Here is a 72,089-nt window from a genome sequence, read left to right on the forward strand (position 1 = left end):
CAGAGAAAAGAAATGGAATTCAGAAAACATGAAAGCATATTAATTAGTTTAGCCCTCCTTCATGGATTAGAGCTGTAATCCTCTATGAACTGGTGGCAATGCACACTCCAGTTGGACTCAAAGCAGCTGACGGACAGTGATTTTTCAGTCATACATGGGATATGTATCCTCTTGAGTCACCTCATTTTGGTTCAGTAGTTACCTAGATGAGCTGAATTTGCACTTAAGGCACTTAAGGCAGCCATCATCAACCTATTGACCTCCAGTTGTTTTGTACTACATCGTACCTATTGAACCAGTATATATTGTAACACACTCAGATGGTTGTTTATGCTGGAGGACCTGGTGGAGACCACTGCCACCCTCTTTGACTCAATATTTTTGCAGCACACCTTATTTTGATGTCGTAACTAAACTATGCAAACTAAATTTGCATAGTTTGCATAGTTTTGCCTAGGGGAAAGTTCCTAGCAATTAGATTCTCTTCAGGTGGGAAGAGATGTTTATTGCTTGAATAAAGCTTTTTGGATTACTTAGCAGGCCTTGTTATTGTCTCCCAAGAAGACAGGAGGTTTTGATAAACACGACACATATCCTGATAGGTGATGTGTGTGTATTGCCATCTGTCAGGGTTGCCCCTTTTGGGGTAGGTAGCCTTCCAATATCACTCCCCCTCAGATTGCAAAATTCTGAGTGACTGAGTAAGGTTGGCCTAAGAGGTCACCCCTTACATGTCATCTGGTGCTGCAGGACTCCCATCTTAGGGCCTCAGGTATTACCAATCACCACAATGGTGCTTAAGAATGCTCACCAACCTTATCCTTGCTCCCGATAGCCACGCACCTGCCCCAGTCAAAATGTGACCAAATACAATGATTTGGCACCACATGGGGGCCTCCAATGGTGAGCTTCCATGCATCTTGTTTGCCTCCCGCCGCAACTGCCTCCCCACACCCATGCAAGCGAGGGGTGATTCTAAGGCCTTTTTCTTCCCATCCTTTCTAGATTTTATTATCCACAAAAGGAAAATGTGGTGAAGCACATGATCAGGTGCAATTCTGCAAGCACATTGTCCACCTCAAGGGACACAGTAATGGGATCTGATCTCACAAGATTGAGTTGGGGTTGGCATCGGACAGCTCAACAAAATCTGCAATAAGAACAGCCCAAGGGTTGTTGAGAAGACTAACAATATCACCTTCAATATGCTTTAAAAAATATAACAATGGGTTCTCATGTGGTTCAGGGGTCCATTTACAGCAGAGTGTGCTAATAACCCCTGTACCGCTCAAGACAAACCCCATTGGGGTCACCTTGAGGATACTATGAAGGAACTTCCTGGCTGTTAGAGCAGTACGACAATGGAGCCAGTGACCTAGGGAGGTTGTGGGCTCTCCCACCCTAGAGACCTTCAAGAGGCAGCTAGACAACCATCTGTCAGGGATGCTTTAGGATGGACTCGAAGGCCTGGTAGGCCCTTTCCAACTCTGCTATTCTATGATTCTATGATTCTTAGTGGCACCCCGACTGTGGAATGCCCTCCGCTTGGAGGCCTAATTGGCACCAACATTGATTGCATTTCGACGCCAAGTAAAAACATGGCTTTTTAACAAAGTATTTGATGGTTAAACTCACTGGCACATTATTTTAACTGCATCTATTGCTTTGAAATTATATATTGTTTTAACTTCGATTATGGTTTAATTTGTTTTTAACTGTGTATATTTATTGTTTTATACTGTATGTTTTTATCTGTATGCCGCCTTGAGATCTTAGTGATATAGGGCGGGATATAAATATTTTAAATAAATTAATATATAAAATCCAAATAGACTCTGTTTCCAACCTATAAGGCCATGTAGTAGGAACAATTGTGTGCTCCTAAAACATTTTTAGTCTTCCTCACAGCAAGTCTTTCACCAATTCAGGTGCTGTTGCAAAAGGAAAATGAAATACCTGCCATGGTTGCAGCCTTTGGTGATCCAGACTGTTTCCTCCACCCACCATCTTTATCTGCTTTGAACTGGATGAATATGCAGCATTTAAAGCATGGGCCATGGCTTGCACACTGTTGTGAATACTGTAGCTGTCTTGAGACAGAGCCCTCTCGAGCTCCTCCTGGGACAGCGTTGCCAGATTCTCTTTCTCTAGGCATCTTTTCCAGATTCTTTTGGATAACTCATGCTTCGAGCACAAGCAGTCAAAGGCTGTGTCCCAAAACTGACGCAGAGCAGCAGAATAAGGATAGTAGTAGTCATACTTTGTTTTTTTGTGTATCTTCCCCTTGAAGGTCCAAGAACCATGGATAAACTGGAATCTATTAGGTGCATAAGTCAAGGACAGATCCATATCAAGAACCTTTGTTGTGATCCAGAGTTTCCCCCCAGATTTTTTCTTTTTAAGGTCCCTTTGTGTATAGATAACTGGAAGAAATTTAGAATGAACATCTGCATAGAGTACAGCTACATTGACTTTTCCCCATACACCAAATGGTACATTCCAAGAATGTTTCTCAGTTCTTTTTGTGAAGGCAACACAAATTCCATTGCTGGTCACCAAAATAGTCAAGTCACTAATAAATCTCTCTCCAATTTCATCGTTTGTTGCAATGAGCCCTATCCAGGTCCACCCAAAATGCAGGAGCAGTTTGATAATCCCTAGGTACTGTGTTTCTTCCCTTGCGGCCATCCGGTAGACAAAAGGGAACTGAGTTTTATCATTATCACCATGAGAAACAATGGCAAAACTGATCTAGTGGGGAAAAGAGGAGAGTGGTGATTGAAAGATATGCAATAGTGTACTTCTCTGATACAGTAGAATCATAGAATTAATAGAATCAGAAGAGTAGAGTTGGAAGGGGCCTATAAGGCCATCGAATCCAACCCCCTGCTCAATGCAGAAATCAACCCTAAAGCATACTTGACAGATGGTTGTCCAGCTGCCTCTTGAATGCCTCTAGTGTGGGAGAGCCCACAACCTCCGTAAGTAACTGGTTTCAATGTCGTACTGATCTAACAGTCTGGAGGTTTTTTCCTGGTGTCCAGACGGAATCTGGCTTCCTTTAACTTCAGCCTATTATTCCATGTCCTGCACTCTGGGAAGATTGAGGAGAGATCCTGGCCCTCCTCTGTGTGACAACCTTTAAAGTATTTCTAGTGTGCTATCTTGTCTCCCTCAATCTTCTCTTCTTCAGGCTAATAGTAAAATAACAATCAGGACATTTTAAAATTCTTAGGTTTAAAATACATCTGTGTAGGCCTCCTGGAAGAGATTAATCTTTATGGCCGTCTTAAACTCAGAGAGAGTGTTAAGTTGACAAATCTTCTGCGGCAGGCCATACCACAGTCTTTGGGCGGCAGAAGAAAAGGTCCTCTGGGGAACAGTTGTCAGCCTAGTTTTGGTTGACTGGAGTAACTTCTCCCCAGAGGACTGGAGTGTGCTGGGCGGATTGTATGGGAGAAGGTGATCCAGCAGGTAACCTGGACCCAAACGATCTAGTGCTTTAAAGTTTATATCCAATACTTTGTACTTCATCTAGAAACTAATTGGCAGCCAACGGAATGATTTTAAAATTGGTGTAATACGGTCACCCCTAGCTGTGCTGTTGAACAACCTGGCTGCCATGTTTTGAACTAGATAAAGAACAGTACATTGCAGAAGTTGACCCTCAACATTACCAGCGCATGCACTATACACAAAAACACACACACACACGCACACGCACACACACACACACAGAGGCTTCCACTCTCTGCCCAATTCCTACCTGAGGGATTTTGTAGATGCCTGAAATGGCCGAAACAAGGGTGGAAAGGTGTGATTCAAGACCTTCCAGAATGGCCAGGAAAGTATTCTTGATCTTTCTACCACAGACGTAATTTGGAAGGCTTCTTTCTCCCCCAGCAAGCAGTTGTAACAAGGCATAAGAAGTTGTTCTTTCAAAATTATTTGCCTCATAGATGTTGTAGCCCAGAGTGATGTTAGGTAAGAGCCCAGGATCCTGATTGATCTCTTCAATGGCAAACATGAAGGACAAGATGTAAAAGTACCTCAAAAGTAAATTTCTGCAAAACAATAAATATGAATGAAAATATGCATGTTGTGCTGCCATCCTCCATTCAAACTAGGGGTGTGCACGGACCCCCCGCTCCGCTTCACTTGCAGATCCGCCATTTTTCAGAGCGGGCCGCTCCGCCCCACCCCCGCTCTGCCCACTTCCGCTCCGCTCTGCTCGGAGCTCCGGATCCGGATCGGAGCTCCGTTTTCCCCCCCATAGGGTTGCATTGAAAGCTAAAAAAGTAAACAACTTTTTTTTGGTTCAAGTTAGAAACCTCATGTTTGGCACCATGACACCTCATGGATGTATACACACGCACGCCAAGTTTCAAGGCAATCCCATCATCCCCTGATTTTTGGCGAATTTTTGAAAATTGGGCACCCCATTCACACCCCATTCACACCCCATTCTAACAATTTGCATGTTAGAAACCTCAAACTCGGCACCAGGACAGCTTATCCATGTGTCCACACGCACGCCAAGTTGCAAGCAAATCCCATCATCCCCTGATTTTTGGCGCGGCTCTAACCTCTAACGCACCACCCATCACACCCCTTGGGATAGCTCCATCAATTTGCATGTTAGAAACCTCAAACTTGGCACCAGGGCAGCTTATCCATGTGTCCACATGGACGCCCAGACTCAAGGCAGTCCCATCATCCCCTGATTTTTGGCGCGGCTCTAACCTCTAACGCACCACCCATCACACCCCTTTCGATAGCTCCGTCAATTTGCACGTTAGAAACCTCAAACTCGGCACCATGATAGCTTATCCATGTGTCCACATGGATGCCAAGTTTCAAGGCAATCCCATCATCCCCTGATTTTTGGGGAATTTTTGAAAATCGGGCACCCCATTCAGACCCCTTGGGATAGCTCCGTCAATTTGCATGTTAGAAACCTCAAACTCGGCACCAGGGCAGCTTATCCATGTGTCCACATGGACACCCAGACTCAAGGCAGTCCCATCATCCCCTGATTTTTGGCGCGGCTTAACTCACCCCAAATTGTCCCATTCTACAACTACGTCAATTTGCATGTTAGAAACCTCAAAGTCAGCACCATGATAGCTTATCCATGTGTCCACATGGATGCCAAGTTTCAAGCAAATCCCATCATCCCCTGATTTTTGGGGAATTTTTGAAAATCGGGCACCCCATTCACACCCCTTGGGATAGCTCTGTCAATTTGCATGTTAGAAACCTCAAACTCGGCACCAGGACAGCTTATCCATGTGTCCACAGGGACGCCCACACTCAAGGAAATCCCATCATCCCCTGATTTTTGGCGTGGCTTAAACTTTTTAACTCACCCCAAATCAAGTCCCATTCTACAACTATGTCAATTTGCATGTTAGAAACCTATCCTTTGGTCCCATGACAGCTTACCCATGTGTCCCCATGGACACCAAGTTTCAAGGCAATCCCATCATCCCCTGATGTTAGGGGAATTTTTGAAAATCGGGCACTCCAGTATGTCAGGGATTTAAAGTTGCAATTGCAGACAGCTCAATGGGGCCAGTTCCAAGGAAATCCCAACATGCCACGAGATAACCCTAAATCTTCTGGCACATTTGAAAAAGGGATTATTGAACTTGATAAAGTCTAAGTGAGCACAGGAAGGACTTCTCCCCTGAGTCAAAGCAAGACACATCCACCATCCCTGCAAGGCGGGAAGGGGAGAAGGGAGGGAAAGCAGGCAGGCAGGCAGGCAGGCAGCATGCATTGTAGTGCCGCAAGGATGGCTTGAGCACTAACGCATAGCAAACCAACCCGTAAGCGGGCGCAAGGAGCAAGTGAGGCAAAGATGGCTGGTTGTTTCTTTCTAAACCAGCCGTTACGCATTGAGGGGCACAGAGGAGGACGACTGGGAGCAAGCGTGCCGGAGGGTGCTGGGCACGAACCGCAAAGCTCATCTCCCAGGCACCAGGCGGGCAGAGAGGCAGGCAGAGCAGGCGAGGAGTCAGTCCTGGCAGATGCCCCACCACAGCAGCACCCCGGGGGAGGTGGGCAGACGGGCAGGCAGGCAGGCAGGCTGCGGGCATTTCTGGGGGCACAAGGAAGTGATGGCTGGTTTCTAAGCCAGCATTGCAGTTAGTCACGCATTGCAAACGCAAACCATCCCAGCGAGTCGGTCACCGAGGAGGACAGGCCAGCAGAGGGGCAGGCAGAGTGACATGTCATAGATCTAGTATTGGGGAGGAGTCAGTCCCGGCAGATGCCCCACCACAGTAGCACCCTGGGTGGGCATTGGAAAACGCCATCTTGTGGGTCAATACTTCCCCCACCCCATGTCCTGCAGGGTTGCCTGCCTAACCCTTGTGGGGATGAGAGATGGAGAGCTTAGAGTGGCAGTGCCAGCAGCAGCCTTCGGCTTTCCCCTGGAACCAGTCGCCTTGCCCGCCTCTTTCCCCAGCAAGATCGCCTGGTGCTGCCTATGAAGATGCATCTTCATGCTGCTGGTTCCATAATGCCCTGTCGATGAACCCCTGCTTAGGCTGAGTTTGCAGTGGTGACAGACAGCAAAGCGGGGATCCGCTCCCAACTCAAAGTGGTCCCACACGATGCTTGTCTTTCGTTTCCGTGGTGACGCCACCAATTGCCCACCTGAGCTCTCTGGTGTTGCCACAGAAACCGGGGTGTGGGATGAGACTGGGGAGAGAGCCTCGGCCTGCTGCTGCTGCTGCTCCTCCTCAGCCCCCACATCCTGGAGGCCCACCGCCGCCTCCTCCTCCCCCTCCACTGTGCTGAGGACCTCATCTAGGTCCATCAGCGGGCTCATGGGCTGAAAGGAGAATGAAGGAGTTGGGGATACTCCTCCTCCTCTAATGCCACCTGCCTCTTGTAAAGGGGCACTTTTCCCATTCCCACCCTCAAAAAGAGAACGCCGGGCACAAGTTGCAGAAGAGAGTGGCTCTGCCTGCTGCTTGTCCTGCTTCTGTTTTGGAGCAGTCAGCCAAGGAGTTGCCCGTTTGATTTTCACAGGAGGAGAGGCAGCCTGCTTACTGGTGCCAGCCTGAGCCTTGTTGCTTTCAGCACGCCTGCTCCCTCTTTTCATGATGACTAATAAAATATTAATACTACTAATAATATGTATAAGGTACTACTAAGAATATGTATAAGAAGAATATAATATGTTTAAATGTAGGGAAATGGGACAAGAAGTGTGTATGCTGTATAAGAAGAATAAAATATTATACTACTAATAATATGTATGAGAATATACTAATATATATACTACTGAGAATATCTAAAAGAATATAATAATATGTTTAAGAATATTACTAATAAATGTAGGGAAATGGGACAAGAAGTGTGTGTATGCTTTCCCCAAAATGCTCAATCTGTGGCTGCCTGTTGCACTTCACAAAAGCAGCACACTCAGTCCATGTTACACAGACAAGAAAAAGAGAATAATTTTTTTTTGGTATTTTTTGGTATTTTTTGGTATATAGAAGATAGAAGGAAACACAATCAGGATTTAAGAGAGGGGAGGGGGGAAAAGAACCAACCAAACACTACTACTAATATGTATAAGAAGAATAAAATATTAATACTACTAATAATATGTATGAGAATACTACTAAGAATATGTAAAAGAATATAATAAAATATGTTTAAGAATATTACTAATAAATGTAGGGAAATGGGACAAGAAGTGTGTGTATGCTTTCCCCAAAATGCTCAATCTGTGGCTGCCTGTTGCACTTCACAAAAGCAGCACACTCAGTCCAAGTTACACAGACAAGAAAAAGAGAATATTTTTTTTTTTTTTGGTATTTTTTGGTATTTTTTGGTATATAGAAGATAGAAGGAAACACAATCAGGATTTAAGAGAGGGGAGGGGGGAAAAGAACCAACCAAACACTACTACTAATATGTATAAGAAGAATAAAATATTAATACTACTAATAATATGTATGAGAATATACTAATATACTACTAAGACTATGTAAAAGAATATAATAAAATATGTTTAAGAATATTACTAATAAATGTAGGGAAATGGGACAAGAAGTGTGTGTATGCTTTCAAAAGAAAGCTTTCACAAAAGCAGAACAGTCGGGGGGGGGCAACCAACCCAACCCACCAAACACACACTCCAAAATTTAAAAATAAAGTTTATATTAAATCAATGTAAGGGAAAAACACAGGGCAAACTAAGCTATAAGTCAGAAAGAAGCAAACAAACACACACACACTCGCCAAACTAAATCTATCCTAATCTATCTCCAAAGTCCAAAGCAGGAGCACTAATTAACTAAGTCTTCCCTCGACGAACGCCAACCCACAAAGAGACACAAAACAGAAAGTTCTCAGGGTGGGTCTGCCTTAGTCCCCCCTCCAACGCTGGGATTGGAGGAGGATGCTTTCTGAGGAGATCAATTCTCATCAGGATTGGGAGTTGAATGTGCCTGTCATCGCTTCCAAAAAAAAACAAAAAAAACCCCGATTTTAAAAAAAATATTGCACAAGAACCACAGGACGCAGAAAGTTGAGAGTAGTCTCAAAATGACCCCCATCCACGACTCTCTGTGCACAAGAATTTTCAGAATGATAGCTTAACCCCCCCCCAGTTATCCCCGATTCTTTCCCTCAATGCAATCCTATGGGCGAAAAGCTGAAAACGCCGTTTGAGCCGTGCGGTTGACCCGATTTTCAAAAAAATATAGCACGCGACCCGCACGACGCAGAGAGGTGAGAGTGGTCTCAAAATTACCCAGAACGATAGCTTCAAAAAGAACGTAGTTATCCGCGATTATTTGCCGCAATGCAATCCTATGGCGAAATGTTTTCAAGATGGCGACCGGAGCGCTCCGCCTGAACTCGGAGCTCCGAAAAATGGTCGCTTCTCTTCGCCTTGCTTCTAGGGGTCCGCGGTCCGCTCCTACTCCGCCTCTGGGTAAGGCGGAGCAGGCCAATCCGCTACTGCTTCTACGCTCCTAATCGGAGCGGATCACACCCCTAATTCAAACCATCTCGCTGTGTTTTATAAATTTATTTTTATTTTGTTGCAACATGAATTTCTGAAGAACAGATCTTCACATAATGGTTTGTGCATTGTTGTTTTTTGGCAACGGATATTCCTCATAGCAAGCCAAATAAATATCCATTGGTTGCTTAAGATCTGACTTGTTTTTCTCCTCATTTCTTCATCCAGCTCCTATCTAGAACACACAGCATAAGTGTTACAAAACTCCTTGTTTTCTCGGTCCCCAAATCAGCACCCTTCCAGCTATTAGGGTTGCTGGCTCAACGCCCCTCCCCCTTCCATCAGATCACCATTATTATTATTATTATTATTATTATTATTATTATTATTTATTTATTTATTTATATAGCACCATCAATGTACATGGTGCTGTACAGAGTAAAACAGTAAATAGCAAGACCCTGCCGCATAGGCTTACATTCTAATAAAATCATAATAAAACAATAAGGAGGGGAAGAGAATGCAAACAGGCACAGGGTAGGGTAAACAGGCACTGGGTAGGGTAAAACTAACAGTATAAAGTCAGAATTCATGGGTTTAACGTGTATTTATATAGAAATTCTATCCCATCCTTCTAGTCTCTATGTACTACTCAAGGAAGCTGAACATTTAATTCACAGTATCATATAAAAACACATTAAATTAAAATAGAACTGTAATCCAAGCAGAGACAGAAACTACAGATAAAACACAGCCTTAAGAATGAAATAAATGGGGTGTAATCCAGCTACTGACTCTCTGTTGATGGAAGGCATCCATTGGTGGAATGTGGAAGGGGGATGTAGGAGAAGCGATCTCCTCCCTACATACTCTTGCCCCATCGCCCCAACTGGTCTGGAGGGTTGGGGACCCCACAGCCTTGGCCGTGACAACAAAACTATTAGCACAAAAATAAAGGTGGCAATGTGTTCTTATCCTTTTTGGGAGGTTGTCTGCGTGTGTGTGTTGCAGAAATTGCACCAGTGCACAAAGCCCTGTACACTCTTTAGTCAAGAATAGCAATATCCCCCCCTTCCTCTTGTAAATGTCCTTGTTAATTTCAGCCTCCACTTCAGGGCTTTCTTTGCTAGTGAACATCTGCCAAGTTTCATTTCAGTCCTCTGATCCATTTTCACAGCATAGACTAGAGAATATACAGTGAGCCAACCCTCCAATGTCTAATTACAATGAAGGAATGTGATTTCGCTGATTCACCCAGAACGTAAGGCTATGACTCTGGCTCCACAATTCACATTTTGCACTTGCATAAACTACTTTGTACCTACATATGAACATAAGAAGAGCCATGCTGGATCAGACCAAGGGTCATTCTAGGACACAGTGCAACACTCCCAAATATGTTTCCCAGTCACTAGTGTATACAGGCTTACTGTCTCTCATAAAGGAGGTTGCACCTAGCCATCAGGACTAGGAGCAATTGATAGCCTTCTCCTCCAGGAATCTATCCACCCCCCTTTGAAAGCCATCACAATTGTTTGTCATCACCACATATTGTGGTAGTGAGTTCCATAGTTTAACTATGCACTGTTCAAGAAGTTCTTTCTTTTATCTGTTCTGAATTTCCAATCCACCAATCAGCTTCATGGGATGACCCCAGATTCCAGTATTATGGGAGGGGCAGAAAATGTCTCCCTATCCACATTCTCCACTCCATTCATAATGTTGTACACCTCTATCATGTCTCCCCTTAGCCTCCTTTTTTCCAAGGTGAACAATCCCAGTTGATGTAACCTTCCCTCGTAGGAGAGATGCTTCAGTCCCTTGATCATTTTAGTTGCCCCTTTCTGCACTTTTTCCAGCTCTGCAATATCCTTTTTTAGGTGTGGTGACCAGAACTGTATTCTAAGTCTGGTCTCACCATAGATTTTTATAAAGGCAGTTTGATACTGGCAGTTTTATTCTCAATTCCTTTCCTTATAACGCCGAACATGGAGTTTGCCTTCATTACAGAGGCTGCACACTGGGTTGACATTTTCACTGAGTGGTCCAGCATAACCCCAAGATCTCTTTCTTGATTGGGAACCACCAGCTCAGATCCCAGAAGTCTGTGTTTGAAGCTGCTGTTTTGTCCCAATGTGCATCACTTTACACTTCCTTATATAGAACCGCATCAGCCATTAGGATGCCCACTCTCCCACCTTAGCAAGATCCTTTTGGGGTCATTGGCAATTACTTGGCCCCTTCACTGCTCAGTCCTAATTCCGATCATTTAAGAACAAGTTGAAAACAATTCATCCCAATACAGATTCCTGCAGTACCCCACTATTTACTTAACAATATTGGGAGAATTTACCTTTTGTTCCTACACTCTAACTTCTGTTCTTTAATCAGTTACTTATTTCCCTTATTCCATGACTGCTAAGTTTGCTCAGGAATGTTTGTTGAGGAACTTTATTAAAATACCTTTTAGAAGTCCAAGTAAACTATGGGCCTTCCTAGACGAGGGTTTAGCCCGGGCTCCTTGCTGTACGTGCAGACGACGCACAGGGGATCCCGGGTCAGGGCGGGCTAAATCCTCCCTTGACCCAGGATAACCGGATCCGCTTGTGGCCCTAAAGGTCTATCTAGTTCCGTGGCTTTTCCCGGCTGCTCGCTTACTTGCAAGTAGCCGGGAGAAGCCGCACGCTGGGCACAGTGCTCCATAGAGCTCCATCACGAATGGCATAGTCGGAGGGGGCATCGGACATGGTGAGCGAGCGAGCAAGTGGGGGAGTGGACAGGTGCGGGGGGGACATGGCAAGCGGGGGGGGGGGTTGGACATGGCGAGCAGGGTGGTGGATGAGCCAGTGAAGGGGCAAGTGAGTGGACGGGCGAGCGAACGAGGGGGGGCATCAGACATTGTGGGGGGGAAATCGGGGGCAGGGGGGAGCAGGGAACCATTTTTTTAAAAAAAGACTTACCTTATCGTTGGTGCGCTCCTGTGCATATGGCCCCTTTAAGTTTTTTTTAAAAATGGCCGACTCGATGGGGCTTTCCATAACCCTAACCCCGTCGCGTCTCTCGTGTAGATAGGGGCGACGGCCCTCGCTAGCTGCAGCGCGGCCTTGATCCTTCTCCTCACCTGGTTAACAGGTAGGTCTAGCAAGGCCCTATGTCCAACGGATCACCCCGTCTACATATCTGTTGACGTTCTCAAAGAATTCTAAATGACTGGTGAGACAGGAGTTATCTTTTTGGAAGACATGTTGATTCTTTTTGAAGACTTGTCCTTCTATATGCTTACTAATTTTGTCTTCCAACTAAGGGCCCATATGTACTTGCCCAGACCCTAAGGTCATCCTCAGGGGTCCTTCTCCACAAGCCCCTGCCAAAGGAAGTGAGGCAGGTGGCTACCAGGAGGAGGGCCTTCTCTGCTGTGGCACCCCGGCTGTGGAATGAGCTCCCTAAGGATGTTCGCTTGGCACCTACGTTACATGCTTTTAGACGCCAGGTGAAGACCTTTTTATTCTCCCAGTATTTTAACAGTCCATAAATTAATTTTAACTTTGCTGTTTTAAATTTGTATTTTAAATTTTTATTTTTGCATTGCTGCTGTTTTTATCTTGGTGGTGCTTTTATATTGTATTTTATATTATGGTTTTATACTGTTGTTTTTGTTGGGGTGAATTTTCTCCACAGAGGATGGAAATGACTTTAAAGAGTTAAAAGTCCTTGGCAGTTTTTTTCTGGACAGTAGCAGGTGTTCAAACCGGAGCCTGGCAGAAATGGTCTCCCAGAGAGCAGGACACGGAATAACGGGCTGAAGTTAAAGGAAGGCAGATTCCAGCTGGACATCAGGAAAAACTTCCTGACTGTTAGAGCAGTACGACAATGGAACCAGTGACCTAGGGAGGTTGTGGGCTCTCCCACACTAGAGGCCTTCAAGAGACAGCTGGACAACCATCTGTCAGGGATGCTTTCGGGTGGATTCCTGCATTGAGCAGGGGGTTGGACTCGATGGCCTTGTGGGCCCCTTCCAACTCTGCTATTCTATGATTCTATGTGCAAGACTTGTAGCAGAGACAATTGGCTAATTGAGCCAAAAAGGGAAAAAGTATTTAAGATGTCCCTGTTTAAAGGCATCTTGGTTGTCATTGTTGCTGTCGTTGGTGAAGTGTGCTGTATGTCGTGTATTATGGATGACCATACGTGTAATGAAAGTTTGCTCGGTAAAATACCTTTACTGAACGTTTGTGAGTATTGATTTTTCCTCAGTAAGTCTCACAAACAGCAGCTTAGTGAGCCAGTTATCGTGCGTGCAACACGCTCTGCAATCTCCAGTTCCACATACTTTGAGTTGTCTTAATTTTGTAAACCGCCCAGAGAGCTTCAGCTATTGGGTGGTATAGAAATGCAATAAATAAATAAATAATTTACCTGGAAGAGATGTCTTAAACTATTCAGCTAGTAATTTCTGAGATCCCCTCTGGATCCCTTTTTAAAAATGGGTGTTACATTGGCCACCCTCCAGTCCTCTGGTACAAAAGCTGAGCTTAGGGACATGTTGCATATTTTGATGAGAAGTTCAGCCATTTAATATCTGGATTCTTGGAGAAGTTTAAGATGGATAGCATCCAAGCCTGGTGATTTATTTGCTTTGAATTTGTCAATAAGGTTGAGAACTTCATCTTGGGACACCCTTCTTTCAAACTATCCTTGCACCCAGCTGCAATGAAGAGAGTAACTTTCATCGCATAAAGACAGGTTGCCTTATCATTCACTTCTCTTCCTTGTTGAAATAGTCTTTCCTCGATCTCATTGCAATGGCAATGACAGTTAAGGGACATTAATTCTCCCAGTACTCTTCAGGAGGTGGCTTCAGAGAGGGATTGGTGCTGATAAAAACTGTATGCCTTTCAACACGTCGGGGAGAAATCCATGAAAATAACTCTCCAGTTCTCATATCAAGGAACTCTGCCTGACCATTTATTATTATTTATTTATTTAGAGTATTTTTATCCTGCACCTCAGCCAAAAAGGCTCCCGGAGCGGCTTACAATGATCAGTAAAGAAGACAGTCCCTGCCCTGAGGCTTGCATTCTAAAAAAGACTTGACACACAAGGAAAAGGGGATGGGGAGGGAAGAGGGAGAAAATAGAAAGAAATTAAGGAGACTGTCCAGGCTAGTGGGGAAGCCCTGCTCCATCCTCTCATCTCCCAATGGAGGGGCAGATCAACAGCTCCTTCTTCTTCCCCACAGGATGAAGATGACAGTTAGCCCTGTGCCGGGAAGTGGGGCGTGTCCAACTGAAGCAGGCTTTGACGGTCTCTGTAATTGGGCTGTCAAGGGGAGCAGAGATGGAAAACTACACCATTTTGTGTGCACTTTTGTGTAGCTCAAGGATGGAGAAGATTTGGCTTCCCCAGATGCTCTTGGTCTGCATCTCCCATCAGCTCCCAGCATTGCCTATGTTGGCCGGGGCTAATGGAAGTTGCAGTCCAACAATATCTGCATGGCCATCTGGTCCCCATCCTGGTATATCTCTTAAATACGTTTGTTGATCTAGGCTCTTTAGTTCATGTTCCTTCAAACAATGAAGGACGAAGCTCATTCCCCCCGCCCCACACAACCAATGTCAGAAGTTGGAGTCTCCTCACAAAGATGTTTTTCTCTAGCTCGGCAGCTGCACTTTGGCATTTCCCGTTAAACTACCCTTAAGAAAGAGCCGCCTTCCCTCCACCCTGCGTCTTATCACTGGCTTTAAAAGCACAGACAGACTTCCTTGTTTTGGCTGAACCTTTACAAAGAAACTCTAATTATCCAACCATATGTGATTCGACTGAACTAGATTTTGCCTTCATGATAATGAAGCTCCCAATTCTCTATCAAAAGACGTAACAACAGCAAAGCAGGGAAAGTTATCAACCAGGGAAGACCAGTGGTCCGGAAAATATGGGTGGTCTACAGGGCATGGGGACAATTGGAGTGCAAGTTGGTTAGCCTGAAGTTGGAATGACTTACGGGTTAGTCAGGGGACGAGGGGGCACGGAGAAGTTTTCTGATCTTATGAAGTAATTCAGCTCTGAAGATACGATTGCAGTAATGAGGTAGTCTCCTGGCCGGGAGTAATGTGATGCTCCCTTTCGATTTCTTGGGCATTCGTGCCTCTCCATCTGACAGATTTCATGAGGCAGCAGCAATAGCAGCAACAGAAGCAGTGTCATTCTGGGCTTCACTGTTACACTGGCGTTGGGAGTGCTCTGCCCAGCTCCCTAGCCAATTTTTCAGAAGAAGCCAGAAAACACTCGCAAGGCAAGGGCTGTGGTATCTTTCAAATGCAAGGCCTTCTGAGCCCAAGGGGGTTGGTGATTCTCTTAAACTGTACTAGAAGCCTGGTCTTCCCAACCTGCACAGGATCTCAGCCCAAGCTTTTGTTTGGACAGGAGCTTTTCGGTCGCAACCATTTCAGGCACAGTGAAGAAGTTGCACCATGTCACCCTCAATTCTGTTGTTTAGGTCAGCGGTCTCAAAGGAAATCTATAGTAAAAAGAAATACTTTGAGCTTTGATAAAAAACAGACCGAATCATAATGTTTTTGATCATTCTCGGGGGAAGCATCGCATGTGCAACTGCTTGGATTCTCTGCGACCCATGCAGAGCTGGAGAAAAACATGTTTGCAAGGAGTCACAGATGAGGCTCCATCTTCTTGACACGGTCAGAAGGTGTGCTCGTGCTAACTGTTCTTAGAGAAACATGAACTCAAGAGCCTGGATCAAGAAAAGCTTTTAAAAATGTATCCTGAGGGAGTGGGGGGGGACATTGCTCATCAGCCTTTGCCAGTCTAGCCAATGTTGAGGACTGATGGGGATGTAGTCCAGGAACATCTTGAGGGCCAAACCCTCCCCTTCCCCAAAATGGACTTCCTTTGAAAACGGTCCGGAAACTTCAGCTGGTACAAAACAGGGCAGCCCACCTACTAACAGGGACTGGTCGGCGAGACCACATCACGCCAGTCCTTCTGCAACTTCATTGGCTGCCAGTTCAGGTCCAGGCCCAATTCAAAATGCTTGTACTAACATTCAAAGCCCTAAATGGCTTGGGGCAGGTTATTAGAAGGAACGCCTTCTCCCATATGTGCCTGCCCGGACCTTAAGATCATCCACAGGGGCCCTTCTCCATGAGCCCCTGCCAAAGGAAGTGAGGCAGGTGGCTACTAGGAGGAGGGCCTTCGCTGCTGTGGCATCCCGGCTGTGGAAGGAGCTCCCCAGAGAGGTTTGCTTGGCGCCTACAGTGTACTCCTTTCGTCGCCAGCTGAAGACCTTTTTATTTTCTCAGCATTTTAACACTTAATTTAACTTAAATTTAAACTTTGCTGTTTTAATTCTATATTTTAACCTATATCAATTTTTGCTGCGTGGTTTTAATCCTGGTTGTGCTTTTTATATTGTATTTTGTATTCATGTTTTTAAATTGTTGGTTGTTGTTATGCTTTTCATGGTTTTAATAGCCAATAGCTTCGGCTATTGGGGGGTATAAAAATGTAATAAATAAATAAATAAATAAATAAATAAATAAATAAATAAAGGCTTGTTGCAATCACATTGTACTAGCAGCTCTTAGCATGTTTCAACTTCTGGTTAATCAATGAGAAACTACCGCAATGCTAGACCATGACATTGCCTTCCTTTTATCCAAATATCTCCTGAATTTACACTGCCTGAGGGCCTTGCTAGATGAGGCCTTAGCACGCTGTGAGGCCCGGTTTCCCTGCTGTGTGTCCAGATGACGCACAGGGGAATCCGGGGTCAGGCCACACTGAAACCTCCCTTAACGCGCCATAAGTGAAGTCGCTTATGGTGCGCCTTTTCCGCAGCCCCGGCCTGAGGCCGGGGCTGCGGAACGTCTAGCAAGGTCCGTGGCCTTTTGCAGCTACTCGCTTACTCGCGAGTAGCCGGGAAAAGCCATGGAAAAGCCATCGGGCCAGGGGGGGTCCTGGGGGGGGAAGGCCGGACCCGGCAGGAGAGGGGGGGAGAAGGCCGGGCACCGGGATGGCATCAAAAAGAGGGAGACGGGAGGCACAGACATCGGGGAGAGCGGGGGGGGCTTAATTTTTTTTTTAAAGGCGCTTACCTTGTCCGGCGGCTTCAGGGTACACATGGCCCCTTTAAAATAAAAGCAAAAATGGCCGACGCTACAGGGCTTCCGTAGTCCCTGCGTGTCGGCCGTCTAGGAGGCGGGGCGGCGCGCACTAAAGTTAGCGCGCCGTCGCCCTGCCTCCCTGCTGGCTTATTCGGCTGGGTCTAGCAAGGCCCTCAGTGTGCAGGGAACAGAAATGCCTATCAGGGACCCAAGGAAAACTGCCCAAAGAAACCTCAGAAAGAGCCTGGATAAATAAAAGTTTTTTAAAATGTATCCCGAGGGAATGGGGGGAACATCGCTTATCAAAGTTCCTGACTGTTAGAGCAGTACAACAGTGGAACCAGTTATCTAGGGCGGTTGTTGGCTCTCCCACACGGAGTGGAGATGGTCCCTTCTGCACATGGAGCACAAGCCTAGCAGCAAGGTGGCTCTCCTTCCTGGACCTTCTTAGCAGTTCCAAGTGGACGGCTCTTGACACACCAGGAACGCGACACAGTCTAGCGATAAAGAGAAGGAGCATCAGCGAAAAGGCCTTAGATGTATTTGTGATTAAGGAAATGAATCACAGAACTTCAAAAGGATGCAATGGGATCTCTCATCCTGATTACCCGTATGGCTTTTATAAGAGTCCTTTTTAATGTGGCACTGCATGTCAGTGAAGCCTCTTTGGTGTCTTGGTTTGTTTCAACATATTAAGCCCAAGTTTCTGTATATATGAGAGCCAGTGAGGTGTAGTAGCTAAAGTGTTGGACTGGGAGTCGGGAGATCCGGGTTCTTGTCCCTACTCAGCCATGGAAATCCCACTGGGTGACTTTGAGCCAGTCACAAACTCTAAGCGCAACCCACCTCACAGGGTTGTTGTTGTGAGGATAAAATGGAGAGGAGGAGGATTATGTACGCCACCTTGGGTTAGTTGGAGGAAAAAAGGCAGGATATAAATCCAATAATAAATTTTAAAAAATAAGTAGTTACAAAGTAGTATACAAAACACACCAATGAAGAGCTGCATCTAATCACTTCCTATATTTCTTACCCTTCTTTCAAGACCGCAGTCTTCCCAAGATAAAGTGAATCACTTTTAAAACAGCCAGGATGCTCTCTCTGGAACCTAAAAACCTATCTCACCCTGTACTCCAAGAATATGATTGGCGGAGGTGCGGTCCAGATGACAACATCTTCCACTTGTATCAGTCTACCTGTGATTCCTGCAAGGGTGGGGGTTGTATTAAGATATTTATTAATTGTAGGATGACACGGCCACACCCTCACACCCTTACCTGGGTCCATCATCGCAGGCTTCAATTGAGGCCCCAGCTTGAAGCCGGAAGAAGCCTCGGCCTTCACTTCCGGCTTCAACCAGGGCCTCAATTGAAGCCCGCGACAGACCGCGACAGATGCAGGTAAGCCTCCCTCCTCCCTGCCCCCTTACCTGGCTCTGCTGTCACCATTGCCACATGGATGGCGCTGCCGGTGGTGCCAGGTAGGCTAACCCCCCACCCCCTTACCTGCATCTGTTGTGGGCTTCAATTGAGGCCCTAGCTTGGAGGCGGAAGAGGCCTTGGCCTTCACTTCCAGCTTCAACTGGGAGCCTCAATTGAAGCCCACGATGGATGCAGGTAAGCCTCCCTCCACCCTGCTCCCTTACCTGGTTCTGCTGCCACCATCGCTGCATGGATGGCAGCGGCAGCAGCTGTGCCAGATGAGTCCCCATTCCCCCCCCCCACTTACTTGCATCCGGAGCTCCGGATTGAGGTGATCCACTTCGCGTCCACCTTTTCTGGAAGCGAATCATGCCACCTCGCTACTGCTTCTTTGAACTGAAGAGAAGCGGAGCACAGCCCTAGCAGAAATGTCTCAGGCAGTTGGGACAATTGTGCCTGATCCCCCCCTCCACAGTAGAGTACATACAGCCCATGGTATAACCCAGAGCTGAGAGCCATGAAAGAACAAGAGATGGCTCCTAGGGCTGTGCTCCACTTCTCCTCGGACCGGAGAAGCAGAAGCGGATCGGGGGGGCTTCACCTCCCCTTAAGGCAGAGGCAAAGAGGATCGAGGGAGCATCAGAGCAGTGGAGCATTGCAGATCGGATCGAGGTGAAGGCGGATCCTTTGCCTCGATCCGGAGCTCCACAAAAAAGGTAAGGGGGGTTTACTTGGCCCTGCCGCTGTCACTGCTGCCTATGCGGCAACGGCAGCACAGCCAGGTAAGGGGGAGGGGGGTCTTACCTGCATCCGTCTGCGGTCCCGCGGCTGCTTCAACTGAGCCCGAGGACTTGGCCTGGTCTTCCTGTTTGAGTCCTTGGGCTCAGTTGAAGCAGCCACGGGTCCGCGGACGGACGCAGCTAAGGGGGAGGGGGGTTTACCTGGCCCTGCCGCTGCCGCCCGTGTGGCGATGGTGGCAGAGCCAGGTAAGGAAGAGGGGGGTCCTGCGTCCGTCATGGTCCATCACCACCTCCACTAGAGCCTGCGGCTCAACCAGGAAGTGTAGGCCACAAGCACAAATGTAAGTGAGAAAAAAGAAGAAGTCCCCAGCCCCGAAGAGCTCTGTGCCCTATGCCTGGTTCCCGGCTCCTCATGTTTACTCACAAGGAGCCGGGACAAAACTGGGATGGCTGCCAACACCTCTCACGGTCTCAGGATGATCCTGAGACTGTGGGGGAAATCGAGCTAAAATCAGTTCCGGTAACCCCAGGGAAATGGAGGGATCACCTGGCTAAATGTGTCTAATCAAAAGTTATTTATATATTTATTGCATTTTCATACTGCCCAATAGCCCAAACTATTCATTGAACTGGGCAGCACTTGCTCCACAGGGAGCAAGTGGGCTGGGGGAAGCCATTGGGCTGAATCTGCGCTGAGGGGCAAAGCATTGCAAAAGGGTAAGTGAGTTGAAACAGTGCTTGGTTTTCCCTCAGCTCAGCCTGAACTTTGGGATAGAATCATTGAATAGAAGTGTTGGAAGGGACCTACAAGGCCATCGAGTCCAACCCCCTCCTCAATGCAGGAATCCATCCTAAAGCATCCCTGACAGATGGTTGTCCAGCTGCCTCTTGAAGGCCTCTAGGGTGGGAGAGCCCACAACCTCCCTAGGTAACTGGTTCCATTGTCCTACTGCTCTAACAGTCAGGAAGTTTTTCCTGATGTCCAGCTGGAATCTGGCTTCCTGTAAGTTGAGCCCGTTATTCTGTGTCCTGCACTCTGGGAGGATCAAGAAGAGATCCTGGCCCTCCTCTGTGTGTCAACCTTTTAAGTACTTGAGGAGTGCTATTATGTCTCCCCTCAATCTTCTCTTCTCCAGGCTAAACATGCCCAGTTCTTTCAGAGACTTCTTTTGAAATCTCCCGTCTGCTCTGAGAAGGGCCCGGTAAACACGTCAATTCGGAAATAATTCCCATTGACTCCCACTGTTCCATGCCTTTGCAGCTGCAGAAATGTGGGGATATAGGGGCATCACATGAAAATGTCAGGGCTGAGGGACTCCTGAATTCTCCTCCTACATTCCAGAGGAGGGCTTCGTTGGAACCTGCAAAACACACAAGCCTTGCGACGCTAATGTATATAAGTGAGAAGTGTAAATGGGCAAAGTAGTGTTCACTGCCACAACACCCACCCTAATGTTAGTGTAGAGAAACTTGTGACAATTATACACACAAAAAAATCAAAATTTTAAAAAGCCAGCCATCTGGCTGGCCAGTAGCAAACCGTGTTAACAACAACAACAGCTTGCAATGAGTGAAGATACAGTCAGAAAAGATATTTGAGGGAAGGGGAGAATGTAACACACGGAGTATAGCAAAAGCTTCAAAGTACAGAAAAACCTACAAAAGTAGGAGTGAGTGAAGTTAATTTCAGATACATTGAATCTCTCACTTGTTCTTTATTTCAGTGATTTTAACATTAAGATGTTATGTAGAACAGATTTGTCTTAAATGTGTGCTGTAAAATCAGACATGTGACCAACGCTATGTTTGGTTGGACACGCCCTTTTTGGTTTCCAAAATATGGTCACCCTACCATATGAAAAAGAGGACAGGGCTCCTATATATTTAACAGCTGTATTGAAAAGGAAATTTCAGCAGGTGTCCTTTGTATATATGGAGAACCTGGACCGGATCTACACTATTGCTTTAAAGCACTTTATAACAGTTTTATAGTGCTTTAAAGCAGTTAAAGCGCTTTATAACTGTTATAAAGTAGGGGTGTGCACGGACCCCCCGATCCGCTTCTCTTCTAGATCCGCAATTTGCAGATCGGGCCGCTTCACTCCGCCCTGCTCCGCCTATAGTCCGCTCCGCTCCATTGCGGAGCTCCGGATCCGGATCGGGGCTCCGCTTTTCCCCCCATAGGCTTGCATTGAAATACAAAAAAGTATACAACTTTTTTTCTGTGAAAGTTAGAAACCTCATGTTTGGCACCATGACACCTCATGGGAGTATACACATGCATGCAAAGACTCAAGCCAATCCCATCATCCCCTGATTTTTGGGGAATTTATGAAAATCGGACACCCCATTTGCAGACATGGGTTGTTCTACGACATTTTGACAGATAAAAAAAAATGAAGTGGGCACCCCCACAGATGCCATCTAGAGCCACATTCATGCTGAGACTCAAGCCAATCCCATCATCCCCTGACTTTTGGCGGGGCTCTAACCTTTTAACTCACCCCAATTCACACCCCTTTCGATATCTCCGTCAATTTTCATGTTAGAAACCTCAAACTCACCATCATGATAGATTATCCAGGGATACACATGCATCTCAAGACTCAAGCCAATCCCATCATCTCCTGATTTTGGGGGAATTTATGAAAATCGGACACCCCATTTGCAGATATGGGCTGTTCTCCGGCGTTTTGACAGATAAAAAAAATTGAGTTTATGAAAATCGGACACCCCAGTATCTCAGGGATTTAAAGCTGCAGACAGCTCAATGGGGCCATTTCAAAGGAAATCCCAACATGCCATGAATTGGGGAGTAGAGATAAACCTAAATATGAATCTTCTTCCACACTTGAAAAATTGATTTGGAACTTCAAAAAGTCTAAGTGAGCGCAGGAAGGACTTCTCCCCTGAGTCAAAGCAACACACACACAAACCATCCCTGCGAGGCGTGCAGGGGAGTTGGGAGGGAAGGCAGGCAGGCAGCAGACATTTCTGGGGGCATAAGGAAGTGAGCCAAGGATAGTTTCAAAGCCACTAATGCATATAAAATCAATGGAATAAATAAATAAACAAACAAAGGAGGGGTGGAATTAAAAGCAGCAGTGTTGCTGAATAAACAACAAGAAGAATTTTTAAAAAAAGGCTATATCTGTCTTTTACCAGTAAGAGGGGAGTGGACGTGCCCAGAGGGAGGGGGAATCATGCCAATTTGACTGTCCCTGTCTAGGGACCAGTCTTTAAGAAGCAAACTTTCACTTCAACTCATGACACGCATTCTCTCCACAGTTTAACCTTTGAAGGGCTCTGATGGCTCTCCAAGGTCAGGAGTGTGCACTGGGCATGTCCACATGCCCTAGGGGAGCTCATCCCCTTGCACCACATCTATTCAGTTGTTCCCCAAGGTTATGGTGGGTTAGCAATGCTGTGTTTCCTATCTGTTATATTTGCTTAGTATATGATTTCAGGTTGTGTTTGTGCATTTGGTGGGGCTACTGTTTTAAAAAAAAACACTGGGAAAAGTTCGTTCAGAGTAGAAACAGAAGTTTCCCAGGATCCCAAATTACCCATTTCGCCTATCCCCTCCTCCAACTTTGGGATCATGTGATCATAAACAGGAGTTGACTCTGCCCCTCAGCACTTCGAAAAAGGTTCCTTTTCCCGCTGTTTTACCCGATTTTTCAAAAAAATATAGCAAGCGAACCGCAGCATGCAGAGAGCTGAGAGTAGGCTCAAAATGACCCCCAGCCATGACTCTCTAAGCACAAGAAGTTTCAGAAAGATAGCTTAAAAAACAACACAGTTATCCCCTATTCTTTTCCGCAATGCAATCCTATGGGCGAAATTTTTCAAAATGGCGATCGGATCGCGCCGCGAAAAGAGAAGCACTCCGTGTATGGGTGCTTCTCTTCGCCGTGCTTCTACGGGTCTCCAGTCCGCTTTTACTTCGCCTCTGGTCAAGGCAGAGCAGGCCAATTCGCTTCTGATTCTCCGCTTCTAATTGGAGCGGAGCACATCCCTATTATAAAGTGCTTTAAAGCAGTAGTGTAGATCTGGCTCTGGTGAAATTTCCTCTTCATCACAACAGTTAAAGCTGCAGTTGCCCTGCCCTCTTTTAAATCTGGTCACTCTAGTATAGCTCATGCACCTTTTACTGTGGTGATGAAGAGGGAATTGCACCAGGTTCTCCATATATACAAAGGACGCCTGCTGAAATTCCCTTTTCTATGCAACTGTTAAAGATACAGGAGCCCTGTCCTCCTTTTCATAGGGTCATCCTACTCATTGGTAATTGTTGGCTTGGGACTATGGCCCAAAGGAATGGTTGGCCTGCACCAGGGATATCGTGGGTGCCAGACAGTTCGGGAGTTTGGTGGACTCTCCCGCATCTGACCCAAGGCTTGCTGGGCCCCAGTCCATTCGCAGGCCTGCTTGTTGAGTTCCCCATGGCTCCATGTCTGCCTCACAACTGTCCACCATCATGTGGAGCTTCCATTGTGCACAACAATGGTGGCTCCAGAAAATGTGTATTTCCCATGATGTGTGAATCATGGGACCCCATAGCAGTGTAGGAAATATGCAATTTCCAGAGAATACATTGTTGTGCACAATGTGGGATCCGGATGAGGACGGGCAGCCTTGCAACATTCTCAGATACTTGCTGGGCTAGAAAGAAGTTCATATAGCGCTGCGAGCCAGGAAAAGCAGTGGCAGAGTCTTGACAGGTGTCCAAAAGAGCTGGACACCTGTAAGACCATCTAACCCTAGCCTGGACACAATGTCTGGGTGTCTCATAGAGGACACTCTTCTGGTTGTGTCAGTTGATGATACGTGGTTTACTAGGGGTGGCACAAACCTTGCACTGAGACCCGTAAACTCCATTCCTTCTCATTCACTGTCATCTGGGATAAAAGAATTCACAGGTTAAAGAGTCTTGTGCAAAGCCACTAGTTTTTGGCTGGAGAATATTTTGGGGGATCTTAAAAGAGGCAGTCCCCCGGGCATGGAGATATATTAAAAGGGAATCCCAAGACTTTTGGGGGGCAGGGGGTCACACAGGTTCATATAAATCCTAGTTCCTTATTATGGCTGACTATTCAATTCTGTTTCTAACTTTCCTGAGAATAAGGAATTAGGAAATGATTAAACCAATTTTAGCCGTATCTTTCATACTGCCCCCAATTGCATTGCTGTTGCTGATACAGATGGGGCCCAGCTGTAGCTTCAGACCCAAAGGGAATGATAGAAAATCTCACTTGGGTAGAGTTATCTCCAACCGCCCCTATTTTGCCCCACCCAGTTTCCCTAAAACTCCGCCAAGACTTTCAGTGGCACAGGGGTCATTTATGCATCCACTTTGCACTAACTTCCCCAGGTTCCAGTCAACATAATATTATCTCAAACTGCTCTTGACGTGGACATTTATGTTGCTGTACTCAAAAACAGTCTTCAGGGAACTTGCTTTGAGCTTTGGCAAGAAGGAGAATAAATCACTATGATCTTGATAGTTCTTATGGGGAAAAACAGCATTTCCGCAACTTGAACACGATGGTTTTCCACCTGCACTTTCATGGATGGAGGAAAACATGTTTGTACAAACTTACAGAAGCCACTCCATATTCTGGTTAGGGATCAGCAAATGGGCAATTGAGTTTGGACGGACCTTAACAATAGAAACTCTACCATAAGAGACAAGGCCAAAATGGCCCTTTAGGCCATTTTTATTATGAAAAGAGGAATCTTCCTTCCACTGAGTCACAATGAGGAGCAGACTTAAACCAATGTTATAGGTTAGGAGAAGCAGCAGCTGTTCAAAATCTAAGGTTGAGAAATGTTGCTGAAATTGGATACTAGTTACCAGCTTCCTATTTGTGCACAATACTTGTGCAAAATAAAAAAAATGAGCTCAGTCAACTTAATAAGTCAAAAAGTTTCAATGGCCCCAAGGACTCTCCCATATCAGACATCTCTGTGATCAGGAGGCCATCTGCAACAAAATAAGCAACAATTCCATGTATTCCAAACTAGGGCTGTGTACAGACCCCCTGAACCGCTTCGTGGCCCGATCTGGAATTTCCGGATCGGGCCTGAACCACTTCAGGTTGATCCGACCCTCCCCTGCTCCACTCCATGGAGCAAGATCCGGAGGGCCGGATAGAGATTCCCCTCCTTCCCCATTTACTTGCCTTCACAGCAGATGGTAGAGGCAGGTAAGTGGGGAAGGGGGGACAAAATGGGTTCTCAAATAGCCCCCCTGCCCCCTTACCTGGCCCCACCGCCATTGCCACATGGACTGCGGTGGCACCAGGTAAGCCCCCCCTTACCTGTGTCTGTCGCAGTCTGGCGCCGGCTTCAACTGAGGCCCAGGCTTCAAGCCAGAAGAGGCCAGAGGCAGGTAAGCCCCCCTCCCTCCTGCCCCCTTACTGGCTCCGCCACTGTTGCTGCATGGACTGCAGTGGAGATGACATGGGTCGGTCTCACCAAACATGCAAGTGTAGTTGAAAAGGGGGCCAGGTCACCCGACCCCTGTTTTCAACTGAGTGGCTGATGGGCAGGCTAGTCGCCTGAGGAAATAAGCTTGATTCCTGCACGTTCATGCACAGATCCATGGAGGGAGAATCTCCATGTGAAAATAAAGAGGCCTTATTTAATCCCAAACTCTGGTGTCTGTGTGTTTATTTCTGTGACTTCCTTCTCTGCTCGCAAATGATCATAGAATAGTGGAGTTGGAAGAGGCCTATAAGGCCATCGAGTCCAACCCCCTGCTCAATGCAGGAATCCACCCTAAAGCATCCCTGACAGATGGTTGTCCAGCTGCCTCTTGAAGGCCTCTAGTGTGGGAGAGCCCAAAACCTCCATAGGTAACTGGTTCCATACACTCATATGATGCTTTCAAATTGTATCTTAAATGGAAAGGAGAGAATAAGGAATTGGGGACCATTCCTGTTAGCCTATCACACAAGTTTAGACATTCCTGCCGAGTCTGCTAGTGAGGTACCAGCCCCAATTCAGGCCTTAGCTAGACCTGACGTTTATACTGGGATCATCCCGGGTTCATCCCTGCCTGATCCTGGGATCCCCTTTGTGTCATTTACATGAACAGGGATGACCCCGGGACAATCCCAGGATAAACCTTAGGTCTAGCTAAGGCCTCAATGTGAGGTACCTGGCCAAATTGTCCTCATAGGTGGGGAAACAAGATTCATGACTGCTATAAAGGTTTATATTTCATTTTCATTTTCATTGACCATCTTTCAGATACAAGACATTGTTGATGAATTTATTTCTTCATCACATTTACTGGTAGGGTCTATAAGCTTAATTTTAACTTTGCTGTTTTAAATTTGAATTTGAATTTTGTATTTCTGCACCGCTGCTGATTTTATCCTGGTTGTGCTTTTATATTGTATTTTTTTATCATGCTTTTATACTGTTTGTTTTATACTTTGAATGGTTTTAATTTCTGTGAACCGCTCAGAAAGCTTCGGCTATTGGGCGGCATAAAAATGCAATAAATAAATAAATAAATAAATAAATAAATAAATAAATAAATTAAAATAATTCCATAAGAGGGTTTGCAACAATTTATGTAATTTACATTAATACATCATATTTAGAGTATGCCCCCCAACTCCGTTCAACTTCTCCCTGTTTATATTTTCCTGTCTCAGCAGAAACTTTGATATTTTCCTACAAATAAATTTGTGTAATTTTTTTTTTTTTTGGGGGGGGGGGAGTTAATTTAAAAAAAAAAAAACCTAAGTGTCCATGGACTGCATTGGTCCATTGCAGGTTCTGCAGGTCAGATTCTCAGGAGTCCCAACATGTTTTACTCCATGAAAATGTTCTCCATAATCCGTAGAACAGAATCATATCATGAATCCAAAAGAGAGAATAAACACAGGATGTTACAAAGGGCAGCACACACACACACACACACACACACACACACACCACACAACACACAACACACACACATGCACAACACACAACACACACACACACCTCATACACACCACACCACAAACACCAGACAGACACATCACACAACACACACAACACCACACACACAACACCACACACACAACACCACACACACAGACCTCATACACACCACACCACAAACACCACACACACCACACACACACATCTGGCCCTCACAGATGCAGTCAGGCACCTCAGGAGCAAACGTGGACCATTGCTGAGCACTTGTGAACAAGTATTTGGCATCCGAACCCTTTGTGCTAAAGCCAGCAGGGGTAAATGTTAGGGATGTGCTCCGCTCCGATTAGGAGCATAGAAGCAGTAGCGGATTGGCCTGCTCCGCCTTACCCAGAGGCGGAGTAGGAGCGGACCGCGGACCCCCTAGAAGCAAGGCGAAGAGAAGCGACCATTTTTCGGAGCTCCGAGTTCAGGCGGAGCGCTCCGGTCGCCATCTTGAAAACATTTCGCCATAGGATTGCATTGCGGCAAATAATCGCGCATAACTAGGTTGTTTTTGAAGCTATCGTTCTGGAAATTCTTGTGCACAGAGAGTCGTGGATGGGGGTCATTTTGAGACCACTCTCAACTTTCTGCATCGTACGGGTCGCGGGCTATATTTTTGTGAAAATCGGGTCAACCGCGCGGCTCAAACTGCGTTTTCGGCTTTTCACCCATAGGATTGCATTGAGGGAAAGAATCGGGGATAACTGGGGGGGGGGTTAAGCTATCGTTCTGGAAATTCTTGTGCACAGAGAGTCATGGATGGGGGTCATTTTGAGATCACTCTCAACTTTCTGCATCGTACGGGTCGCGGGCTATATTTTTGTGAAAATCGGGTCAACCGCGCGGCTCAAACTGCGTTTTCGGCTTTTCGCCCATAGGATTGCATTGAGGGAAAGAATCGGGGATAACTGGGGGGGGTTTAAGCTATCGTTCTGAAAATTCTTGTGCACAGAGAGTCGTGGATGGGGGTCATTTTGAGACCACTCTCAACTTTCTGCATCGTACGGGTCGCGGGCTAGACGTTTTTAAAAAATCGGCGGGAAAAATACCTTTTTCAAAGGGCTGAGGGGCAGAGTCAGCTCCCGGTCATGATGATCCCAAAGTTGGAGGAGGGCATAGGCAAAACAGGTAACTTGGGATTCTGGGAAACTTCTCTTTCTTCATCTGAACGGGCTTTTCCCCGTGTTTTTTAACACAGTAGCCCCACCAAATGCACAAACACAACCTGAAATCATATACTAAGCCAAGAATAAGAGATAGAAAAACACAGCACTGCTCCCCACCCTAACCTTGGGGAACAACTGAATCGATGTGGTGCAAGGGGATGAGCTCCCCTAGGGCATCTCATCATGGACGTGCCCCCACTCTCTCCTGCACTGGAAGGCCATTAGAGCCTTCCAAAGAGAGTAAAACGGTGGAGCAAATGCCTATCATGAGTTGAAGTGAATGGTCACTTTTCAGTGGTGGAGCAATGCCTGTTCTGAGTCGAAGTGAGCGTTTTACTTCTTCTCAGAGCTGTGGCTGTCAGTGTCTTGAACTGGCAGCTACTTCCCCCTCCCCCGGGCACGTCCCCCTATTGCTGGTAAAAGACAGATATAGCCTTTTAAAAAAAGTTCTTCTTGTTGTTTATTGAGCAACACTGCTGCTTTTAATTCCACCCCTCCTTTGTTTATTGATTGATTTATTCCATTTTATATGCATTACTGGCTTATCCTTGGCTCACTTCCTTATGCCCCCAGAAATGCCAGCTGCATTTATTTATTTATTTATTTATTTATTACATTTTTATACCGCCCAATAGCCGAAGCTCTCTGGGCGGTTCACAAAAATTAAAATCATCATAAAACAACCAACAAGTTAAAAATACAAATACAAAATACAATATAAAAAGCACAACCAGGATAAAACCACGCAGCAAAATTGATATAAGGTTAAAATACAGAGTTAAAACAGTATAATTTAAATTTAAGTTAAAATTAAGTGTTAAAATACTGAGTGAATAAAAAGGTCTTCAGCTGGCGACGAAAGGAGTACAGTGTAGGCGCCAGGCGGACCTCTCTGGGGAGCTCATTCCACAACCGGGGTGCCACAGCGGAGAAAGCCCTCCTCCTAGTAGCCACCTGCCTCACTTCCTTTGGCAGGGGCTCACGGAGAAGGGCCCCTGTAGATGATCTTAAGGTCCGGGTAGGTACATATGGGAGGAGGCGTTCCTTCAAATAACCTGGCCCCAAACCGTTTAGGGCTTTAAATGTCAATACCAGCACTTGACATGCCTGCCTGCCTTCCCTCCCTCCTCCCCTGCCCACCTCGCAGGGATGTTGTGTGTGGGGTGCCCGATTTTCAAAAATTCGCCAAAAATCAGGGGATGATGGGATTGCTTTGAAACTTGGCATGCGTGTGTATATCCCCATGAGGTGTCATGGTGCCAAACATGAGGTTTCTAACTTGAACAGAAAAAAAGTTGTATAATTTTTTAGCTTTCAATGCAAGCCTATGGGGGGGGGAAAACGAAGCTCCGGATCCGGATCCGGAGCTCCGGGCGGAGCGGAGCGGAAGTGGGCGGAGCGGGGGCGGGGCGGAGCGGCCCGATCCGGAAAATGGCGGATCTGCAAGTGAAGCGGAGCGGGGGGTCTGTGCACACCCCTAGTAAATGTACATTTCCCACAGCCTTGCAAAATCACCCCAATTGGCACAAAGGTAGGTTGACCCTATGAAAAGGAGGACCGGGCTTCTGTACCATTAAGAGTTGTGTAGAAAAGAGAATGTCAGCAGGGGTCATTTGTATGTATGCAGCACCTGGTGAAATTCCTGCTTCACCACAACAGTTAAAGTTGTTTTTATATAAGGATACTGTGTTCGTGCCTTTTATGTTTTTAAACTTTGTATATTTGTTTTAACGTTTACGGTTTTACAGGCCTTAGCTAGACCTAAGGTCTATCCCGGGATCGTCCCGGGGTCATCCCTGTTCATGTAAATGACACACAGGGATCCCGGGAGCAGGCAGGGACGACCTCGAAATGGTCCCAGGATAAACCTTAGGTCTAGCGAAGGCCTAACTTTTGTAAACCACCCAGAGAGCTTCAGCTATGGGGCGGCATATAAATGCAATAAATAAATAAATAAATAAATAAATAAATAAAGTTGCAGGAGCTTTACTAGGGTGACCAGATACAAAAGAGGGCAGGGCTCCTGCAGCTTTAACTGTAGTGATGAAGGGTGAATTTCACCAGGTGCTGCATGCATACAAATGACACCTCCCCTTTCAAGACAACTGTTGAAGACACAGGAGCCCTGTCCTCCTTTCCATAGGGTCACCCTACACAAAGGGGGAAGGTGCAATTCCTCAAGGTGGTGGAAATTTCACATCCCCCCCCCATTCCATGTTAATGGCGGCTGCCATATATGCAAAACGGGGAAATTTGCAATGGTCAGTTCCTCTGGCCAGAACGCATTTTCTCCTTTTGCACAAATCGCTGCTGCCATTAGCGCGGAAGGGGGAACGGGTGGGCAGTTGGGAAGCCCTTTCAGCCGCTGGTGCAGCATAGCTCATGAGGGCAGCAGAGGAGGCGAGTGCCCACGGGGCAGGCAGACACACGGGGCGATTTCATCAGTGCACAGCCAAAACAGGTCGGGCTGTTCTACAATCAATTTATTTATAGCATCCTCAGACTGTTCTCTCTTTTTGTGTTCAGCTTGGAGGCTCACCCACCTTGCACCCTGATACCATGAGTCACCGTTAGTTCTTTTTTCTCTTCCAATCCTGGTTTATCCACCCACAGAGCTGCGATTGGAAGGGCCGTCAAGGGGAGCAGAGATGGAAAATGACACCATGTTTATTTATTTATTTATTTATTTATTTAGAGTATTTTTATCCCGCACCTCAGCCAAAAACACTCTCAGAGCGGCTTACAATTGATCAGTAAAGAAGACAGTCCCTGCCCTCAGGCTTACATTCTAAAAAAGACATGACACGCAAGGAAAAGGGGGTGGGGAGGGAAGAGGGAGAAAATAAAAAGAAATTAAGGAGACTGTTCAGGCTGGTGGGAAGGCCCTGCTCTGTCCTCTCATCTCCCAATGGAGGGGCAGATCAACAGCTCCTTCTTCTTCCCCCACAGGGTGAAGACAGTTAGCCCTGGGCCGGGTGTATCCAACTGAAGCAGGCTCTGATGGTCTCTGCAATTGGGCCATCAAGGGGAGCAGAGATGGAAAACTACACCATGTTGTGTGCACTTTTGTGTAGCTCAAGGATGGAGAAGGTTTGGCTTCCCCAGAAATTCTTGGTCTGCATCTCCCATCAGCTCCCAGCATTGCCTATGTTGGCCAGGGCTGATGGAAGTTGCAGTCCAACAATATCTGCATGGTCATCTGCTTCCATCCTGGTATACCTCTTAAATGCTTTTGTTAATCCAGACTCTTTAGTTCATGTTCCTTCAAACAATGAAGGACGAAACTCATCTGTCCCCTACACAACCTATGTCTGAAGATGGAATCTCCTCACAAACATGTTTTTCTTCAGCTCGGCACCTGCGCTTCGACTCTCACCAAGAGCCCATGTGCCTCAGAGATGAGGCTTCCCTTTGTAATTATGAAGGACATAGTATTTTCCCCCTTGTTCTTACCAAAGCTCAAGAGTTTATTTATTTACGTGTTCTAGAGATGGCCTTAGAGACCAATGACCTAATCAATACAATTGAGGGCAACATGAGGAAACTTCCTGCACACTACCTCAGCCATTTGGGACATAAAATAGATCCTGTGGAACCCAAAGCTTGGACTGAGATCTAGGGCATGACCATGCTTGTGGGGCAGTTTAGTTGGCTCAGAACACATTCCGTTCCTAGAGGCGTTTGCAAGAGTGTCCTGGCTTCTTCCGACATACTGGCTGAGAGGAGCAGACAGCAAATAGCAGTGGAAGGCAAACTCAGAATGGTCACACGGCTGCTCTTCTTGCTCCTTCTGCTCCCTCACGCAACTTGTCAGATGCAGAAATGCCCAATGGGACACAAAATGAGAGCACCAAATTATTACCGGCCAGGAGACTACCTCATTGGTGGAATCACATCTTCAGAAAGTCTTCTGCCTCAAGCACCAGCAACCTTTTCCAGAGCTCCTTTAATCAGGGTTAATACGTAAGTACTTGTGATTTCATGCTTCCCAACCAGCACTCCAATTGTCTCCAACTTTTCTGGTGACCCTGGTCATCCCTGGTAAAGGACTCTCCCAACTTTGCCTTCTTGTTGTGCCTTTTGCCGTGGCCTGTTTCCAGCTTGAGGCATGGACCTCAGTTGAACGTGTCACCGGACTGCGCCAGAGGCAGGTAAGCCCCCCTCCCCCGCTGTCCCCTTACCTGCCTCCGCCGCTGTTGCTGCATGGACTGCGGCGGTGCCGGCGCCAGGTGAGCCCCGTTCCCCTCCCCACTTACCTGCATCCGGAGCTCTGGATTGAGGCGAACCATTTCACCTCGATCCGCAGCTCCCCCAAATTGATTCAGATCTGCCCTTGGTGGAGGTCATAGAATCATAGAGTCATAGAATAGCAGAGTTGGAAGGGGATGTCCGCCATGCCTGTCCGCCATGCCTGTGCCCCGTCCCCGCTCGCCATGCCCGTCCACCATGCCCGTCCCCCGTCCCCGCTCGCAATGCCCTGTCCCCTGTCCGCCATGCCTGTCCCCGTTCTTCCCCCCCCATCTCTACTGCCGGGTCTGCTCTTTCCCCTGGCCTCCATCTCCCCCCCCCCCATGATTCCCCCCTGGCTCGATGGGCACAGCGCTCCTATGGAATGCTGTGCCCAGTCCGCTACTTCTCCCAGCTACTCGCGAGTAAGCGAGCATCAAGGAAAAGCCACAGACCCTACTAGACCTTCCGCAAAAGCCGGACCATAAGCGGATCCACTTATCCCGGGTCAAGGGAGGACTTAGCCCGGCCTGACCCCAGGATCCCCTGTGTGTCATCTGGATGCACAGCAGGGAGACCGGGCCTCACACTGCGCTAACTCCTCATCTAGCAACGGCCTTAGTTTAGTATGATCTCAAAATTGTCTCATGTCTTCTCCACCCTCTTTCCCAGCCTAACTTCATAGAATCATATAATAGTAGAGTTGGAAGGGGCCTATAAGGCCATCAAGTCCAACCCCCTGCTCAATGCAGGAATCCACCCTAAAGCATCCCTGACAGATGGTTGTCCAGCTGCCTCTTGAAGGCCTCTAGTGTGGGAGAGCCCACAACCTCCCTAGGTAACTGGTTCCATTGTTGTACTGCTCTAACAGTCAGGAAGGCCTCATTTACACCAAGCAGGATATTGCAGTATGACAGCAGCCTATAAAAGGTAGGAGCCACACCAAGTAGGATATAGCACTATGAAAGTGGTATATGGTATGTGTCAATGGGCCCCAACAGTTGTCAATGCACTTCAATACTGCTATAAAGCAGTCATGTGGCTCCTGCCTTTTACATACCGCTTTCATACTGTAATATCCTGCTTGGTGTAGATGAGGCCAAAGTTTCTCCTGATGTCCAGGCAAAATCTGGCTTCCTGTAATTTGAGTCCATTATTCCATGTCCTGCACTCTGAGAGGATCGAGAAGAGATCCTGGCCCTCCTCTGTGGGACAACCTGTCAAGTCCTTGAAGAGTGCTATCATGACTCCCCTCAATCTCTTCTTCTCCAGGCTAAACACGCCCAGTTCTTTCAGTCTCTCTTCATAAGCCTTTGTTTCCAGACCCCTGATCCTCCTCCTTGCCCTCTTCTGAACACACTCCAGCTTGTCTGCGTCCTTCTTGATGTGTGATGCCCAGAACTGGATGCAATACTCAAGATAAGGCCTAACCAGGGCTGAATAGAGGGGAACTTTCTACTATAAGGTCACAAATATACTTGGGTGTATTTGAGTTGCATCTATTCTGTTGAAAGCAGAACCAAATTCATTGCGCAGACAAACATTCAGGGAGAGGAGACAGGGAGGGTGGTAAATGATCAGGCAGAGTTCCTTGATATGAATATTGTAGAGCTAGTTTCTAATACCTACTCTCCCCTGCCCCTGATACCTTATAGGCCCCTTCCAACTCTACTGTTCTATGATTCTATGAAGTACCCTGCCAAAAACTATCAACTAATGTGAAGAATTAATGTGAAGAATTCATTATCTTTATCTGACACTGCCATTGCAGTGGGATGGAAGGAAGGAAGAATGACCAGGCAACATGTCTCCTCCTGGAATCACAGCTGGGTGCAAGGTTACTTTGAGCGATTATTTTCCAACTGGAACTGCACATAGAGTTGTTCTAGGTAAAAAGACTTTATGCAACCGAGAAATGGCCCTATGCCAAGATGTGAATTGGCTAAATCACGTTTCTCATTATAGCCAGAAATTGCAAGGCAATAGGTAAACCCCCTCCCTCCTCTCCCTTATCTGCATCCATCCGCAGTCCCGCAGCTGCTTCAACTGAGCCCGAGGACTCAAACAATTTGCGGATCGGGCGCGAAGAGGATCGGGAGGTCCGTGCACACCCCTACTAAAAACATCCTAAAAGCATCCTAAAAGCATTCTAAAATTCCAATGGATAGGCCTGCTAGAAGAGGTCAGTCTTTATAGCTTTCTTAAATTAGGGTGACCATATTTTGGAAACCAAAAAGGAGGACAACATGGTCGCCCCCAAGGGGGCGTGTCCAGTACCAAGGGGTTGTGCCCACCCAAACATAGCCTTGGTCACATGTCTGATTTTACAGCACACATTTAATAGGGTGACCATATTTGGGAAACCAAAAAAGAGGACTCCTAGTGTGTGGGGGAGAAGCAGCTTTCTGAGTCCTGCAGAAAGTACGTTATTCCCCCGCCACCTTAAAGAACCCGATTGGAGTGGAGGAGGGGAAAGGATTTCATTCTGCACCACCACCATCCACTCCAATGGGGGCCTTTTCTATAATGTCCACGAATGACCCACTTTCCCCTTTAAGACCTCAATTGGAGCTCAGGGTGGGGGAATGATGTGCCTCAAGAAAGCATGTCACTCCCTCCTGCCATGCTAATGGCAGCCTTAAAGGGGAAGGTGTGTCATTCCAGGACATTATTGAAAATTATAGAAAATCCCCCCTGACACCGTGGAAAGAACAAAAACCAGGACAAATCCGGGGAAATCCTGACAGTTGGTCACCCTACTTAAATGCTAAGAGACTGTTAAGATAGACATTTTGTTTTCTCTGCATGGAGGATAACAGTGTGACAAATATATGTTAATGAGTTTTTCTCAATTGTTTTGCAGTCGTGTAGCTGTGAGGAAGTGGTACATCTTGTCCTTCGTGTTTGCCATTCAGGAGATCAACGAGAATCCTGGGCTCTTACGCAACTTCACCCTGGGCTACAACCTCTACGAGGCCTATCATTATGCAGGAACGGCTTCCTACGCCATGCTAGACCTGCTTGCTGGTGGGGAGAGCAAGTTTCCTAATTACAACTGCGGGAGAAAGAATAACTCGCTGGCCATTCTTGAAGGGACCGAATCTGACCTCTCCATCCTTATTTCATCCATCTCGGGACTCTACAAAATCCCACAGGTAGGAATTAGGAGGGGAGAGGCGCATCGAAACGGGAGCTCAGCACTGGCTTGTCAATGCTCCCACTCTAAAGCACCTCCGGCCACTGTGGAAGATTCTCGTCCAGAGTGTATGCTGGAAGAGAGCAGTGGTATTTTCAAATGGGATCCAGGAATTTTTTTTAAAAAATGGGGCCAGGAGAAGACCCCCATAAGGGCTGGGATTTGGCATCAGCCCAGTCTGGCTTTTGGCAGCCCTTGAAGGGAAGCTCAACAAGTGTCATGTTAGGCATTATTAGAAAAGGATTTCGGAATAAAATTCCAGTATCTTCATAAAGCCTTTATATGAATCTGTTGCCATAGTTCTTTAACTTCCCTCACCACTGGTGTATCTTTCTCTCTCTTTTACTCTTCCCTTTCTACAACATTTTTGTCATTCAGTATGGCTATGTCCATGTCTATAACTGTTATGTCTGTTTGACTGAAAAATATTGGTTTTGCTTTCCCTAGGAATGGTTCTGTCCCAGTATATTTTATGTTCTGCATTATCCAAGATTGTTACATGGTCTATCGTTTCTTTGAATTGATGACGTTTGTTAAAGTAACCTCTTCTTTAGCTGTTATTTTTTATGATGTGTTTTGGGTAGTATTTGGTTTCTCTAACTTGATCCTGTATTATTATTATTATTATTATTATTATTATTATTATTATTATTATTATTATTATCTCTCTTTTCTTGCTTGTGTTGGTTTTTCTAGATGAACATGATGGGCTTCTCCAAGTCATGTTGTCTTTTACTGATTCAAAAATTTCCTGACTACTGAACATGTTTTCAGTATGACTGCTTTCTGAATGTTTGTGTGGATGTGTTTTGGTAGGCCCAGTTTTTGTCTGTAACTGTTATTTCTGGTTGATTGCAAAGTTGTGTCTTGTCCTTATGATGTTGTCATTCCTCTTGATGTTGTTGTTGTTCTTCCACCTCTTGTTGTTGTTCCTCCTCTTCCTCTGTTTCTTCCTCTTCCTCTTCTTCCTCCTCTCCTTCTTCTTCTTCTTCCTCTTCTTTGTCTTCCTCCTCTTCTTCCTCCTCTTCTTCTTCATTCTCTTCTTCCTCCTCCTCCTTTCCTCTGCTTCTTCCTCTTCCTCTTCTTCCTCCTCTTCTTCTTCTTCCTCTTCTTCCTCCTCCCCTTCTTCTTCTTCCTCTTCTTTGTCTTCCTCCTCTTCCTCCTCCCCCTCCTCCTCCACCTCCTCTTCTTCTTCTTCTTCTTCTTCTTCTTCTTCTTCTTCTTCTTCTTCTTCTTCTTCTTCTTCCTTTCTTCTTCTTCTTCTTCCTTCTTCTTCTTCTTCTTCTTCTTCTTCTTCTTCTTCTTCTTCCTTCTTCTTCTTCTTCTTCTTCTTCTTCTTCTTCTTCTTTTTCTTCTTCCTTCTCTTCTTCCTCTTCCTCCTCTTCCTCTGCTTCTTCCACTTCCTCTTCTTCCTCCTCTTCCCCTTCCTCTTGTTCTTGCTGTTTTTCTTCTTGCTCTTCTTCTTGTTGTTCATGTTCAGAAAGGAGGCAGCCAGTCTAGCTTCCTTGGGAAGGGAGTTCCAGAGCCTTGGAACCTTGAAGCAGCCACCAAGAAGGCCCTCTCCCACAGTACCTGGGCATGGTACCTGTGATGGTGGTGGCACTGAGAGAAGGATTGAGAGAATGAACCAATGAGCTATTTTTGGTCTCCACTTCAGCATACACCTCACATCTATCATAGTAGCAGGCATTTTGTTAGATGTGAATAATTTCAGATTCATAGATATGTGATTTTCACCCTTGAAAACAAAAGAATGCAAAACACCAGTCTCTTCCTTTCTCCACTAGATCACTTCTGCCCTTGTGACTCGTGGGCATAATGGTAAAACTCAGTTCCCTTTTGTCTACCGGATGGCCCCAAAGGAAGAAACACAGTACCTGGGCATGGTCCAAGTGCTCCTATTTTTCGGATGGACGTGGATCGGTCTCGTTGCTCCAGATGATGACAATGGAGACCGGTTTATGGGTGTCATGACGCCTCTGGTTGCTATGAGTGGGATTTGTCTTGCCTTCTCACAAAGAACACACCTAGAATTCAGATATGAGAGTGAGCTGTCTGTCAACTGGAGACATGTCAATGTAGTTGTATTCTATGCAGACCTTGACAACAATTGTGCTACAATTTTCATTATCCAAACGCAACTTGGAAAGAATGGAATTGGGGCAAAACTCTGGATCTCAACAACTACTCTGGATTTTGACATCCGTGCGATTTTTGTACTGAACGAAAGCAAGTTAATCCGTGGCTTTTGGACCTTCAAAATGAAGACTCTGAAAAGGACAACCTATGACTACTATAACCCATTTTCTCCTGCTCTGGATGTGTTTTGGGCTGGAGCCTTTCATTGCATCTGTTCAAAGCATGAGTTCTCCAAGAGGAACTGGAAAAGGTGTACAGAGAAAGAGGAACTGGAGAAAGTCCCCCAGCAGGAGCTTGAGAGGGTTCTGTCTCAAGACAGTTTCAGCACTTCTAACAGTGTCCAAGCCATGGCTCATGCCTTAAATGTGGCACACTCAGCCAGATCCAAGTGGGTGTTGAGGGCGGGTCGACGAGACAATCTGGAATACCAAAGGCTGCAGCCATGGCAGGTATTTTCTTTTCCTTTTGCAACACAAGTGCAACTGGTAAAATTCTCGTCACGAAGATTTCCAAACATGTGTTAGTGCACGTAACTGTGGCTACTGCATGGCAGAGAGGGGAGGAAACGGAGCCTTTTGCTGCCTCCATAGTATCCTCTTATTGGTCTTGGAGTGGCTCAATTTGAGTTGCCTCTGTCTGCCCAAACTTATGGGATCAAGTTAAGATATGGTGGTCTGATGAAGTGGGCAATGTGCTTGCAGGAAGGCAGCCAATTAAAGCTCCTGAAACTTTTACAACACTTAAAGTTGTAGGAGCTATTCTGCAGTGAACAGCTACAGAAGAGAGCAGGGCTCCTGCAGCTCTAACTGTGGTGATGAAGAGGGAATTTCACCAGGATCTCCATATATACAAATGACACCTGCTGAAATTCCCTTTTCTATGCAACTGTTAAAGATTTATTTTATTTATTTATTTATTTATTTATTTATTTATTACATTTTTATACCGCCCAATAGCCGAAGCTCTCTGGGCAGTTCACAAAAATTAAAACCATCATAAAACAACCAACAAGTTAAAAATACAAATACAAAATACAATATAGTTTCAGATAGATGATAGCAATCAATAATAAATTTCCAAGATTTTTAAAAGGCTTCTGTCAATTGAAGTAACAAACATTTTACTTCAATAGAGTGAATTAAAACACAAAAAACATTACTCTAAAGCCAGCAGCAGTAATAAACACACATTTTGAGATGTTTCAAAGGTTTAGTTATTCTGTAACCATTTTTAGGCCTTGCACAATACAAATAGTGATTCTTAACTGCATTGAAAATTAAGTTGTAACCCTACTTAGCCGTGGCACAAGTTTGAATTTTCAACCCAATGAAGATGGACTATAAAAAGTTATAAAGTTTACATTTCAACAGGATATACATACATACACTGAATGTGGCTTTTCTTATTTTGTGATTGCAACACGGGGTGGGTGTTTTTAACCAAAGAGCCAGGATATTCAGCTCCTTATAGCTTTGCTCCACTGCGCCCATGTCCTAAACTGAACTTATTAGCACTAGGAATAGACTCTTTTAATATCACCCGCAGTCCAGTGTCATACTCAAATTGCATGGCTTCTGTTAAAGATGAAGTATCAAATGCACCATAGTAAACTGAGTTTCTGTCCGCACGCATACATTGCTGAGGAAAGGCTGAAATTTGTTCTGCCAATTCAATGGCACGTTGAAGGGCTTCTCTGGGTGGCTCTCCAGTTCTGGAAGGAGCTGAGCTGGCCTGCATGGCACGAGTCCCTGGCGACGAACTGCAGAAATTCTCCCCCAGCCCTCTGCTGAGAAGACGCGAGGATTTACCCAGCAACTGCCCGGACATATCAAGAGGCCAGAGGTAGAAGTCAGTTCAACAGGGCTCCAAACTCGGCTGCGCCCTGTCCTCCTTTCCATAGGGTCTCCCTATGCAACTCTATAAACGTCCCTCTCTCGGTGCTCAGCAAGAGTAGGGCAATGGAGGATCTATGGTTTCCCTCTCTCCAGCGGCTGTGGTGGCTTTGCAGACTCCAATGAAGCCCTCCTCTGGAATGGGGGAGGAGAATACAGGAGTCCCTCAGCCCTGACATTTTCATGTGACGCCCCTATATCCCCACATTTCCGCAGCTTCAAAGGCGTGGAACAGTGGGAGTCAATGGGAATTATTTCCGAGTTGACATGTTTACTGGGCTGTTCTCAGAGCAGACATGGAGATTTCAAAAGAAGTCATCTCAAAGGAATAGCTTCAGCTATTGGGCAGTATGAAAATGCAATAAATAAATAAATACCTTCTGAATAGACACATTTAGACAGCTGTTTTCAGGGCAGAAGCAGAGATGTCCATTGATCTGCCATCGATGCTTGATTCTCTTTTTGTCAAAGACCAGGACCTTAGTTTTGGTGTAATTTATTGTCAGCAGTTCATCTTTACAATAAGATGCTAAAGCACTTAGAAGACGTCTCAGGCCTATGCTTGACAGTGACAGGAGCGCTGCATCGTCTGCGTATAGGAGGATTGACAAAGGTCTGTTTGCCAATCTGGGAGGATGTGAGTTTATCTTTTGCAAGGACTGAACCAGGGAATTAATATAAAAATTGAACAAAGTGGAACAGTGATACCAAAGGTCAGGCCCATTACAGGGAAAACAATGTGTAACCCTTGGATCAGTACCCAGGGCCGGGTTCTGTGTCAAGAGGTTGTTTGTTCTTCCCTTAATGTTATCTCTGCCTCAAGCCCCCACCCAGGAAACCTGGGACACCAATTGAGGGATATCTGAGTAGCAACCTCACCCCCACACCTGAGGTATAAGTATTGGAATTGATTCAGGTTGACAATGAGCAACAGGAGTAGAACATCGAAAACAACAACCTTTTGGTCAACACATCTCCCTCCCAAGGTCTAGGTCAATGGAAGCCTGTGTCCTTTGGCTGTACTCACAGTTAGTCCATGGATATGGCCAATGAGTGGGAGTCCTCCAAGCGTGCCACTAGAGGGCGTTGTGATATGTTGGATGGCAGGTGGCAGCAACAGGAACTGGGGTGCACTGCAATGAGGAGCTCCACCAGTAGGTGGCAGCAACAGGAACTGGAGTGCGCTGCAGGTGTGCTTCTGTGATGCAGCAGCTCCGAGCCAAGGGTAATTGCTAGCCCAACTGGACTAATGTAGCACCAAACCTCCCTTCCTAATAATGATTTCAGGAAAAGTGATTTAGCTTAGGAGGGTTACAGCAAGGTTTAGCAATTCCCTGTGGTGCCATTCAGCATGGAGTTAACTCGGCTCTTCTGTCTTCTCTTCACCCAAGAAGGAGCACTCTCCAGCAGACCACACAGTTAGCTCAGCTCAGCTCTTTGTCCCTTCCGCCAGGAACAGCTTCCAGCAAAGGACAGGTCAAGTTCAGCTCTTCTCTTTACAGCAGAAGACTGTTACTTCCCAAACCCCTTCAGTCATCTCTTCCTGATCAGCGTCCTGATCCCTGCTCTCCAAGGGCATTTTAGACTAAGGGTGAGCCAGCACCCAGTCTGCACCCATAGTGACAGGGATGGAAACACAAGGGTCCCTCTCTCCAGTAGCCCCGAGAGCTTCAGCTATTGGGCAGTATAAAAATGCTATAAATAAAATAAATAAATAAAAAATAAATAAAGGGCCACAATAGGGTGACCATATGAAAAGGAGGACAGGGCTCCTGTATCTTTAACAGTAATGTAGAAAAGGGAATTTCAGCAGGTATGAATTGAAGAGAGTGAAATTTCCTTTTCATCACAACAGTTAAAGCTACACTAGCTATAGTAGAGTGGCCAGATACAAAAGAGGGCAGGGCTTCTGCCGCTTTAACTGTTGTGATGAAGAAGGAATTTCACCCTCTTCAATTGACACCTGCTGAAATTCCCTTTTCTACATTACTGTTAAAGATACAGGAGCCCTGTCCTCCTTTTCATAGGATCACCCTAGGCCACAACCATCCCTTTTATTTATTTATTTATTTATTTAATTACATTTATATACCGCCCCACAGCCGAAGCTCTCTGGGCGGTTTACAACATTTTAAAATAGTAAACATTAAAAGTATACAATTTAAAAACACACACACACACACACACACACACACACATAAAAACAATATAAAAACAACAGTATCCATTTAAAAACAACAATTGTGGGGTCCATTAAAAACAAACTTAACGTTGTTAAATGCTGTTAAAATGCTGTTAAAAATGCCTGGGAGAAGAGAAAAGTCTTGACCTGGCGCCGAAAAGATAACAATGTTGGCGCCAGGCGAGCCTCATCGGGGAGATCATTCCACAGTCGGGGGGCCACCACTGAAAAGGCCCTCTCCCTTGTTGCCATCCTCCGAGCTTCCCTTGGAGTAGGCACTCGGAGGAGGACCTTAGATGTTGAGCGCAGTGTACAGGTAGGTTCATGTCGGGAGAGGCGTTCCATCAGGTATTGTGGTCCCAAGCCATGTCCCTTAACTTATCTCAATAGTCCCAGCAAGGCATAGGCACAACTCTATCCCACATGCAAATGAGCTCTATGCTAATGAGCACCTTCGCGCTGGGGCATGTCTTCCCTGCTCCCCCCACCGGGGGGCGTATACTCATTTCTCTACCCCTACACATTCACATTACTATCCACGCAGCTGCGAATGAGTGAGGCCCGAGAAAAACAGGACAAGAGCCAAGGGGCGTCCCAGAGTGGGGACAGAAGACCCTAACATATCCCTAGGCGTGCCTGCCATGACACAGGCTCTGAACACCAGACCTCATGTCTGCCACCACTTATTATGGGGCGACACAGGCTCTGAACACCAGACCTGGCCGAGGCTAATCCCTGCTCAAGCTAAGCACCACCGCTTGATACGCCTGAGGCAAGGGATAAAAACCACCTTCCTCCAAACTATGTGGAGAAAGGGGTTTAAAATGGAGAATGGATTTTAATATCTATACTAATGCGCTGTGAGTTATATCTGCTTAGGTGAATGATTGTCAGAGTGGGTGTTAAATGAATAAACTTCAGATGTTAAATGCCAAGACACGTGGGATTTTTGTGGTAGTTAAAACGAAATAATTGAAGTTTATTTTAAAACGTTCACAACCTTTGTTTCAAAATAAAACATTTATCTGCTTAGGTGAATGATTGTCAGAGTGGGTGCTGAATGTGTAAACTTAAGATGATAAACGCCAAACAGACACGTGGGATTTTTGTGGTAGTTTTAAAACAAACAATCAAAATTTATTTTTAAAAATTCATAAGCTTTGTTTCAAATAACAACATTTAAAAACCTTTTTGAAACCTTTCATACAATCCGGTCACTCATTCACATTCGCGCTTTCCTTTTTCTCACACAATTACTCTTGAACTTTCTTTATTATCAATATTGATTAATATACTTCCACTACGTGCACACCACACTCTAAAGACACCACTCACTACACTGACCCTGAAATTTCCCAGAACTTAAGTACCCTAAACAAAGGGAGCACTAAAGACTCTAAGAGTACCTAACAAGTCTCCCTGAAAAGGTTCCCTGAAAAGAACTCTCAATCCCCTCCGTCCTTCCCTTATATATGACTCCTCCCCCCTCCCCAGACATTCTAACTCCGCCCACTCAGGCCAACATTCTAAAAACCACAGACTTACAAACTGCAGGCATACATTTGGAATTGACTTGTGGGGTGTAACGCCACAGTGCCCACCATGCTGAGCTGAGCTGAATTTATTTCAGGGAATCAGGGTACACTCCATGAACTGCATTGAAGCCGCAGCAAAAGGAAAATCCAGCACAAAAGGTCATTACGAAAGTATGGATTTTCAGGCAGCAAAAAGGTGTTTGCAGAGAAGTTTTGGCTACATCATGTGTCCCTAACCAGACTGAGACAGAGGGCATGTCTAGATGACGTTTTATCCTGAGGATTGCCCTGGGATCATCACTGTGCATCCACATGACGCACAGGGGATCCTGGGGCAGGGAGGGGTGGTCCCTCCATTTCCCCAGGATTACCGGGACAGCTTTTAGCCTGACTTTTCCCACAGGCCATAGCTAGACCTAAGGTTTATCCCTGGATCATCCAGGGGTCAAACCTGTTCATCTAGGTGACACACAAGGGATCCAGTGCTCAGGCAGAGGCGAACCCTGGTTAAACCTTAGGTCTAGCTGTGGCCACAGTCTCAGGATCGTCCAGAGACCGTGGGAGGTGTGGGTAGCCATACCCAGTTGCATCCCAGCTCCTCGTGAGTAAACATGAGGAGCTGGGAACCAGCACAGAGCTCTTGAAGTGCTCCATGCCCATCAGGGGTGGGGGGAGGAGCAGGGTCGGGTCTTATTTCTCCCCCCCCCCATTACTTCTGCACTGGAGCGCTGGTGTGCTCCAGCTCCTGTCCTTCCAAAAAAAAATGGCAGGCGCGATGTCCTCCTTCCCCCTGGGAGGTCATGTGCTGCATGTGGATTGAGGGGGAGGATCTCATGATCAGCATATCGTGAGTTCCTCCCCCCTCCTCAGGGAGGTGTAGACATGCCCATAGCAGCTGTAGAGTAAATCACTGATGCAGATGGGCCCAAAGTATGTCAGGCCTTAGCTAGACCTAAGGTTTATCCTGGGGTCATCCCTGCCTGTTCCCAGGATATCCTGTGTGTCCTTTCCATGAACAGGGATGACCCCGGGATAATCCCGGGATAAACCTTAGGTCTAGCTAAGGCCTCAGCCAATCTCAGTTCAGATGTTCATATAGGAACAGAGCTCAAATTGAGGAAGGCTACAATACTGAATATACCAAAAGGCTTTCAAAATACTGGCCATTTTCTCTTTCATTCTAGATTCACACTTTCTTAAAAGAAGTCCTTCTTTCTAATACTTCCATGGATGAGAATGGGGAGTTGGAACCCGGCTTGGATATTGTAAAGTGGGTGATGTTTCCCAACAGGTCCCATGGTAGAGTAACTATTGGGAGTGTGGTACGACAGGGAAATGCAGCTGTAAAGCTCACTATAAACCCAAAAGCCATTGCATGGCCCCTGGAAACTAATGAGGTAGGAGAAACGCTTTGTGTCGTATTAGCTACCAGGTGGCTACCAGGAGGAGGGCCTTCTCTGCTGTGGCACCCTCCGGCTGTGAAATGAGCTCCCTAAGGAGGTTCGCTTAGCACCTACATTATATGCTTTTAGATGCCAGGTGAAGCCCTTTTTATTCTCCCAGCATTTTAACAGTCTATCAATAAATTTTAAGTTGGTGTTTTAAATTTGTAATTTTGCATTGCTGCTGTCTTTATCTGATTGAGCTTTTATATTGTATTTTATACTATGCTTTTAAACTGTTGTTTTATACTTTGAATGTTTTTAATTTTTGTGAACCGCCCAGAGAGCTCCGGCTATTGGGCGGTATAGAAATGTAATAAATAAATAAATTAATAAATAAATAAATATTGGTTGATGACTTCTGTTGAACTATATATGAGGCATCTAGTGCAATTCTATGCACACTAAGCTGGAAGAACATTCCATTCGGCATCATGGGACTTGCTGTTCTGTAAAGAAATACATTCTTCAAATGGAGCTTTCAGTGGCTTGACCCTTGAAATAGAAGTAATTGATGTAGTAAATGAATAGTGTGAATTGGTGTGTTCTGTATGCAGCCTTAAATGTTTTGATACACAGAAACCAGGGATGTATGTGTTGAAAAAGGTAAACACACCAAAGAGGTTTCACTGCCATGGCATTATGCTTAAAAAGAGCGAGCCTTAACAAAGCCACATGGGTAATCAGGACTGGAGATCCCATTGGATCCTTCCCAATCTCTATGATTCATTTCCATAGGCATGAATATGCCTAACATCATTTTCTTGACGCTCCTTCACTTTATCACTAGAGCGTGCCTCGTTCCCGGTGCGTCAAGAGCTGTCCCCCTGGATACGCCAAGGAGGTCCAGGAAGGAGAGCCACCTTGCTGCTACGCTTGTGCTCCATGTGCGGAAGGGACCATCTCCAGTCAGGAAGGTGGGTGACCTCAATAGAAACTCTGTTCCCTGAGGAAAAAGATGACGCACAGGGGATCCTGGGCTCAGGCAGGGATCGAGACTGCGAGCGTGTGGCCCGTGTAAGTGGGTTTTCCTGGCTCCACGCGCGATTACTCACGAGGAGCCAAGAGCCATGCATGGGGCGCAGCACTCCCCAGGAGCGCTGCACCCATCAGGGGCAGGGTGGGGTGATCGGGGAAACTTTTTTTAAAAAAACTTACCTAAAAAAAATAATGGTGGGTGCGACAGCTCTCCTCCAGAGCTTGTCATGCCTGACATCTAGCCTACAGCGAGATCCCACGATAGTTGCATTGCGGGATCTCCCCTTCTCTTGCCTGGATTTTCATTTAGGTCTAGCAAATGCCTTTGACACCATAGCTTAATCATGGGTTAAACAACCTACCTGCAGTTCATAGTTATGTTATCTGCGGCTTGTTTAAGGTGTGGCTAACCTGTAATACCTAAATTCAAATACCAGGCAACAACCCCTGACCAATCAAATCGAGTGTAGAATATCTATCTATCTCTATCTCTATCTCTATCTATCTATCTATCTATCTATCTATCTATCTATCTATTTATCTATCTCTATCTCTATCTCTATCTCTATCTCTCTATCTATCTGTGGAACACAAACCGCATGAACTATGACAAATTGTGTACCATCTGTGTTCAGTTTGATTATTCAACTGCTAGTCAGGTATATCAAAGATTTGGGCATGACACCTCAACCAAGAAAACTGTATGTTAGTCATGGTTTAAACAACCCAGTGACAATGTACAATTAATTGGCAGGTTAAATGTAGATGGTTTAACCCAAGATTAACCTATTATGTTCAGGTTCAGATGTCACATAGCAACCCCAGTCAGCCTTGTATATCCAAATAAGGTGTTGCAAGTGCCCCCACACACAACAGCAAATTTTGGGTTAATTAAATTATGATTTGCCACCATTACATGCAAACAAGCCCATTGGTTCCTGACCTCTCCTACATCTTCCTCTTTGCTGCGAACGGAATAGAACACAGACTGTTCTGGATGTACGATGGGAGTTACTGATCCTGATGTTGCTCTTCTTCTTTCCAGATGCAGACCATTGCACCAAGTGTCCAGAAGATCAGCATCCAAACAAGGCCCGAGATCAATGTGTCCGCAAGAACATAACTTTCCTGTCCTATAAAGAAACTTTAGGGATTGTCCTAAATTTCTTGGCCCTGTTCTTGTCCTTAACTACTGGCTTTGTGTTAGGAATCTTCATCAAATACTTAGAAACTCCAGTAGTCAAAGCCAACAACCGGGACCTCTCCTACCTCCTCCTCGTCTCCCTCCTGCTTTCCTTCTTGTCCTCTTTCCTGTTCATTGGCCATCCAAGCAAGCCAACTTGTCTTCTCCGACAAACTGCCTTCAGTATCATCTTCTCAGTTGCCATCTCCTCTTTGTTGGCCAAAACGATCACTGTGGTGCTGGCCTTCCTGGCCACAAAGCCAGGGAACACTGTGCGGAGATGGTTGGGGAAGAGTTTGGGTAATGCAATTGTCATTTCCTGTTCCAGTGTTCAAGTTGTCATCTGCTTCATCTGGCTGGGTACCTTTCCCCCATTCCCTGATTCAGACATGCACTCCCAAGCTGGAGAGATCAACCTGCAATGCAATGAAGGCTCTGTCACCATGTTTTATACTGCCCTGGGCTACATGGGCTTCCTGGCTACCAGCTGTTTTACAGTGGCCTTCCTAGCCAGGAAGCTGCCTGGGTCCTTCAATGAAGCCAAGCTGATCACCTTCAGCATGCTGGTGTTCTGCAGCGTCTGGGTGTCTTTTGTGCCCTCCTACCTGAGCACCAAGGGCAAATACATGGTAGCCGTGCAGGTCTTCTCTATCTTGGCCTCCAGTGCTGGTTTATTGGGCTGCATCTTTGTTCCCAAGTGCTACATTATTTTACTGAGATCTGAACTGAATACAAAGGAACATCTAATAATCAAAACCAATGTGGATTAAAATATGGATTAGAAACAATGCTTCCGGGGGTGGGCGGCAAAAATAATATTAACGATGATACACATCCAGTGGGATGCAGGTAGATCCAGGTATACAAGGAGGCCTTCAATGCAAGGTGGGCGACCCCTGAGGTCACACTGTTCCACCAGGACAGAAGGGGGAGATTTCTGCAAAGACGCAATTCCCTGGGAAGTCACTTAACTTTGTTTGACCAGTATAGAATGATTAATATTTTTAATTCAGTTTCTTTCATTTATTAAAAGTATTCTGTTGTTGCATTTCAAGGCAGAGTCCCTCTCAAGCTGATATACTATACTGAAAAACATGTAAAAATCCCACGGAACTCTTAGAAAACATCCATACAAACAGCAACAGGACATATAGATGGATGAAGCCATTGTAAAATAGCAAGTTTTCAGGGCCTTCTTAACAGTCCGTAAAGACAGACATGATGGACCTCCAATGGCAACATATTCCAGATACGTGGGGCCACTGCAGAAAAGGCCCTCTTGTGTTTTGTCACCTTTCTTACTGCTCCCATAGGTAGACAAATGAATAGGGCTTCTCTTGCTGCTCTTGTAGTGTAGGCCAGCTGATATGGGTGAAGGCATTGATTACCTCAGATCCCTCCTTCACCTGGATTTTCCATCTGTTCCTCCACAAGGCCTTCTACCACCAACAGCCCTGTGGAATACAGCCTCAGAAGTTTTTTATTTTTAATATTTTTATTAGCACAAGGTTGTTTACCTGTAAGCCACCTTGGTAGGAGATTATCCAGAAAGGCCATCTACTAATAATTGTAGGGTGTCCGTATTTTGGGATCCCAAAAAGAAGACACCCCAACATGGCCTTGGGCACATATTAGATTCTGCAACCATTACACCTATAGTTCATTAGCCATGTAAACAAGACCATGGTCAGTAGCAATACAAAGAAAGACCAGAACGGATGCCCATGATCACAATGCTAGACAAGGTTCTTTCACTCCTTTTATCCAAATATCTCCTGAATTTGCACTGCATCAGTGTGCAGAGAATAGAAATCCCAATATGAGAAGGTAATGATCTGCCTATAGAAAACTGGGGAGAAGAGCACTCAGACGCTCCCAGCTCCCTATGTCCTAGCAGACCGTACAATCCTATGACAACTCAGAAATAAGTCCCATTGATTTCAATAAAGGTTACTTCCAGATATATGAATATAGGATTGCAGCCATAAGCTGTTATGATCAGCTGGAAACACCTCCTGACTATTTCTATTTATATGCCAAAGGTAGATAGAGTAGAGTGACCCTATGAAAAGGAGGACCGGGCTCCTGCATCTTTAACAGTTGCATAGAAAAGGGGATTTCAGCAGGTGTCATTTGTAGATATGGGAAACCTGGTGAAATTCCCTCTTCATCACAACAGTTAAAGGTGCAGGAGCCCTGCCTTCTTTTAAACCTGGTCACTCTAGTATAGCTCCTGCAGCTTTAACTGTTGTGATGAAGAGGAAATTTCACCAGGTTCTCCATATAGACAAATGACACCTGCTGAAATTCCCTTTTCTATGCAACTGTTAAAGATACAGGAGCCCCGTCCTCCTTTCCATACGGTCACCCTAAGATATAGAGAGGTATTCTTGGTGGCTGACACACAATTCAGAAAGCTGACAGAATTGGAGCTTGAACATCTTTCCAGAACTTGAAAGACATTTTAAAAATATCTGATATATTTTCATCCTGTAGAATAGCTGTTAGCAGGGATTTTCATTGTTCAAGGTGCATCGGGCATTTAATGGATGTGGGTTGTTGTTGTTGTTGTTGTTGTTGTTGTTGTTAAATGTAATCACCATCTCAGAAATTATTTTTGAGCACCTAAGATTAAAAGATATAGTCTTTTATCTTTTACTCTCACCTTGTAAAAGAAATTACCTGGATCTTAGGCTCGTGTGTATGTATCAACTCATTCGCTGGTTACTTCAACCATATTTAGGTTGCAATCTGAACTTACTCACCAGAGAACAAGTTCCATTGAAGTCAATGGTTCTTACTTCTGATCAGACATATATAGGATTACACTGTTAGTAAGTTAGTTCTTTCTTTGTGACAGTCCATCCTACAATAAATAAATTAGCCTTAAATAAAAGTGCTTCCATGGCTATTAGTATTTTGGTTGCTCTTCATGATAAATCTTCACTGTGATAGAATTGAAGTAGATTGAACAGTGTAGCTCTATACATGTCTACTCAGAAGTATGTCCTATTGACTTCAATAGAGCTTGCTCCCAAGTGAGTGGACATAGGTTTGCATGGGAGATCAGGGAGAAATTAATCTGCCTTTATTATTACTAGTATTTCCAGCAACAAAGTTGATTTTGGAAGGAAAAAAACAAAAACTACATATAAACCCCTGCAGAAGCATTTGCCCTGGCTTTGCAAAATCTACAATATAAAGACGAATAATGCTAATAATATTGCTAATAAAATTGCTATTGCTGATAACGATAATAATGCTGGGAAGGATCATGTCATGTTGTGCACGGTCCTGCCGCAGTTCCAGGGGAGGCCAGAAGGGGCAGTGACGGTGGAGGCAGTAGGCAGATGACGCAGTAAAAGGTGATCTTCGCCTGGCACTGGATCCAGGGGCCTAGCTTCTTCTTCAGCAGCAGGATGAGCAGGAGGGCCCTCCACAGGAACCCACTGGAGTCCATGTTCAGAGCAGACAAGTTCAGGGCTCAGAGGAGTTGCAGATACTACTGCACTTTGTGCCCAAGTATGACAAGCAGGAGGAGTTGATGGTGGCCAGGATCTGGGACCCATGAGTGCTGCAGCCTCTCTTTGCCGGTGTGGGGCTGTGGAGCCAAGACAAAAGCTCAGCCTATGTGGAGATGGATGGCGACACCAAAGTGCCGTGTGTTGTAGCCAGGTCTTGTGAAGTCCATGGCGACACTGGGGTGAGCAGCACTAGGGATCCCCACCGGCTGCTGCTGTGCAAGTTCCACCAGGCACTGTTTTCAGGGTGCAGTGCCTGCCTGCAGCTCATAGAGTGGGAGCCCAAGATGGCCCTGCAAGGGATGCTGGAGTTGGCTGTGCACATTGAACACTACCCATGGGTGCAGCCTGAGGTGAGAGCGCTGTTCCTGCAGAACAGCTGCTCTGTGCACTGCTGGGCTGGCCCTAGACAATGCAGGTGTGAGCTGTATGATTATGCTCAGAGTGGGGTTATTATTATATTAAAAGTAAAAAAAAAACAGCAGTAACAACAGGAAATATAGAACCTGAAGGTCGTAGTAAAATAGTATGTTTTCAGGGCCTTCTTAAAAGCCTGCAACAATAAGTCTAGGTGGACCTCTGATGTCAATTTTTTCCAGAGACATAGGGCCACTGCTGAAAAGCCCCTCTCAGAAACACACCTGTAACCTGTGAAGCTGGTGCAGTATAGGGGTTACATGAGCTGACACTTTTTTTAAAAAAACCAGTCATCGCACATTATTATTATTATTATTATTATTATTATTATTTATGATGATGTTTTATTGCATTTATATCCTGCCTTTTTTTTCCTCCAAGGAGTCCAAGTGGCATATATAATTCTCCTCCTCAGCTGGGCCTGGGCGGGCAAGATGGCGCCCTGCACCTGCCCAGCTGAAGCGAAGCGAGGGAGGCATGGGTCGGCTGGCTCCACATTCAGACTTATAGAACGCGCACGGAAGAGAGAGAGAGAGAGAGAGAGAATGTATGGGTGAATGGGGTGCATGGGGTCTTTGAATTAATGCATGTGTTCATGTGTGAGTTTGTTTGGAGTGAGTGATGCTGAGTGTGTGTGCGCGCACGCGTGTGAGTTGGGGGGGTTGACTTGGATGTGTTATTCCTATTAAATAATGCATTTTAGACCCATAGACATTCCTTTCCGGATTGTTTGCTGTAATTGGCATGGCGTATTTCTTGCACTTTAAAATAAATTTAGCAGTTTCAAGTTTTGTGCTTCTTGTTTTTCCCAGGAAACATATGTTCTTTAAAAATCAAAGTTGGCATTATTTTGGGGGGTGGGGGTGGGGGGGTGAAAGTAGCTCACCTTGCCTAGGGTGCAAAATAGTCTGGCACCGGCCCTGGCTAGAAGTTCTGTCCAAGGCATGCTGGGAATTGTAGGTGTAAAACTAGGTTTTTTTAAAATTAAATTCTTTAAAAATACTTAAAAATCCAAAATTCATGCTTTTAGATTTTTTCTGATTCATGTACATGAAGACCTGTCTGGGTGAACAATATTAAGGCAGTACCATACGTGAAAGTTGGCAAACATTTCAGGACATACGTGACACACACACACTTTCCGCTTTATAGGTAGAGATGACTGGCAATTCAGGTTCATCCAGCCACAGAGGTGTGACTGCCGGGGTCAAGAAAGGGAGACTGCAGGGAAACTGCCCCATGTTGTGTGCTCTGTTGTATACATCAGGGGTGGGAAGAGTTTAGCCCTCCAGATGTTCTTGGACTACATCTCCCAACAGTCCTCACCACCGTCTAGGGCTGATGGGACTTGAACTCTATCAAGATATACAGAGCAACGCCCCCCACCCTCCAGTCCTAGATTTTAAAAGCTTTTCTATATCCAGGTTCTTTAGATCATGTTTCTTAAGAATACTCAGGCCATGCATGCCTTCTGGCCATGTCAAGAAGATGGAGCTGCATCTGCGACTTCTTGCAAACATGTTTTTCTCCATCTCTGCCCCTGCCCCTTGAGTGTCACAGAGAGTCCATGAAGTTGCACATGTGATGCTTCTCCTTGTAATTACCAAGAAAATTATGATTTATTCTGATCGTTGTAACAGCTCAAGAGGTTTGTGTTTTGCTTCAACTATAGATTTCCTTTGAGACCAATGACCTAAACAACCTAATTGAGGGATGCAACTTCTTGCACCATGCTTGAAAATTTTGCTGCATAAAATAGCTTTTGTCCAAACAAAAGCTTGGGCTGAGATCTGGTGCAGGTTGGGATGACCATGCTTGTGACACAGCTTAGTCGAAACACCAACCTCCTTTGGCTGAAAGCTCGGTTCGCAGCAGACTCAGCCTTTGAAGAGTTTCCTTGTTATTTCTGACAAACCGATTAGGGACCAGACAGGAGCAGTCCTTATGCAGGTGTAGCAGTGAAACCCAGAAAGGTATCTCTGTTGCTGCTGCTGCTGCTGCTGCTGCTGCTGCTGCCTCATGCAGTGTGTCCAATGGAGAGGCACGAATGCTCAAGTAATCAACGCGGAGCATCACAATACTACCGGCCCGGAGACTACCTTGTTACTGCAATCACTTCTTCAGAGTACAGATCCTTCAGAGAATCAGAATCCTTCTCAGTACCACCTTGCCCAATGTTTAATCCGTAAGTAAGCTTGATTTCATGCTTCCCAACATGGACTCCAATGGACCCCATTCACTGTAGACCACCCGAATTTTCAAGACCCTGCTTTTCTTTTCTTATATCTATTAGCAATATTTTGTTCCGAGTCAAAGTCAAGTTTATTGTATTTAGCAGCCAGCCATGATACAGTTTCACATAGATGTGTTACATTCATTCTTTCATTTATTCCGTTGGCTTTTGTATGCAAGAGCAGGGCCAGCACAAGAAATTTAGAAGTTCTAGAAGTTACATATTTGTTAAAATCATTCAATAAAAAGCACAGTTTTTCGAGGGATTATCTTCCCTTCATCCGAACTAGCAAAGGAAGGATATAATTTTTCCTAATGTCAGAATAGACTTTGCATTCCAAAATAAAATTAGAGTGATGTTTTCTAAAGTAAAAGGGTTGCAAGGACGACCCCAGCAACTGGTGCACACAGGCTTACTGTCTCGAATACTAGAGATAGCACACAACAAGAGGGGATTCAGGAAATTACAAAACAAAATGGTTTAACATCTCTTACAGGTAAATTAGTTGAAAGCATTATTAAAGACAAGATTAGTTAGCATATAGAAGGACAAGTCCTTCTGAAAAAGAATCAACATATCTTCTTCATAGGTAAGTCCTGTCACAGAATGTCAGTAGACATGGAGACAGGGTTGATCTAGTGGACATTATTTATTTGGACTTGCAAAAAGGTTTTGCCAAAGTCCCTCACCAAAGACTCCTGAGCAAACTTAGCAGTCATGGAATAAGGGGAGAGATCTTCTTATGGATCAGCAACTGGTTGGAGAATAGAAAGCAGAGAGAAGGGGGAAAATAAATTCTCCAAATGGAGGGAAGTAAATTCTGTAGTCCTACAGGGATATATACTGGGACCAATTTCTTTCAACTTGTTCTTAATTGATCTAGAATTAGGACTGAGCAGTGAAGTGGCCAAGTAATGGGTGATGACACCAAAGTATTTAAGATGGTTAAAACAAAAAAGGATTGTGAGGAGCTCCAAAGGGATTTCCCCAAGCTGGGAGAGTGAGCATACAAATGGCAGATGCGGTTCAACATAACCCCAACTTCAAATGCAATGTGATAGGATCTCAGCTGGTGGTTACTGACCAAGAAAGAGATCTTGGGGTTCTGGTGGAAGCCTTGATGAAAATGACAAGTGGCTGGCCACTGTAAAGCAGGGAAAATCCACATTCGGCATTATTAGAAAAGGAATAAAAGGAATAAAACTGCCAGTATCATTCCGCCTTTATAGTAATCTATGTACAGTTCTGGTTGCCACACCTAAAAAAAGGCTATTGTAGAGCTGGAAAAAATGCAGAAAAGGACAATTAAAATGATCAAGGGACTGGAGCATCTCCTCTATGAGGGAATGATACAACAACTGGGATTGTGCAACTTAAGGGAGGCTGAGGGGGGACATGATAGAGGTGTACAAAATATGCATGGTGCGGAGAATGTGGATAGGAAGACATTTTTCTCCCTCTCCCATAATACTAGAATCCAATGGGTCATCTCATGAAGCTAATTGATGGGAGATTCAGGACAAATAAAAGAAAGGGCTTCTTCAAACAGTGCATAGTTAAACTATGGAACTCACTACCACAAGATGTAGTGAAGGTAACTAATTTGGACGGCTTGAAAAGGGGATTGGATAAATTCCTGGAGGAGAAGGCTATCAATGGCTACTAGTCCTGATGGCTAAATGCAACCTCCACTATTCGAATGCTGGGAAACATGGTTGGGAGGGTTGCACCATGTCCTAGATGAATCCTTGAGCTGAACCAGCATGGCTCTTCTTATGTTCTTATGTAGGTTCAAAATTGTTTATTCAACTATAAGATGGGAATTATGGAGAATTATGGAGCCACAGTCACGGCCTTACGTTCAGGGTGAATCAGCAAAATCACATTTCTTCATTATAACCAGAAATTGAAAGGTGGGAATGGTGATGTGTAGGTTCTATAGTCTATGCTGAGAAAATGGATCAACAGACTGAATTGAAACTTGGCAGGTTTTCACTTGCAAGGGAAGTGTAGAAGTGGAGGCTGAAATGGACAAGGACTTGGGCAAGAAGATATTGGTATGCTCATCTAAATACTGTGCAAGCATTTTTGTGCCATTGCGCAAGATTGCAAACAAAAGCACACCAAACCACCCTACCCAAGCAAATAGAGGTTAAGCATATCTTGCCACATAGATATGTGCTCAGAAAAATAACTGCATTTGGTGCTCTTATTGAAATGGTGCTGATGTTGGGACTGAGAAAACAATGAGTTTCACAGCAATGATGCAGTGTGTCCATACTCGGAGTTGGTGGGAGAAATGAGGAGAAAAGCCAGTCAAATTTTCAGTTGTCTTTAAGCAACAAATATATATATTTATTTACATTGCAATATGGTATAACCATTGTCCTCAACAAGCATTCATAGAATCATAGAATAGTAGATTTGGAAGGGGCCTACAAGGCCATCAAGTCCAACCCCCTGCTCAATGCAGGAATCCACCCTAAAGCATCCCTGAAAGATGGTTGTCCATCTGCCTCTTGAAGGCCCACAACCTCCCTAGGTAACTGAGTCCATTGACGTACTGCTCTAACAGTAAGGAGGTTTTTCCTCAAGTCCAGCTGGGATCTGGCTTCCTTTAACTTGAGCCTGTTATTCCGTGTCCTGCACTCTGGGAGGATCGAGAAGAGATCCTGGCCCTCCTCTGTGGGACAACCTTTTAAGTATTTGAAGAGTGCTCTCATGTCTCCCCTCAATCTTCTCTTCTCCAGGCTAAACATGCCCAGTTTTTTCAGTCTCTCTTCATAGGGCTTTGTTTCCAGACCCCTGATCATCCTTGTTGCCCTCCTCTGAATACGCTCCAACTTGTGTGCATCCTTCTTGAATTGTGGAGCCCAGAACTGGTTGCAATACTCTAGATGAGGCCTAACCAGGGCCAAATAGAGAGGAACCAGTACCTCACGTGATTTGGAAGCTATACTTCTATTAATGCAGCCCAAAATAGCATTTGCCTTTCTAGCAGCCATATCACACTGTTGGCTCATATTCAGCTTGCGATCTACAACAATTCCATGATCCTTCTCATTTGTAGTATTGCTGAGCCAAGTATCCCCCATCTTGTAACTGTGCCTTTGGTTTCTATTTCCTATATGTAGAACTTGGCATTTATCCCTATTAAATTTCATTGTGTTGTTTTTAGCCCAGCACTCCAGCCTATCAAGATCACTTTGAAGTTTGTTTCTCTCTTCCAGGGTATCAGCTATCCCACCCAGTTTTGTGTCATCTGCAATTTTGATCAGCGTTCCCTGCACCTCCTCATCCAAATCATTAATAAAAATGTTGAAGAGCACTGGGCCCAGGACTGAGCCCTGCGGTACCCCACTCATTGCCTCTCCCCAGTTTGAGAAGGTCCCACTGATAAGTACTCTTTGAGTCCAATTCTGTAGCCAACGGTTAATCCACCTAATAGTTGTTCCATCTAGCCCACTTTTAGGTAGTTTGTAAATCAGAATATCATGGGGCACTTTGTCAAAAGCTTTGCTGAAGTCAAGATATATGACGTCCACAGCATTCCCACAGTCAACAAGGGAGGTTACCCGATCAAATTGAGGTCAAATTAGTCTGACAGGATTTGTTCCTTACAAATCCAGTTGGCATCTCGTAATCGCTGCATTGATTTCAAAGTGTTTAAGATGGACTTCTTTATAATCTGCTCCAGAATTTTCCCAGGGCTGGATGTCAGACTGACTGGTCTGTAGTTCCCAGGTTCCTCCTTTTTGAAGATAGGGACAATGTTAGCCCTCCTCCAGTCATCCGGCACCTCACCCGTCATCCATGATTTTGCAAAGATAATAGACAAAGGTTCTGAGAGTTCTTCTGCTAGCTCCTTCATTACTCTAGGATGCAGTTCATCAGGCCCCGGAGATTTCAACTCATACAAGGAAATTAGGTGTTCTTTGACCATTTGTTTATCAATCTCAAACTGTAATCCTGCCCCTCAACTTCTGCTTCACTTTTTCCAGGGGGAGGGGTCATAGACCTGCTTTTGGGAGAAGACTGAGGCAAAGTTGGAATTGAGCACTTCAGCCTTTTCTTTGTCATCCGTTATCAATTTGCCATCCTCATTAAGCAGTTGAACACCATTTCTTTCCTCTGTCTTTTACTACTCACGTATCTGAAGAAAACCTTTTTATTGCTTTTAGCTAATCTCAGCTCATTCTGATCATTAGCCTTCCTGATGCCATTTTGGCACTTCTGTGCCACCTGTCTGTACTCTTCTTTTGTAGCCTGGCCTTCCTACCACTTCCTATATGTATCTTTTTTTGTTTTCAGGTCATCTCTAAGCTTTTTGTGGAGCCACATTGGTTTCCTTTGTTGACTTCTATCTTTTCTCCTTGTTGGAATTGTTTGTAACTGTGCCTTTAAAATTTCCTTTTTAAATAACTCCCACCCATCCTGCACTCCTTTTCTCATTAGGCTCACTGGCCATGGGACCTTACTTATCATAGTTCTGAGTTTATTAAAATCACCTTTCCTAAAATCCAGAGTACATGTATGGCTACACTCAACTTTTGTCTCCTTCATAATCAAGAATTCAAGTATGACGTGGTCACTTTCCCCAAGAGTTCCAATAACTGCCACTTTATCCACTAAGTCATCCCTACTGGCAATATCAAGTCAAGGATTGGCGATCCTCTAGTTCCTTCCTCCACTTTCTGTAGGAGAAATTTATCATCCATACATGTCAGGAATTTCTTGGAAGGGCCGCTTTTGGCAGTATTTGTCTCCCAACAGATATCAGGGTAATTGAATTCCCTTATCACTAGTACATCACACTTCCTTGAAACACTGGCAATTTGTTTCTCAGAAGTTTTGTCCTCGTCTTCTCCTTGATTGGGTGGTCAGTACTAGACTCCGATTATCATATTCTTATTATTCCTAGCCCCGTTTATTTTAATCCATACGCTCTCGACGGGGCTCCCAGTCTCATCCGCCTGTATTTCTGTGCAGGGATAGGTATTTTTAACATATAGTGCAACTCCACCTCCCTTTCTATTTCTTCTGTTCTTTTTGAACAAGTTATATCTTTCAATAGCTATATTCCAGTCATGGGAGTCATCCCACCAAGTTTCAGTTATACCTATCAAGTCGTATTTGCCTTCATGTAATAAGAGCTCAAATTCGTTCTGATTGTTTCCCATGCTGTGGCCATTAGTATATAGACATCGAAGACCATGAGTTTTATAGTCTGGCTTTGTTCCTACATTGTTGCGGACACTATTTTGGGGCACTATTGGAGCTTTCATTTGATTCAGTTTAAAGCCCTCCTGATCAAGTTCTTCATGCTGTGGCCGAACACATTCTTTCCAGCCCTTGTGAGGTGCAACCCATCCCTTGCCAGCAGTCCATGTTCCAAGTAGTGCAGCCCGTGGTCCCAGAATCCAAAACTCTCACGTCGGCACCACCTTCATCGCCAGTTGTTCATCCGGAGTATTTTTCATTCCCTTTCTAATCCTCTTCCAAACTATTATGTAAAGATCAGCTATTCTGACATGCATGTTGCCTGAAGATGACTATAGATTTAAAAACAAAGAGAGAGATTTTGTTTTTCTTGAATGGAGGACAACAGCGTGACAGGTCTATTTTCATTCATATTTATTGTTTTGCAGAAAGCTATTGATGAGATACTTCAACATCTTGTCCTTCATGTTTGCCATTGAAGAGATCAATCAGAATCCCGGGCTCTTACCTAACATCACTCTGGGCTACAACATCTATGAGGCAAATTATTTTGAAAGAACGACTTCTTATGCCTTGTTACAACTGCTTGCTGGTGGGGAAAGCAACCTTCCAAATTACATCTGTGGTAGAGAGATCAAGAATAATGTCCTGGCCATTCTTGAAGGGCTTGTATCGAACCTCTCCATAATGATTTCAGTCATGTCAGACATCTACAAAATCCCACAGGTAGAAATTGGGTTCTGACCAAAAGCCCTTGCGTTTGTATTTTTTTGTTCATACACCTTTTCATATACTAGACAACTGAAGAAGACCCATGGTTAAAATGCCTTGGGTTATTCCATGTACTGAATTCTATTGTACAACTTGATTTTATTCTTTTCTGTCACTTAATAACTGTCTTCCTTCACCTGTTCAGGGATCAGGAAATAATAACATCTGGGAGTGTCCTCAAGCACAGTGAATTCATGTTTTTAGAATAAAACAATGGTTCGCATTACTGCCTTTGAGGGATGTTGTGGTTTTCTCACTGGGTGGGGTGGTTTAGGTTCTCTGCCTACCCCCACCCCCGAGAAATATGCCATTGCACTTCTTTCAAGAAATCACGCAAGAATGGCTGCACCACAAAGGACCCTTGAGATATTCTGGTTTTCCACCTCAACTTATGCTCACACCTATCCTAGTGGCAGGCATTTTGTTAGACATTTATGCTTTCAGGTTAATAAACACCTGCCTTTATCCTGGAAAGAAAACAGGTAAAAACTCCATTCTCCTTCTTCCCACACTAGATCAGTTTTGATGTTGCTTCTCATGGCCCTAAAGATAAAACTCAGTTCCCATTTATCTACCGGATGGCTCCAAAGGAAGAAACCCAGTACCTGGGGATTATCAAAGTGCTCCTGCACTTTGGATGGACCTGGATTGGGCTCATTGCTCCAGGAGATGAAAGTGGAGACAGATTCATAAGCATCTTGATACCTCTGACCACCAGCAGTGGAATTTGTGTTGCCTTCACAAAAAGTTTCGTAGCTCTTCCTTTGATGATACCACCTGGTGTGTGGGGGAAAGCCAATGTAGCTGTACACCATGTAAATCCTCACACTGGACTTCTTCCAGTTATCTATACGGAAATTGATCTTGCAAGGAAAAAAACTGGGGGGAAACTCTGGATCACAACAACATTTCCTGAAATTGATCTCATCTTGACTCTTGAACCTAATGGCTTCAAGTTCATCCATCGTTCTTGGACTTTCAAAGGGAAGACACACAAAAACACAAAGAACGACTACTACTACCCTTATTCTACTGCTCTGAATCAATTTTGGGATGGAGCCTTTCAGTGCTTCCGTTCGAAGCATGAGTTCTCCAAGAGAATCTGGAAAAAATGTCTAGAGAAAGAGAAACTGTCAACACTGTCCCAGGAGGAGGTCGAGAGGGCTCTGTCTCAAGACAGCTACAGGACTTACAATGGGGTCCAAGCCATGGCCCATGCGTTAAATGCTGCAATTTCATCCAGTTCAAAGCGAATAAAGATGGTGGGTGGAGGAAACAGTCTGGATCAGCAAAGGCTGCAGCCATGGCAGGTATTTCCCTTTCCTTTTGCAGGACCACCAGAAATGGTGAAAGACTTGTGAAGAAGACTAAAAATGTTTTACAAGCGCACAATTGTTCCTACTTTATGGCAGTATGGGCTGGAAAGAGAGTCTATTTGGAATCCTCCATGGTTTCCTCAAGAAGCCCCAGTGGGATTTATTCTGAGTAGTGCAGGGATTATTAACAAAATATGCTGCAAATGGACTCCTGTACCTCTTGAGAATCCATTGTGATATTTTTTAAAAAACAAATTGAATATAATATTGTTTGTCTTCTCAGCGTCCTCAGGACCATTCTTATGGCAGATCAGTACCCCTTAGTGTATCTGATGAGGTGGACAATGTGATTGCCCCATTGCTCCCATTCATGTGCCTCTCAACACTTTGTGGGACTCCCTCTCCCTTCCCCCAGGAAAGCTAGGGAGTTGTGGACTCCTCGCAAGGCAAACTCTCCTGCTTCCTGATCCTGCGCGCGTGGATCAACGGGACTTGCATCTGAGAAAGCGTTGCACCAGGAGGCACCAGTGCGGCCCGATCCGCCTATGCCTCCTTATTCGGAAGCCTCATTACCCCGAGTAAACGTGCATAGGGGATCGAAAAGCCAGGCTGCATAGCGGGTGAATCCCAGTGAATTCCAGATGGCTCATTCCCAAATCGTAGTGAGCCAGTCCCAGCTCTCCACTGGGCGCACACATTCGGACTTACGCGCAATTTGGTGTGTGTGTGCAAGTAGCTCGCCTTGCCTAGTGCGCAAAATAGTCTGGCACCCGCCCTGGTTGGGAATATTACAACTTGGCCTGCAAGTTACAGAAAGGTAGCAGTCTTGCATTTAGTTGGTTAAAGCACGGGCATAGCTAGGCTTAGGAATTCTAAAACCGAGAGTGTGGTTCCTCTTTCTTGCTCCTCTCGTTTGCTGTCTCTTCCTCCCTCTCTGACTTCCACCATTGCTGGGATCACATAGCTTGCTTTCTCTTGCTCTTACTGGGGTTGTAGAACCCAAAGAAATGTACTGAACCAATGCTGTACATGCATTTGTGTGTGCCAAAATACATTTGAGTAGAGCTGTTTTAGTTCTTCACTAAAGAAAGGTTTGATCTCTTGGTGTGTGTTTTTTAGCTTTTTGTGTGCATGTGGGACTGGTAAATGCTCATTCTCTTCTGCCTTCTGTTTTTGCCTTTTTAACAAGAGAAAGTAATAACAATTAACTCCATCAAGCGTGTTGTAGTTTCTTCCTTACATGAGGGGATGGTTCTGGCGGCATGACCACTCCTTAAGAAACCAACTCTGGTCTTTATTGTTTTGCGAAAGTGCCACCTGATTGTAATACCCACTTTTGGCTAACGTTCTTGAGGGGGTGGTGTCTGGGAAATTGCAGGCAGGCTTAAAGGATACAATTCATCTCCAGCCATTTCAATTGGGTTTCCTGTCTGGTTGTGGAACCTAATCAGCTTTGGTCGCCCTGATGGATGACCTTCATTGAAAGAGAGACTGGGGCCTTAGCTAGACCTAATGTTTATCCTGGGATCATCCTGGGGTCATCCCTGTTCATGTAAATGACACACAGGCGATCCTGGGAGCAGGCAGGGACGACCCTGGGATGACCCCTGAATAAACATTAGGTCTAGCTAAGAACAGAGTAGGTGCAACTCTTTTGATTCTGCTCAGCTAGCTAACAACAGAATTAAAATGAGTGACTCAAGAGGTTATCCCAAGTATGACAGAAAAACTCAAGGGCTGTCAGCCACTTGGAGTCCTAACGGGGATGTGTGTTGCTCCAAGTTCAGAGAGCTCTAATCCAAGAAGGAGGGCTAAGATATTGAATCTGCTTTCATGTTTTCTAAATGCTGTTTCTTTTCTCTGTCATTCTAGTTTCACACTTTCTTAAGAGAAGGATGGATTTCTAATATTTCCTTTGACGGACTGTATTTGGATGAGAATGGGGAGCTGGAACCCGACTTGGATATCATCAATTGGGTGCTGTTTCCCAATGGTTCTCGTGGTAGAGTGACTATTGGGAGCGTGGAGAGACAGGGAAATGCAGAGATAAAGCTCACGATTAACCCAGAAGCCATTGTGTGGCCCAAGCATTTCAATGGGGTAGTTACAATTATGTGTACTGCATGATTTATCTGTGTAATCGTATAAGCTGTAACAATATCTGGAATAATAGACATGTGACTCTACAGTGTCCCACCATGAAGGGGGTATCACATTCCTATGGATGGGGTGAAAGGAAATGGAAAGAGAGTTGTTGTAAAAGGAACCTTCTCACAACAGCACAGGCTGAGACAATATTTAGCTCATCAAAGCTAAATATCTGTTGTGGGAGTGGAAGGTGAACTAATGAGATGAGACAAGAACATTGGATTTAAATAGGGCCACACTGATTAAGTCCAAAGGAAGGAAGGCCACTATTATTCAAAATGCTTCATCGTAACCCCGGGCCGAGATACTCTGAATAGCACCTTTATGTAATATCCAGGTACTTGGTCAGTAACATCCCTTTGTCTGGATGTTTCTGTTGGGCAACACCCATGGAAATTATATAACCCTCAAGCCAGTTATCCCAATTCCATTCCGCTTTTTTCTACTTTGCTTTCTATTGGTTCCTATGTCCTTTTGCTTGTCCTTATTTTTTATTTATTTATTTATTTATTTATTTATTTATTTATTTATTTACATTTATATACCGCCCCACAGCCGAAGCTCTCTGGGTGGTTTACAACAATTAAAAATAATAAACATTAAAAGTATACAAAATTTTAAAAACAAAAAACATATAAAAGCAACAGTATCCATTTAAAAACAACAATTCTGGGGTCCATTAAAAACAAACTTAACGTTGTTAAATGCTGTTAAAATGCCTGGGAGAAGAGAAAAGTCTTGACCTGGCGCCCAAAAGATAACAATGTTGGCGTTAGGCGAGCCTCATCGGGAAGATCATTCCACAGTCGGGGGGCAACCACTGAAAAGGCCCTCTCCCTTGTTGCCATCCTCCGAGCTTCCCTCGGCGTAGGCACTCGGAGGAGGACCTTAGATGTTGAGCGCAGTGTACGGGTAGGTTCATGTCAGGAGAGGCGTTCCATCAGGTATTGCAGTCCAAAGCCATGTAGGGCTTTATAGGTTAAAACCAGCACCTTGAATTGGGCTCAGAAACGTATAGGCAGCCAATGCAAGCGGGCCAGAATCGGTGTTATATGCTCAAACCTCCCTGTTCCAGCTATCAATCTGGCTGTTATCAACCTATTCCCCCTTCCAGATCTTTTCTTTGGTTGTGGGCGAAAAGTGGTAACCCAATGGGGTGGATACTGCCCCATGGGGGACCAGCAAACCTTTGGCTGAAGAGTAACAGTCATTGTTAGGGGGCACCTCCAACTCACTTTTAGTTTGGGTCATTTGTGTTGACATTACCAGAGTGGTGATGGCTTTCTTAGCTGCCCTTTCTGGTTCTGGACTAGCCCTCGCTGTTTGCCACACAGGTGGGCATGCAGTCACAAGTGCCTCTTGCCGAGGGTTTTCATTCTCACTGGCCTCTTCAAATTTGATAGGCTTAGAGACGGGCCATGGGAGTCCCATACCACACAACGGGGAATCCCAGTGTCGAAATGGAGGCCAACTTGGCCATCCTGCTGTGAGTGGTTGCAATGACTCACCCTGAGAAGTTTTGCTCATTGGTGTGGGTTAGGGCCGTGCATTGATTTGGGAACGGATCCTGAATCTGAATCGAATTGGGGTGATTTGGACCTTCTTGAAACAGAACTGAAGTGAATTGGGGAAGGTCTGAATCAACCTGAAGCATATCGGGGGTCTTTGCACAGCCCTAGTGTGGGTGCTGGGTCCTGACCCTGAGGCAACTGTGGCACCAGTCCAGTCATAGGGGGCACAGCAGGTGTATTGAGCATGGCAGGTGTGTTGCCCTGTCTGCTTCCAGGGCAGCTACTCTTTCTAAAATGGCAGAAGGAAAGGAAAGGAACCTCTCGTGCAAGCACTGAGTCATTACTGACTCTTGGAGGGACACCAGCTTTCGTTGACGTTTTCTTGGCAGGCCTTAGAGCAGGGTGGTTTGCCGTTGCCTTCCCCGGCCATAATTATGGCAACCCAATCATTATTAGCAACACACCTAACCAACTTCCTTGTTGATTTTGGTGCCTTTGCTGCTGCTAACTCCTGCTTCAACCATGTGTTGTCCTGTTCGAGCACCTCAATACTCTTCAATGCTTAAATAATATCTTTGGATAAAGGAGGATCCAGTTGAGGGGGCCGCTGGGCTGGCGGGCGTTGGGCTTTGCCCTTGCCCTTCTTGCAGCTAACACCTTTCTTGGGTGTCATTGTTCCCTGTTTATGTAGGAATAGAAAGCCCCCCTCCCCCCAGGTGCAGTTAGGCCGATGCCTGGGGGCGCAGCGAAACACTCCAGCTGTGGTAAAAGGCCGAGGCAGAAGAAAGCTCCAGGCAAGCCAGAGCCAGAACCCAGAATGCCCAACCCTTGGCTGATCCCAGTCCGATGCTGGGAAGTCCTTCCAGCATGGGTGTGGTAGTTAGGCCACATTCCTGCTCTTTGCTCCACAACAATCCCTTCCTGGCCCAGGACAGAGTAGGACTAGAAATTTCATTGTGTCCTTTCCAAACCCTCATTAATTTCCATAAACACAAATATGCCAGAACATTTGCCTTGATATTCCTTCTCTTCATTGCTAGACTGTGCCTCATTCCAGATGTGCTGAAAGCTGTCACCCTGGCTATGCCAAGGAGGTCCAGGAAGGAGAGCCACCTTGCTGCTATGCTTGTGCCCCATGTGCAGAAGGGACCATCTCCACTCAGGAAGGTGGGTGACCTCAGCAGAAAGAATTTTCTCTTGGGAAACAAAGAATATTTGAGTTTTCCCAATAGTGTCTGTGGCCCTATTTTGATTCACTCTTCCCTTCTTAAAAACCCTTTAGCAAAACCCTTCATGAATACATAAGATCAGAAGGCTTTCAGAAGGATTCCTCTCCTGGACATGAAACAATAGGAGGTCCATGGAATTAGCCACTTGCTACCACCTAGTTTACATAACTCACACTGTTTTTGGGAAGATAAAACTAGGATAGAGACCTCATTTGCACGATCACTACAAAACATTGTGGCTTATTTATGTCACAAGGAGTCATGGCATCTACACGGACCAAGTTGCCTATTCAAGCACCAGGCGTGGCTTCTTGTCTCATGTGAACCTGGCTGTTGTCATGTTGAAGTCACTCTCCTTCTTTTCAGATGCAGACCATTGCAATGAGTGTCCAGATGATCAGCAGCCAAACAAGGCCAGGGTTCAATGTGTCCCCAAGGATAGAATTGTTCTTTCTTATGAGGAACCATTGGGATTCATCCTGGCATCTTTTGCACTGTTCTTCTCCTTAACCACAGGCTTTGTCTTGGGGATCTTCATTAAATACCTTGAAACACCAATAGTCAAGGCCAATAACCGGGACCTCTCCTACATTCTCCTCATCTCCCTGCTGCTTTCCTTTTTATCGTCTTTCCTGTTCATTGGCCCTCCGAGCAAAGCAACTTGCCTTCTCCAACAAACAGCCTTCAGCATCATCTTCTCGGTGGCCGTCTCTTCTGTGTTGGCCAAAACTATTACTGTGGTGCTGGTCTTCCTGGCCACCAAGCCAGGGAGCAAGGTCAAGAGATGGCTGAGGAAGAGTCTTGCAAACTCTATTGTAATCTCTTCTTCCAGTGTCCAAGTTGTCATCTGCACCATCTGGCTGGGGATCTCCCCACCCTTCCCTGACTCTGACATGCACTCCCAGCCTGGAGTGATCCTCCTGCAATGCAATGCAGGGTCTGTCACCATGTTTTATACTGCCCTTGGCTACATGGGATTCCTGGCTGCTATCTGTCTGACAGTGGCTTTCCAAGCTCGGAAGTTACCTGGGTCCTTCAATGAAGCCAAGCTGATCACCTTCAGCATGCTGGTCTTTTGCAGCGTTTGGGTGTCCTTTGTGCCCACCTACCTGAGCACCAAGGGGAAATACATGGTAGCCGTGCAGGTCTTCTCCATCTTGGCCTCCAGTGCCGGGTTATTGGGCTGCATCTTCATTCCCAAATGCTACATTATTGTCCTGAGACCTGATCTGAACACAAAGGAACACCTCATGATAAAAACCAAATATGGCAGCTAATCAGAGTTAGAGATTGAGAACAATTCCAGCCCCAACCACAGTCTGAATAAGAACCCCAAGTTCTGATGGAGGCAAATAATTATGAAACAGGTCTAGAGCCTGTCTCCTTCCCATGTTTTACAGAGCTAGTGATTTTCCAGATGTTTTGGCTTACAATTTCCAGCAACCCTCACCAATGGTGATGCTGCCCATGCTGGTGACTTCGTAGGCCAGAATATCTGAAGCGTCATCAGTTGCCCTCCTCTGGATTTGCAAGTTGTGCAAGGTCCCCAGGGTGGTCATGGAACAGGGACTCAGGTGACAGCGTACAGGCACCTTCCTGGTGTTACCAGCACAAAGCTTTGCCATACTCCTTCTGTCAGTTTTCAGGTCATACAACCACCTGGGGGTCAAAGTAGGATCTCATATGTGGGAGTTGCCTTCGCCACTAGACTGTGCAACCAACTGAGAATCATGTCCTTAGACCAGTTGGTAGGGACCTAACAGAGGCTAACTGTATATTTATCCAAACAGAACTCCTCAACTGTGTAACTTTGTTTGTAACTGGGGGTGGAGAGGAGGGAAGCGACATCTTGAGAGAAATAAAAGATCTTGATTCTTTTTTGAGTACATGAAACTCTCTAAAAACACTGGGCAACTAAGTCTGTAACTGGGGGGTGGGGGGGAATGGGGACTTTCTCAGAATATTATTAAGGCCATAGCTAGACCTAAGGTTTATCCCTGGATCGTCCAGGGGTCAAACCTGTTCATCTAGGTGACACACAGGGGCGAACCCTGGATGATCCAAGGATAAACCTTAGGTCTAGCTGTGGCATAGCACTTAGAAATTAAGTCTGTAGCCCAAGAAAGTCTGTAGCCCAAGGAGTGTGTCAAATTCTCTAAGAATATTTATAACTATTGTCTGTGTTTAATTTTGTTTCTTTGCTATTTCCCTTCACTTTGGGAGTGCAGGTCCTATTGCAGTCAATGGGATGTCTGAGTAGACATGTATATTGTTGCACTGTTTAACTACCATAAATTCTATCACAGTGAAGATTTATCATGAACAGCAATAAAATACTAATGGCCCTTTAAGCACCTTCATTTAAGGCTGCAGTCCTGTATTCATTCATCTGAGAGTAAGCTTTATTGAAATCAATGAGACTTCTTTCTGAGGTTTCTTTGGTCAGTTTTCCTTGGGTCCCTGATTGGGATTTGTGTTGTCTGCACACTGAGACAGTGTAAATTCAGGATCTGCAACACTCCCCCACCCCACATCATCCTAATGGTGGTCCGGAAAGCGTGCTATTCCTGAAAATTATAAAAAGTTACAGAATATCTCCCCCTGACACCCAGGGTAGGACAAAACCCCGGACAAATCCAGGGGAATTCTGAAAGTTGCTCACCCTGCAAATGCTGAACCATTCAAATTAAAGCTGTGTACAACACCCTCAAATTTGCCTCGGAAGCACTTTGGTATTTAGAATCAGTGAAGAGTAGAGTTGGAAATGGCTTATAAGGCCATCAAGTCCAACTCCCTGCTCATTGCAGGAATCTACCTTAAAGCTTTTTATACTGTATTTTGTACTTGTGCTTTTAACCTGTTGGTTGTTTTATTATGGTTTTAATTTTTGTGAACCGCCCAGAGAGCTTCGGCTATTGGGTGGTATAAAAATGTAATAAATAAATAAATAAATAAATAAATAAATAAATAAAATATAGCATCCCTGACAGATGGTTGTCCAGCTGCCTCTTGAAGGCCTCTAGTGTGGGAGAGCCGCAAGCTCTGTAGGTAACTGGTTCCATTGTCGTACTGCTCTAGCAGTCAGGAAGGTTTTCCTGATGTCCAACCAGAATCTGGCTACCTGAAACTTTTGCCGATTATTCTGTGTCCTACATTCTGGGACATACTGCCTTTCTCTAATTCCGATTTGGTTCCGTATCTGCAGAAGGCTGGCTGTTGCAGTTCCCTGGGCGTGAGACCAACTGGGAGCCCAAAGCACTCAAACTCCCTTCCTGCTCACTTCTTCCCTCCTGCTCATCTCCCAAATCCAGAAAGCTGTTGTCCCCCAACTACAGGACTTACCTGAAGCCTCCCCTTGCACCGGCTGCCACCCATCCCCGAGAAGAGCCACTATGACCTGCCACAGATCTACTGTTGCAAACTACTATGGGTAGATCTATGGCAGGCCAGAACAGCTCTCATGGAGGCTTCAGGTAAGTCCCAACAGCAGCACAATCATAATACAAATCGTGGATGCTGCATTCCCAGGACTACCTTGGCACAACAATCAGAGATCTCAGGCATAAATCCCTGGATCTTTATGGATCCCCAAAACACCATCAAACCATAAATCATCCCTGGGTCCAAAAACGTGATTTGGTTGGTATCCCATGAAGATCCATAGTGATCAAAGGAGTCCTTGGTGGCTGGGTTTAGCTGTTCTTAACATCCCCATCATGCAGGGAGGCTAAACTTGCAGATCATGGACCAAATCCAGGCCAACTAAGGCTCCACTCCAGTCAAATCCTCTTCCAGTGGCCCCAAGCCTCTTGCCTTTGCCCCTGCTCCCATTTGCTTTCAACCTAACCCATTATACGACTTTGAACCAAGATAGACTATGAACCACCCCTGGGATATTCATAGAATTAAAGGCAAAAGGTAATTAGAACAGTGGAACTGCAACAGCGACAAGAAACACAAGAGATTCATAGAATCATAGAATCATAGAATCATAGAATAGCAGAGTTGGAAGGGGCCTGTAAGGCCATTGAGTCCAAACCCCACTCAATGCAGGAATCCACCCTAAAGCATCCCTGACAGATAGTTGTATGGCTGCTTCTTGAAGGCCTCTAGTGTGGGAGAGCCCACAACCTCCCTAGGTAACTGGTTCCACTGTCGTACTGTTCTAACAGTCAGGAAGTTTTTCCTGATGTCCAGCTGGAATCTGGCTTCCTTTAACTTGAGCCCGTTATTCCGTGCCCTGCACTCTGCGAGGATTGAGAAGAGATCCTGGCCTTCCTCTGTGTGACAACCTTTCAAGTATTTGAAGAGTGCTCTCATGTCTCCCCTCAATCTTCTCTTCTCCAGGCTAAACATGCCCAGTTCTTTCGGTCTCTCTTCATAGGGCTTTGTTTCCAGACCCCTGATCATCCTGGTTGCCCTCCTCTGAACATGCTCCAGCTTGTCTGCATCCTTCTTGATGTGTGGTGCCTTTTATGTACCGCTTTCATACCGCTTTTATAGTGGAATATCCTGCTCGGTGTGATGATGTTTTATTGCATTTATATCCTGCCTTTTTTCCTTCCATGGAGCCCAAGTGGCATATATCATCCTCCTCCTCTCCATTTTATCCTCATGACAACAACCCTGTGAGGTAGGTTGGGCTGAGAGTTTGTGCCTGGCACAAAGTCACCCAGTGGGTTTCCATGGCCAAGTGGAGACTAGAACCCGGATCTCCCGATTCCCAGTCCAATACTTTAGCCACTACACCACACTTGCTCCAGTTTGTAGATTTTTAAGAGCTTTAAAACATAAATTCTAAAAATGTGTTTTTATATACCTTTACATTTTAAAACATTTACACTTATAAACAGATTTTAAAATGTGAAATGTTTCGGTACAAAAAACCAGCTTCAGTCACAACCAAGAGCATGCTACAATACCACGTATAAACTACTGAGCTAGAATAAACCTGGGCCAAATCTACACGTCATACTGAAGGCGCTTGCATGTGCCTCCAGTGTGCCCCCAAAACGATTGTGTAGATCCTGCGGATTTGAGACAGGGAGGAAAAGGATGGCGCCCCCGCTGTGGGCAAGTTACACACACACACACACACACACACGCTGGAACCGGCCCTAGCCAAGAGTATCGAGGGCAACAGAAAGGCAGGAGGAGAACGGAGAAGAGGAGAGGTAAGAGGCAAGGAGCCCGCACACAACGAAGTTATTTCCTTCACACTGCGTGGGGGAGAGCAGGGCGCTGCCGCCTCACATGTCGCCACTTACTGCTGAACGGCCAGCACCAGGTTCTGCGCCACCAAGGTCTTTTCCGCAGCAGCAGGCAGCGGCAGAGCGACACCACCCCACATCTCGGAGCGCGTGCATGTGTGCGCGCGACCTCCTGTAGAAGCAACCCAGGTGGATCTTTTGCTGGCAGCAGGAGGCCGGCGGGGAGGTGGGCGGCGGTGGAGGTGGAGGCAAGGATGTGGCCCGATTCCCCAGCCTCCTCCTCCTCCTCCTCTTCCTTCATCTCTTCTGGCAGGATCTACACAATCGTTTTGGGGGCGCACTGGAGGCGCATGCAAGCGCCTTCAGTACGACGTGTAGATCCCCTCCAGGATCAGGCCAAGCCTTAATGATGGAACATGGATTACCCAACACTTGTATTCAACAGCAAATCAAGTCACATTAATAAACAACATGGCTTGTTTCAATCCTTGACATGTATATTTTCCAAGGCCATTAACTTGATGAGATTTTTTTATGCTGCTTCCCCCTGTTATAACTAAACCACAACATTCCAAGACAGATGCAAGAATTACTGAATAAAGTTTATGATTTTTATGTAAAAGCCTGACTATGCCATTGAAACAGAAGGGTGAATGGAGGAATGACTGGCAGCTGAGGCTAGAACGGAATGGTGGGCGGGGCGAGTGTCAGTTGGAGAAAAGTCTATTAGAAGGAGAACAAGGACAGTTAGTGAGAGGTCAGGAAAGTGGGGGGCTGAGTTTGGACTGAGAGAGAGTGATGTGATTTGCACATACCAGCCTGGTTTGCTCACTCAGGCTTTATTTAAAATCAGCCAAACTGTATGCCAGTACTACACCTCCCAGCATGCCTTTAGCAGCCCACAGGTGCCCATGTCCTCTGAGAGGTGCTTCCCTCCTCTCCTTGCTGATGCTGCTCTTCAATAGAGGACTGAGGAGGAGTATTGCGAAGGAGGGGAATTAAGCGATTGTCAGTGGATGGATTCAGCTCCTGCCAGGACTGCACCGGCCTGCACTTCTTGCTCACCAAGTGCTCCATCAGGAGCCTGTACTGAGGGGCCGGGACTGGGCCGGGCACTTCCCCCCATTGTTGGGTCTGTTTCTGGGTATGCTGAGTGCCCCCATTCCTCCCTCCCTCCTAAGGGCAAAGGCTATGCAGTTGTTTTCCCCAGATGCTGAGAAAACTGGTATCAGAACAGGGTGCCTTTGAGCATGTCCAGAGTTCGGCCTCTCAAAGTCACGCTGTTGTTTCTAGTTATGATTTTAAAAACACACATAG

The 72,089-nt window shown here is 45.5% G+C and overlaps 1 protein-coding gene across 1 annotated transcript; it reads left to right on the forward strand.

Annotated features, from left to right (window-relative positions):
* Positions 1-11,734: 11,734 nt before the first annotated feature.
* On the forward strand, positions 11,735-47,966 carry LOC134395758 (vomeronasal type-2 receptor 26-like). Its single transcript, XM_063121921.1, has 5 exons — positions 11,735-11,769; positions 32,523-32,573; positions 35,513-35,804; positions 45,826-45,952; positions 47,059-47,966. The coding sequence occupies exons 1-5, from the start codon at positions 11,735-11,737 to the stop codon at positions 47,964-47,966; spliced, it is 1,413 nt and encodes a 470-aa protein (XP_062977991.1).
* Positions 47,967-72,089: the final 24,123 nt, after the last annotated feature.

Source organism: Elgaria multicarinata, chromosome 3 (genome assembly GCF_023053635.1).
Source record: "Elgaria multicarinata webbii isolate HBS135686 ecotype San Diego chromosome 3, rElgMul1.1.pri, whole genome shotgun sequence".
Classification (NCBI taxonomy): Eukaryota; Metazoa; Chordata; class Lepidosauria; order Squamata; family Anguidae; genus Elgaria; species Elgaria multicarinata.

Coding starts and splice junctions, on each gene's coding strand:
- LOC134395758 (XM_063121921.1), top strand. CDS start 11,735: ATGGTGAGCGAGCGAGCAAGTGGGGGAGTGGACAG. Junction 32,574..35,512: donor CCGGACTGCGCCAGAGGCAG/GTAAGCCCCCCT, acceptor ATTGTTTTGCAG/TCGTGTAGCTGTGAGGAAGT. Junction 35,805..45,825: donor GACTCTACAAAATCCCACAG/GTAGGAATTAGG, acceptor CTTTATCACTAG/AGCGTGCCTCGTTCCCGGTG.